The sequence below is a fragment of the Sparus aurata genome, chromosome 16 (assembly GCF_900880675.1).
Source record: "Sparus aurata chromosome 16, fSpaAur1.1, whole genome shotgun sequence".
Lineage (NCBI taxonomy): Eukaryota > Metazoa > Chordata > Actinopteri > Spariformes > Sparidae > Sparus > Sparus aurata.
In genome coordinates this window covers 15,414,691-15,486,431 of record NC_044202.1, presented here as the reverse complement: position 1 = coordinate 15,486,431, position 71,741 = coordinate 15,414,691, and the positions used below count along the sequence as shown (strand labels likewise).

At 43.4% G+C, this 71,741-nt stretch overlaps 3 protein-coding genes across 3 annotated transcripts; 2 read left to right on the top strand and 1 right to left on the bottom strand.

Moving 5' to 3' along the window:
• Positions 1-21,620: 21,620 nt before the first annotated feature.
• Positions 21,621-27,208, bottom strand: cmpk2 (cytidine monophosphate (UMP-CMP) kinase 2, mitochondrial). The gene is made up of 5 exons (XM_030392361.1): positions 26,543-27,208; positions 25,334-25,448; positions 24,780-24,981; positions 24,341-24,574; positions 21,621-22,578 (listed from the first exon to the last, which is right to left on the bottom strand). The coding sequence occupies exons 1-5, from the start codon at positions 27,113-27,115 to the stop codon at positions 22,458-22,460; spliced, it is 1,245 nt and encodes a 414-aa protein (XP_030248221.1). The 5' UTR covers positions 27,116-27,208; the 3' UTR covers positions 21,621-22,457.
• Positions 27,209-27,986: 778 nt separating this feature from the next.
• Positions 27,987-31,189, top strand: rsad2 (radical S-adenosyl methionine domain containing 2). The gene is made up of 6 exons (XM_030392362.1): positions 27,987-28,456; positions 29,262-29,423; positions 29,553-29,782; positions 29,864-30,013; positions 30,405-30,437; positions 30,775-31,189. The coding sequence occupies exons 1-6, from the start codon at positions 28,141-28,143 to the stop codon at positions 30,937-30,939; spliced, it is 1,056 nt and encodes a 351-aa protein (XP_030248222.1). The 5' UTR covers positions 27,987-28,140; the 3' UTR covers positions 30,940-31,189.
• Positions 31,190-32,764: 1,575 nt separating this feature from the next.
• rnf144aa (ring finger protein 144aa) lies at positions 32,765-68,500 on the top strand. The gene is made up of 8 exons (XM_030391310.1): positions 32,765-33,369; positions 51,782-51,932; positions 53,806-53,910; positions 54,959-55,019; positions 56,610-56,826; positions 58,799-58,946; positions 60,675-60,764; positions 64,587-68,500. The coding sequence occupies exons 2-8, from the start codon at positions 51,798-51,800 to the stop codon at positions 64,716-64,718; spliced, it is 888 nt and encodes a 295-aa protein (XP_030247170.1). The 5' UTR covers positions 32,765-33,369; positions 51,782-51,797; the 3' UTR covers positions 64,719-68,500.
• Positions 68,501-71,741: the final 3,241 nt, after the last annotated feature.

Genomic DNA, 71,741 nt, shown 5'->3' with positions numbered 1-71,741 from the left:
TGACCGGCCGATGGGTCTGATGGTTAATACAGCGATGCTCGCCCGTGACAGATTTGTGAATAGCGGGGTCATTTACTTTGATTGATTGTTTCATGTTGAGAAAGCCCCGTTTTCCCCCTGAAAATAAGGCCAATTTATTGAACAGCGGTGTCTCACGGGTGACTGTTTTTAATTTGTTGTCTCTGCTGATGAGATGTATCACTGTCAGCGGATTTATGTCCTCAGCTCAGCACGCAATGGGCCCTTTTAACACTCGCACGCATTTTACAGTATGAAAACATAGATCACTGACGCTCCTCTGTGATAGATAAATGAGGAGGAACACACTTGATGCACGGCGCCGTGAAACATGTCCTTTCCCTCTGAGCTAAGCCAAGTCGAGTGGCACTGCCGTTGACGCCGCGTTACACACCCACGCTCGTCACCTAAACGAGTGTGGACGGATGCTATCAGCTCAAATGCAACTAATATTGTGTTTATCCCTTGTACTGTTCTCTCCGGGCTTATGGCAGCTTATTATCTCCGCCTCTGCACTGCCGGGTTGATGAAATTCACATACAAGTTTCACTCTGACACAGACATGCTTTGTAAGTGGGCTTGTTTCCTAGCATGCTCCTCAATTAGTCCAATTTATGTAGCAAGGCCCGGATTCACCTTCAAAGCAGGGGAGCAAAGCAGCCAGGCTTCTATTGATTTGGCCCTGCTTTTCCTCTTGGCCATTGATTAAATCTCCGGCATTATTTGCTATACAGGCCAGGGGGATGGCGTTATTGCTCTGCTCTGCCGTTACCTGTCAGTTTGCAGCCCCTGCCAGACGGAGAAATAAGGCCACCGGAGGTAGAGGAGAGAGGGGTGTGATGAAATAACAAGAGCATCCCCCGCTCTTCTCTCCCCCCCCCCCCCTCGCTTTCTTTTCTTTTTTTAACTTCGGGAACAGATTTGTCCCTTAATGAAGGTCTCACCGCGGAAACGAGAGTGGCCGAGGGGGTCACAGGGGTTTCAGGAAACGCCCTCTTATCCCAGGCCGGCTTCCCCCCAAAAGCCACTGGAGATGACAATGCCCCAGTCCAAGTGTTTGACCCCTCAGATTGATTTATCGTAATCAACTGTGGACCAGGAAGAATCCGGAGGATGCCTGTGTAGCAGGGGAAAGGCACCTTGGGACCATACAGACAATCACTAGACCCTCCATCAATTTAAACATGACAGCGAGGAAAGACAGAGAGACCGAGAGCTGCCGGAGGAGGCTCGGGCAGGTGGCTACGGATAGATGAGTATATGTGTGTGGGTGTGTGTGGATGGGTGGTGATAGTGGGATATAGGATGGAGGGTCCCCAAGGCCAACGCAGTTAATTAGCTTTGTGAGAAAACAATCACACTAACAAGCCAAACAAACTTATTAGACTACACCCATTATCCCTCATGCTCTCCCAAGGCCCCCACCGCCAAAGTGGCAGTTTGAGAGACAGCTCTTCTTCTTCCTCTTCTTCAGCCCCACTTGCAGATTTACACCTTTGCCTGCAGATCCTGGTCGAACACAACGCACAAAAAAAAAGGAAGTCTCGCGCATATTTTCCCAAACGGACGACCGCCCCTTGTTTCAAGCTTTTTCCTGCTCTTTTCACACAACATTTTTAATCACCGCTGAAATGCAGCCTCCGTATTTGTTTTGGCAGGAAATGAGAGCGGTTCAATTATGTGCGAGATACAAAGGGAAATGATTCCACGAGCACCCCTTCTCACTTTCTTCAGGCATGACTGCACCAGTGGCTTTATGTCACTGGTGTATAGTACAAGCTGGTGATAAAAAATGAGCTCGCCGCATAAAGCAGCATCTGCCCACACAATCTGCAACCGCACTGAGTGACCAGTCTTGAGCAGCCACTGGAAGCACAAACATACTCCCCCCCCACCCATCCCTTCCTGCCGATGCTCCAACAGATTAAATAATGCTCGGCATAAATTCTGAAGGAAGGGAGGGGATCGCCGAATTTGGGCTCGCTGGACACTGTGAAATCAGCAGTTAAATCCTGACCCATAAATTGCAAAAAAAAAAAAAAAAAAAAAGGTGGCCTCCGTGCGCATAAACACACACACTCATCTCCCACCCATCAAACCAAGTCACATAAAACCCTGATGCACACAATCAGAGATGTATTTGCTGAAGTTTATGAGCGCCACGGTCTTGTGTCAAAGCACGTGTAGTCTGGTACCACCGGCATATGGGCACATGGGACGATATGTCATGCCGAACATAAAGAGGCCAGGGTGGAGAACGAGAGCAGATGCAGTCCTCCAGGGGTGTGGCTGGCACCGGGCTGCTTTCCTTGGCCACTGTCCATGCTCTCCCACTGGTGCAAGACTGTAGGAGATGCCTTTAATATGGCTTTAAGTCCCATTGAACAGTGGGGAACCTGGGGATCCAATTTAATGCCGGCCAGCTGCCCAACTCGCCTGCTCACAGTCTGCCATATGTAGGTCTTAGTGCGAGCGAGTGTATGGGCAAGTGGTGTGACTGTGTGTTTTTTAATGGTGCATGCGTGAGTGTGTGCGGAGTCGATGTAAATGCGCGCACAAGTGGCTGGATTTCTTCTTAGCATATGGGTTCGCAAGGCAGAACTCAGTTTAATCCAGAGACATCCGATCATCAAATGTTTTAATATCACGCATCTGCCGCCTCCATGAAAAGTACCATCTTATTGCTCAGTTTACCATTTAATATGATTAATTGACACGAGACAAGAAGTTTTATGTCCAATCAACTTTTTAGGCTATTGAGCCTTAGCCAAGAACAGTGTTGATGTCATAAACAACTTTTTTTTCCCCCCCATGAATCCCACACGGCAAAATTTTTCTCAGGGACTAATACACAAGCATGCCATGCCATGGCCGCATGTTAGCTAAGAACTGACTGAATGAGCCAGAAGTGGACCAGGTCTGGGCCAGATCCAGCCCACCAGAATAGAAATGAACTGTGAGCCGGTTCCGGTTTATTCAGTTTACTCTTGGGTAATACCTGGGGATGGTATGGCCTGCTTGTGGCTCAGATCAGGCAAACAGACGTGGACCGACTTAGTTCCATCATTCCATGTGGTATATGGGCCCGATGAACGTGTGTCGTGTGGGCGGATCTAGGCTCAACAATTGAGTGATCTGTGATAAGATTGTGATGAGCTAAAAGCACATCTTTGAAAATAAGAATTATAACAACATGCATAGGTTTATATTGTTGGAGAGATGAGACAGAACTAAAATGTGTATGTGCAGATTGATGCGATGTGCAGAGTCCCAGAATCCCAGGTAATGCTGTCTAGACTGACAGCAAGTTAGTGATATATAATTATGGCTTCAGGTTTGGTTTGAAGAAAAAGAATAGATCTATGGACCACTTTATTTACCGACAGAGAGGAAAACACAATGCACTGTAGTGAGGGGAGATGGGGAGACACCCTGCGACTACGAATTACGTGAGAAGAATACAACTAACCTGAAGAGAGTCTGGAAGGCACACCACTCTGTTTATTAATGCCACAGCAAGTTAGTTAACTCTAAGTCCCGATGTTAAATAGGCACAGGCATTTACTACAGTCGAGTCCATGTCAACTTGCAGTACATTTGATAGCAAACAAAGTTGCTTTAGCCTGGCCAGAAACTAGTTTTTCCTTCTGTTTTGCGGTAGAAAAATAATGGATGTAACGTCAGGCAAACGTTGGCTGAGTTAATGTTGGGGCAGGTGATTACAAAACATTGGACATTTCTGAAATGCCCTTTTATTTCAGTGTAAAAGATAATGAGGAGGCCGGCAATGGGTACTAGTCATGGTAAAAATGATGAAAATCACGCTCAAATCCAGTTACACATAATGTGGCATCCCAAGAAAGGAAGGGCCCCACGGTGCTCTCCTCACTTGGGCTCAAAGCCAAACGCTGCTACTCCTCCGACAGCACCGAGAGGAAGCGAGAGCTGAGGTTTGACCCCTGGGCCACGGGAGACCAGCTACCCTAACCTCAACCCTGACCCCCAAACCACTGCAGGACTCCTGAGGCCACCCTCGCTCGGAACACGTGGATGACATTTAGTGTGCAGTGGAAATCACAGCGCCCTCAGTGATCTCATAAGCTCTGTACGTGTGCGGACAAAATGGGTGTGTGTGTGTGTGTAGTTTCAGGTCAACCCTTTTTACAGAGGGGAGCTAGCTTTTTGCTACATGCTTCATTACTGAAAGAGAAGTCTGGCTTACAAAGGGCCCTTTTGAAGCGAGCTGTGCCTTGTTAAAGTTTGCAGACTTTAACTAGTTCGACTGTGTGCAGCTGATTCCCCCTTAAATGATACAAATAAACAGCGTGTGGAGAGGTGATGAAAGAAGATGAACAAAAGAAGTGCTCTTGGGTGTGTGTTTGTGCAGTGTGTGCACGCAGAGTAATGATGCGCCGCGTCTGACCAGAAAGTCACATCGCAATGATGGATGGTCGATTATAGAGAGATCTTCCTGCTCGTCCCAGGCCCGATGTGCTCCGTTATTAGCATGCATATAAATGGATCATACCCGGCAGCCTCTTCACTCACACCCACTAATGCCATTAGATATGCAGCCCTGTCTCTCCATCAATAAAGCATAGTCATGCTGGGAATTAGCATGTGTATGTGTGTGCATACGTGAATGTGACAGACAACAGCACTCAGTTCGCATTAACTCTTTAGGACCTGACCGAGTGTCACTAACATCCCACGGCGCTCTCAGGTGTCGTTAGGGGCGTCTTTCCTCAGGGTGGTGTGCATGCATGCATGTGTGTGCGTGCGAGGAATGAGTGTTTTTCCAGACCATGATTTTAAACCCCAGCTTTTTTTTTGCTTTTTTTCTGTGACTTCATTGTCACTTAAAAGAGAGTTAAACCCCATATTGTTTAAAGACTGAAAACTCATTTCACAAGAGAAGCGCATGTTCTGGTTGAGGGTGAGGTGGAACAGAGTTATTTTAGGTTCTAGATCTGTCATTCTTGAGAAGTTCCGAATAGGTGTTTGTTATAAAACCCAACACTTTGTGATGACAGTTGACTCAGCCATGTAAACGTTCTGTTAAGACCAAAATGAAACACATTTCCTGTATATCTCCATTTTATTTTGGTTATTACACAATATCATTATCTCCGCCAAAGAGGTTATGTTTTCACCCATGTCTGTTTTTTTTCTGGTTGTTGGTTGGTTTGTTACCAACTTTAGACAAATCTACTGAACTGATTGCCGTGAAACTTGGATGGAGGATGGAGCAGTGGCGGTTCTAGACCAGTTTTAATAGGGGGGCCAGGTTGGGGCCGGCTTTTTTGTTAGGGGGCACATACAACCCGGAAAAAAGGATAAATCCCTCATTCAGGCAAAGCAGTGGTTACAATTTCAGCAATATTGATTGGGTAGTAAACTGCTGAGACACTTTATTTCTGCCTTTCCCTTCAGAACAAAATTATTGCAAGAAATCTGTCATTGTGTTATTAATGCAGACTCCCTGTCAGGGGGGCCACAGGGGGGTCCAGACTCAGAGTTACAGGGGCACTGGCCCCTGTTGGCCCCCCCCTAGAACCGCCCCTGGGATGGAGTTCACCCTAGAATGAACCCTGTTAACTTTTGGTATGGATCCTGGAACTTTTTCTCACTTTCTTTAACATTGTGAAATAGGGGGGTTTTCAACATTTTTCCTAATCACAGATATTAAGGTGGCTGGTATCGATGACTAAGAATAATTTGACATGGATCCCAGATCTAGTGGTCTATGGTCTAGCAGTTTTATACAGTAAATTGGTCCACTATTCAGTTTGCTATTGGATTAGGCTCAGTTGAATGAAAGGGGACTAATCTGCTTTGGCAGAGGTATGCGTTCCACTGAGTGCCATTCTAGTTTTGGCTTGTTTTCGTTTTCATATAAGGTCTAGTTTTTATTTGTATTACAGTAAAATTAAATCAGATTTGAGTTTTTAGTTTAGTTTTGGATAAAAGTTGCTGGGAGCCTTTCTTAGTAAAATAAGCGTTAAAAAGCTCATTCACACTAATGTCATATCAGGATATCAAAATATCCCACATTTAAGACTCATATCACCATAACAATATGCTATCGACATATTCCCCAGCCCTGTGGTAGTGATTCTAGTTTGTTTAACATTTGTTTAGTTTTGTGCGTGTGTGTGTGTGTGTTCAAACATGTGTCTTGTGTGTACTGATGTGTATAGATGCAGTATCATTACATACTGGCAAGAGAGCTGCTCAATTCTGTGACTTAATATAGTGGTGAGCCTAGAATACAGTGTGTGTGAGTGTGTATGAGTGGAGGGTACACTCCTTGCCAAAAGGCATTTCCTAATTTACTACCTGGCAACCCTCATTATGGAGGAAGCACGCCATCCAGGGATGCATAAATCTCGGTAACATACAGGTTATTGCTCTTTTTATGTTGAAATTCTGCTTGCCTTCGAATGTTACAAACAGTGTTTGCTTTAACAACACAATCTGTTCTACACAACTGCCATTTGTTTTATGGACTATATACGTTTCAGAGTTACACTCACGAGCAACAGACAGACCGCGAGAGATATGGCTGAGCATAACGAACCGCCTCCCTCCCCAATAATCTACAAAGTGACATCAGCGCTATATTTAAGAGGAGGAAAAGTGAGTTATGTAAAATGTCTGGCAGTATTTCCCGCCTCATATTGCCGTGGTAAATCATTAGAGAGCATCATGGAGATTGCCGCCACAAACAAGAATGTTTCATAAATCTGTGTGTCTGTAAATGCGTGCATTATGCCAGTGTGAGTGTGCTCGTATCATTAGACTCTAATCTCAGACACACTCCTTAATGATGCTGATGTTCCTTTTGGGTCACTATCAGCCAATATGGGAGAAGTTACACATAATTCCGCGAAGGGAAGTGTTATCATTAGCTCCTCTCTGCGACCTTTTGTGCATCTCGCAAGAGCTACCCGGCAATTTTTCATTCCTGTAAGCTTTGATCTCCGACTGAAGCGTCTCACAGTAACTTTTTTTTCTTTTCCTCTACTGTATGAAATTGTTTCCCCAGAATGCTCTCTAGACATAACAGGAAAAAAAAAAAAAAAGAAACGAGGCAGAACAAAACTGAAGCACTTGACGGCATTTGAACTATCCTTCACCCTCAGTATATTTTTATTACTGCAATATCAGTGGGCCGCTATCCTGACACCAAAGTGTGAGTGAAACGTCCACGACACGTATAGGTGAAACTTTGACACCGCTCCCAGCTGGACAAATATGGGAAATGAGAGATAGCAAGGGGTACGTAATCTTTTGGAAAAACGTTGGGACATATAGTAAGCTTGAGGCCTCTCTGGTTTACAGCCATGGGCAGCGGGAAGGACCTCTGATTGGCAAGCATGTCAAGTTGAATATGTGCTCTGCTCTCTTGACACTTAAACCCAACAGTTCACATGTTGGGCAGCCGAGCCAACCGCTGTTAGGGCAGGTTCCTCGTTGTGATTGTGTGTGCGTGTGTGTGACAGAAGAGGGGAGGCTGTTGAGGGAAGGTAAAAGGAGGGTGAGGTGAAGGGCAGTAATGGGGTCAGCCACAAAGGTGAGGGCTGTAATCCATCAGTAACCTTCCCTCCTACACCATACAGGCCTGTGCGGGGTATACATCTGTGCACGTAAGCGCACGAAAACACTGACAGACACGTTCTCATGTAACCCCAGCAGCATCGCAACCCCCAGCCCAGCGCCTGTTGTTTGATGAAAACCAGAATGCCCCCACCAGATCGCACAAATCCCCCTTTAACTTTCTGACAACTTTAGCATTGCAGGACGAAACTGTGTCTGTGTTGACGATATTTAATGCCCAGGGATTATCCCCAGAGTTCAACAAAGAATTTAGATCACTGCTGTCTCACCGTGGGTTTACACAAGCTTTTGATGGATACCCCTGAATCTATTAACCAGCTGTGTACTGTAGGTGTAGCCGTACCCTCTGGAGTGCTGCATCACTCTTTAGTGCTCTGCAGTTTCACGTTAATTGTAAAAGGCTCCGTCTAGGTGCCAGCTGGAAAGGATGGAATATCCCAAGCAGTCATCGGCAGCTTTTTCTTAAGCCCCTAAAAAAAAACTAAAGAAAAAACGGTGTGTTAATAGTTGGTCATCTGCAAAAAAATGTTTTCCTTCTCTTTTCGAGTTAGATGTTTAACAAGTAGCCCCTAGTGAGATGTGTAACAGTGGGAAACCTCAAAAAGCTTCAAGTTCAAATTAAATTGTTAATGCAGAGACACTGAAGAGATGACGCTCTTTCCTTTTAGCAGAAAATTAAAGAGAATAACCCAAGATTGTGCTCTGCTTGTTGGAATAATTCATCTTTTTTTTTTTTCTTGGTTGCCACATTGCTTAAAGGGTGTATAGGCATTGGAACTTGGCTGGCCTTACAAGTGAGAGGAAGAGAGCTTTAAACCTCCGGCCAGGTTCTGCCTGGAACAAGGCAATCTCCTTCGCTCACAGAGCCTGCATTTTTAATGAGAACATCTGCTCCGGTGGCCCTCTGGTGGAACCGAGGCTTGCTTAATCACACAGTCGAGCCCCTCAAGTCCCTCGCAGTGGGATCTGCTCAGCCCAGTGATCAGACAGACCGAGCTGGCCACTTTGCACTCGAGCAGAGTACTGGCTGGTAGGGAAAGGAAAGGGGGGCGGAGAGGGCATAGCGGATGTATTATATTTGATGCAGAAAAAGAAAAAGAAAAAAAAAAAAAAAAACACCCTCATCTATGTCTAGTGGAAGGTAGAAGAGGACAGTGAAATAATCTGACTGGAAAGACACAAAGAGTAGGAGAGCCAGACAGAGGTCTATAAGTGCAATGAGCAGTCTGTTTCCTACAGGTGGGAGTGCGGCTTAGAGGCTGGACAAGCCTTAGTAGCCTTTTTTCACATACCTTTTAAGAGCAGTCTGTTGTTATATGAAAGTGCAAAAAAAAAAAGTGCTGTGATCAAGAGCTTTATTTTAGCCAAGGACAGTGTTAGCCCAGCAACTACGGTAGCTTTTATGGCCATCAATCAAAACCTTGCTATATAACGTTTGTTACAAAAAGGGCTGTGCAGATTATGTGCAGTTTTGAAGGGGAACACTTAATCAGTTTGCGACAGCATTTAGGATGCAAACAGTGTTCTGAGGGTGTCTGCATGATATGAGAATGACTGGAGGGTCCTAAATACAACACAAAGCCTGTTGAGCAAAGAAGGGCACCATCAATTTATAATATCCCAATCAAATCAGCCTGTGTTGTTTAGCTATAAGACTGTGATGTTCTTCTAGTCAGGCAATGGTAAAACTGTTTATTTCCTTCTGGGTTCGGGTTATAATGAAAAGGTATGAGGCAAGACGACGTTGAGCTCGCATATTCAAACAGACAAACTCAACAAAGCATGTGAAATGTATCTATATTCTAAATATGGGTTTAAAGATATCTTCAATGGACAAAAATGTGAAGAACTCACATGCATATGATCAAAAAAGTTGTTTGACTTTGCTCTGTAGGGCATGTTTCTGTTTTGCATGGGGCAGTATAGACTAAAGAGACTAAACCCTGTTAACGCAGAAATAACGCAATTAAACAGAGATCGACTCCCTCGTCCTCTTGATGAAGAAAAGCACTCTACTGGCATTAGATCCCTGAAGAGCTCACGGTGGAAGTGTGTGTGTCGAGGTGTCCACATGTGTATTTCAGCACAGCAGCCCACGTCTTAAAGAGTGTGAATGTGTTTGTGATCGTGAGTGTCTGTGGTATTGGATGTGTACGTCTCTGCAGCCATTATATAGAAACCTATTTCTTGGGGAAACTTCATGTTTGCAGATTTTCAACCCCTAAATCAACCCCCCTGTCACTATATTCCGTAGGTGTATGGTTTTCACTGGATCGGAGTCAGAATATGAAAAGTACCAACTGAAGCTGTCAGACGAATGCAGTGGATTGAAAAGCACCAGATCTAACTATGAGAACAGTGTACAAGTAGCCGTCCTCAAGAAGAGTACTTGAGCATACACACTTACTTACATTCCACCGCTGTATGCACTCATTTTCCTGTGTGTGTGTGTGTGTGTGTGTGTGTCGCAGCGACAGACAGACTGACCCTCTTAGCACACTGAGCGCAGTGAAATACGAGCTGCCGAGATGCTACGCGACTGCTAGCCTCTGGTTGAACCGCCGACGAGGCCCACCTCTGCCTCCACCGCTACCAATTAGATAGCACCCATAATGCAACCTGAAAGATGCACTGAGCTTGGTGGCTTTATAAACATCCTCCTTGTCCGTGGACGGCGCTCACAGCCTCATCTCTTCAGCTCAACTCTGTGTGTGGGTGTGCGGTGTGTTTAAGTGTGTGTGAGCCGGGCGTGACTACGTACGCGAGCTTAAGTGTTGAGAGTGATAGATCCTCCCTTCCAGGGATGCACTCCCATCCTGGCAGTGAGTATTATAGTCATTGCTCTCTCTCTCTCTTTCTCTCTCTCTCTCTCTCTCCTGACTACATTATCTTATCTGATTACTCTCTCAGCCGGGATGCGCAGACATACTGGAGACTGCAGTGTAATATAACATGCCTATATGACTTGCGGTTGCTACATGAGATATGCCACCACACACATCATACCAATGGTAACATCAGACCTGTCTGCTTGCCTCTGAGGCCTGACAGCTTCATTGTTATTAACCATACACAAGAAGCCAGGCACAGACAGCCGGGCATATCAATGCCGCAGCAAAACTCTGTAATTACGCCGTAAATCAAAGCAATCTCCGGCCAGGTTCCGACCAATTTATCTGCAGACCTCGACTTAATGTGCGTGGGGGAGGCTGTGTTGACTTGTGTACACCTCAGAAAAGAATAAGGAACCCGGCGTGTAAAGCAAACTGTACAGCAATGAGTGATACCGCCGCCTTTCTCCGTCTTTTTCAGCTGAAAGATAGCTTTCCCAGCTCTGGATCATAAAGCGGCAGTGAAACTGTAGCCTACCATCAGTATACAGCACTATTAAATAATCCACAGTGTTTTCAGTGGCCTGTGGGGACGACGCAGAGGATGGTATAAACATTAGAGTCGGGAACAACCCTCCAGTAAGCCTTTTTATGCCATGTGAACAGGTGTGAACTCTGCCTCTCTGCTTTCAGACGATTGTTGGAAGTAATAAGAGACATCGTGCTCAGGATTCCGCTACAGGCTGCAACAACGCATTCTCCTTGAAGTTTATCCAAATGATGGCCTTCTTAAAGCCGTATAATAACAGCTTGCGAATGCCATCCCATAAATACTGTCTGAATATTAAATAAAACCCGACAGCTCCGAGTCTTGTGCTGTGTGCATGCAGCCGACACGCTCGCGTACTGCAAGGCGCGGCGGCTTGTTGCGTCAGGCGCGCTGTAAAGTAGAGGACTTAACTTTAAATGGGCCACCGTGTTGCACCGATCCATCATTCACAGAGCAGTCTGACTAGTTTGAGGTCAGGCGAAAAGGATCAGTCGTTTAGGAGGGCAGAAAATTGAGGTCAGAGGCAAAGAGGAAAGGGAGTGTGGGAGGAGAGGAGTGGAAGTAATAGAAAGGCACGTACCTAGCACTGTAGGTACACACACAGCTGTGGTGCTCAGAGCCAAAGCATGGAGACTTCTTCAGACTTAAAAAAGGACACATTCTTCTGTGTAATATAGATTATCTTCCATTGTATTTACCACCTCTCTTTATTCCCCTCTGCTTGTCTCCCCCTTCGATCGTGCCAAAGCACACAGTACATCTAATGCTTTCTGTCTGTTTCTCCCTGTTGATACTTTCATGAGGTCTTGTACAACAAGTGAGCGAAGAAAGAAAGAAAGATGAGATGGGGTAAAGAGACAGAGAAAAGGGTTTAGAAGCAGCTACAGATGAAAGAAAAACACGTGGCGAGTCCGAGGGACCGGCAGAGAGTGTTTTTTTGGACAAATAACATGGTGTCAGATTCTCCTGGAGAGCAGTGTGGGTGTCTCTGGGCTGACACGGCTGTAACAGATAAATCCAATGGACCAGTGACTTTTCCAATTAAAGTGTTGCACTGCGCATATTAATCACACAGAGACAGAGGACTATTGCACCCTCAGGGTGCTTCAGTTACTTGCCTATTGGCGAGTGTCCATTAACTACCTCAGTGTAGGAGTGTTGGTCTAGAATTTGCTGACATATTAAACCCAGTCTGATGCTCACTGGTCTTACAGTAGATTATTGTTCCATCTATTTTATGCTGTTTTCTATCTCACTCCAGAATGGCTGTCTCTCCCCGGTTAAGAATGTGTGCGTGTGTTCATTCGTTCTGTGTGAGTGCAGTGCAGGGGTGCAGGCATCTGTAGGACAGGCCTAACCTTGTAATAGTATCTCTGCCTTTTGTTGCTAGACTTCCTCCAGGGTAACCCAGAGGTCAGTCTCTGTCAGGTGGCTTTGAGATTTACCAGTTGCATTTGGCTGAAACTCCTTTGTGAAAGATGACTCAATTGCTTCTAACTATAATACCATTAGTGAAGTACTCTTTTGGAATGCCGGGCCATGGACCACACTTTTGGAAGGCTCGAATGTTGCATTACTGTGTTCCAATTTACAAGTTGTATAACTTGTAGACTGGAACTTTGACAAATTATCATTTCACCACCTCCCGATTGAGCAGCAACTGAGAAGACAATGAATGGTGAACATCTGGAGGGACACTGGTACATATTTCAAGGGAAAACAATATATTTCATAACCCATTGGCTGACGTTATAGAACAGATAACATGATTATAACCCAAGCTAATACTACCTTTTGAGTACATCCAGTGTGTTTCAGTCCCAGGCTTAAATCTATTTGTCCAAGATGTGTGCTGAATCTGTGTTAGGAAGTGGTTGATTGTTAATGTTAGTCATATTGTCTAACTAATAAATAATAAATATGTTGTTTCACCTTATAATACGGCCCAATTTCCCTCCAAGTTTTTCACTATCAATCATCCTTTCAGTTGCCAATCAATAGGGAAGTGGTGAATTCATAACAATTTAGCAGATTCTCCAGGTTAAAAGGACCTGGGACACAGCAGTACTACATTTGAAATTTCCACCCCGAGCGTGATTTCAGAGGGAAATGGCCACTATGTGAGATTCCCTCGACAAACAACCTGTGGGATTTTTGATTTTGAATTATGGCTGATGATAATCTCTTTGGCGAACACATTTATGATACTTACACATTTTGTTCAGCAAGATAATCTTTTTCTGTGTGATTTTCAAGACATAAATGAAATCGCTAGTAGTAAAAAGCTATTTTAAGGCTATAAAAAGGCGTTGCGGTCACATGACTTAAACGTCACCACCACTAAGCGTCGACTATACGATTACTGTGCACATTTTCCATAAATTGCAAATTTAGTTTACAACTGAACTTGACTGTAAAGACGGACTAGTGGGTAGATGAGTCTCCGTGTTCGGAGTGATGCCGTTTAATGTGCCTGACAACCTTTTTAGTCTCATTTGGCCACTTGTTAACACATGAAAGCGCTTTATAATTAAGTTTTGGGTCATGTGGTGATGTATTTTATGTCAGAGAACATAACGTATAAATATCTTAAGCCTGTGGTAACAACAGATCTTATTTCGGGCATTTAACCGAAAAACCCATTGAAGAGACCCACTGACTTTGAGATGAGGGAACAGGAAGTGCTAAAAAGCTAACTGATTTCCAGGTTTTAGGACCCTATTGTACTTGATAACACAATCATTAATTTGCTCTGAAATTCACTTTTAAACTAGCAGAACTTTTGCCTCTCTGTAAATGTTATATACAAACAAATTTGTTCACCCAACAGAAGAAACTTTACCTGCTTAACAGCAAAGCAAGGTAATTACAGTACAAACGCCTCTAAGACACTAGAATTTGGAGTAGAAATCCCAGCTGTCGTACCTAAATATTTCCCTGGCTTCTGTATGTGCATATGGAGTAGAATACTGTATGCTGGGGAGAAAAAAAAATTGCATAGTACATGCAAATACATAAGATGTGTCCTCGGGCGAGACCTACACTATTTTAAATTAGCTGACTCCTCCACACATTCCCTGAAAACATCTCAGAAAATGATTTTTTAAAGACAACAACAAGTCATTAGAATGAAAGATCATTTCAGATTCACTGTTTATTCTTCCCCATCGCTCTGCTTTGAGAGCACTTTAAATTAGGTGGAGAAGTGAATACCTTCAGGGGCACTACAGTCTGAATGTTTATATGACTGTCTGTCTGTCCGTCCCTCGCTCAAATTAGTCTTAATGATGCATCAGTCAAAACTCCTACACAACTTGACAGCATGTTGAATATTTAATAAGTCTATACTGTTGTCACTATATGCTACCATTAATACTAATGACTCTATATGGCGCACGAGCCAGATGAGATTAACACAAACTTAAAACCTGTCATGTGAAGTGTAGAGTGCATCTATCACTGGACAAAAAGGAGCCTGACCGTCTCATTGTTATCATGTTTTCAAACGTGTCTGTTTAAAAAAAACAACAACATTTTGTTCAAAGCAATTTTTGTAGTCTCACATGTTTCGATTTGGCTGTTTTTGTGCGTTTTTTCAGGGGATGATGACGCCAACATAACGGTTTTTCTCCTGAGATTGTTGCGCGTGTTGCTTAAATGTGCTGCAAAGTGATTTATTTTTTTTTCATCTGTTCAATAGTTCTGGCAGTGCAACTTTTTTGCGGCAGCACAAAACCCGGCCCCTCAGTCTGATAAAAACAGTCCACCTTAACTCAAACATGATGGCGCCTCCAATAGGCAGGATTAATCATCTCCCCGCTACACAGCTATAGTGGGCTGCTCCGTCTTGGCCCGGAGGAGACATCAAACGCACTCTCCCTGCCCGCCTGCCTCCTGTTTCCCCTGGAGAGACAGAGATGGGTTAGAGAGTGGAGACTGGCCTCTGGTAGTGCAACTCTCTGTGGAGTCCATATTGATTACACCTGCCACTGGCGGCTAGCTCGAGCTGTGTACTCTGACAGCTGGCAGCACAGGGCGAGATGGATAACTGCTCCAGCTAGGCTCTGGCCAGCTACATCATCACTTGGCTTTATAGAGGGTGTTTGGAAGGCAAGATGTTTTTTTTTTTCTTTCCTTTTCTTTATTTCTTTATTTTTTGTCACTGGCAGAGTTTGAGTTTACCTCTCAACAGTTACCTGCTGTTCAAGTCTTGTAAGGTTTTACTTCGACTTTTGTCATGGCATTCAAAGAATGCTAGCTGGCTATATCTTGTCTGTTTTTAAAGGGGCACTGTGTAGTGTTAGAGAAATTCTGAATTTGAATACTTACGACATAGATGAGGTAATAACACAAACTTTTTTCCCATAAATGAGTAAACAAGCTGTTCTTAGAGGAAAATAGGGTTCCAGGAACACTGGTGGAAGATAGAAAGGTTGCAGGGTCCGCCAAATATAAACAAAGTAAAACAGTATGAAATCATGCTGTCCTAAATCTGATCAAAATGTATTTTCCAAAACTGCATAGTGCACTTTTAAAGGCTTCAAATGATAGAAAACACTAAAACACAGAGAGGATCATATGGTCGCCCTTTCACAATAAGATCAATTATCCATATCGCATTCTGCACATGGCTGACCACAGGCTTGACCATTAAAGTGTTGCTTATCCGAGATGAACAGCACTGGAAGTCCTTCAAAGTGAGCGAGTCGGAGACTTGTGAAAACATTTTATGCTCTCGTATCAGCCCCCGAGGACAGCTCACTAAACTCTGTTTGGAAGGTGGGAGGAGTGACTTGTGGGAAGAGTCATGAGGTAAAGCCAGTGTGAATCCTTTCCCTGGTGAGATCACAGTCCCTCCTGTAGGCCACTGAGTATACGGTGTTTATTATGGAGATGAGCGGCTATAAACTTGATATTTTCCAAGGTGCAGTGAGAAGACTATAAAGTAGGCAAATGCAGCGGCTCTCACACAGGAGAGCCATAGAGTGAGCAAGCTAAATGGGTGTAGAGGGATTCAGATGGCTTAGTCAGGATAAGGGACTGGGAACTGGCGGTGTGTTTCTCTCATTTGTGTCTCTCTGCCTCTCTCCCTCCGCCTCTCGCTCTCTCTATCACTATCTGTTTTCACACCCCAAAGGCCTTATTTACAATCCTTTACTCCTCACACTGCGGCGTGTGACAAGCGGCAGTGGGTAACAGAAATTGAAACGTAAGCCTCACCAAATCCTCGGTCATCTGGATTTAGTAAAAATGCACTTGCGACTTCTCGATTCTCACATTCGGTGCCGCTGAGTTAACGGCGTCATAATTAAAAAGTAATTTGACGTATTATAGCGGTATGTGGTGTGCTTTTCGCAGAGCTGTCCCACTGAAGTTCGGCAAACATTTGCTCTGCTTAATGATTCATATTCCTCAGTTATTATTCTCACTCTCTCTGTCAGCCCGTGCATTGTGATTTCTTCACTCCCTGCGAGCGCAGCTTCCCCCAACCGCCTATGCCTCTGTCTTTGCTAGTGTTCATCAAAGACCGGCGGCTCCCCTGACAGCGTTACAAGAATCCAGGATCAAGTTGCTCTACTTTTATTTATGTGTAGTGCTTGTGTGTTTAAATATCTGCTTGCTATCTGAGAGATTAGTCTGTTTTGACCCAGCCATTATTTCTGTGGCAGGGACCACAAAAAAAAAACAAAAAACACAGACCTCTGCGTCTCAGGAGAGATCCAAATCAAAGAGGAAGACCAGGGACGGGGAGAGTTGGCCAGCCACTTGCCTGTCAAAGCGAGGGAAGCTTCTCAGCTGTCTACCCGAAGCCTGATAAAGTAGGAGACATGCCTGAGCATTAATGGAACTGAAACAAAAATAAACCATGCTCAAGTATAAAAAGAGATGCACACACACAGCTGCGTAGAAACTTGGCAGCGATGCCTTTGATTTATTCCTCTGAGGGAAGAAGGACTGTATTTGTGTGTTTGGAAGTGGGGGGAAGACGGGAAAAAAAAAAACAAAAAAAAAAACATGGCACACAAGGAACATTCCAAGTTCGCCACAGGAAATCAATTTATTTGAGAGGGCAGCCAGGCTAAAAATAGGGAAGCCCCAAACAATAGAGTTGGAATTAATTGCCCAGATTTTGTGAGAAGGCAAGAAGACTCCAGAGAGTCAAAGTTTGTTCTCCGTCTTGTTTTCATATGTGTGTTATGGAAATATTAGTCTGGTCTAGTTGTCATGTTATTTTGTTTTTTGGCATATTTCTTGCTTGCTCGCAGCTGTCAAAACAGAACTGAATCTCAATCACTCTCTCCCTCCCCGATATGACGACTTACCACTTGTCAACACTGCTGCCAGCTGCCTTATTTGACAGGATGTGATGATTTATCACAAGTTCTCCACAGTAAATAGACAATAACTGTTTTGTCACACTCTACTGATTTCTAACTGGGTTTTTTTTTTTTTTTTTTTCCGGGAGTGTGTGAAGGAGTGCTCTAGGGGCCTTATGGGGGCTGATGTGCCGTTTTTAATGAGATCTCACAGCAGTGTTTAAATATTTAACCGTTCCTGGTGAAGCCTCCCCAACAGCCGCCAGGCAAAAACTGGTGAGGTTTTCATGCAATCATCACAGGCTGTACAGCACCTATCCCCCGGAAAACATCGGAAAATAAGCACAGCCTGAATATATAATGGCATCCTGAATACACAGCCCGCTGCGCCTAATACCAGCACCTATCCACACAGATGCTGTCTTTTGCCCCCTTGCAAAAATAAGCATTCACACGCCACGACAAAGGCTGAGCATGATGATGAAAAGCCGTTGAATTATACATCTGTTTTTTGATGGGATATTTTCGAAACTTTTCTTTTTTTTCCCCTTTTTTTATCCCAACAAAGTAATTCCCCCATCTCTGCCTCACTTTTTTTTGCCTTTTTCCACCTCATTTTGAGCTTTGCAGTGTATTTTTAAAAAAAAAAAAACACACACACACACACACACATTTCACCGTCGATCAGTTCAACTCCTGCACCCTTCATGTTTTTACATCCCCACCACCCGTCATTCGCTGAGAACGGCGCTGGGGTGTCTGCCACCTCCCGCTGTGTTCAGAGGGGGAAAGCGTGGAGCCGTGTGTGTGTGGGGGGAGTGGTTGCAGAGGGGATCGGGGCCTGGATGGACAATATTTTGGAAAGGCGGCGTTTCTCAGAGAGGGAAGAGAAGCTGTATCTGTGATCGTGAGCTTTAATTGAGTCTCCTGGACAACTCAGAGGCAACGATGTAATCTCATTTAGTTCCCTCAATCTTGTTTAAAAAGCAAGGTTTCTTGAGTAAGCTATTTTAATGGTATGTTTTTTTTAAATACTGGAATTTTGTTTTTGCAGTCACTCTTTTTTTTAACAATATTTTTCTAATCCAATTTGGTGTAAGAACTTTTATTAAACAGAAGCCCTCACGGTTGTTCAGGATGTTCTTAGGGTTGCCGAAGTATCTAGCGGCTCTGAGAGACACTGCACACTGTACAGTATTTGTAGGCGAGGATAGTATTTGGAAATGAGCTGTACCTGCCAGCTGGAGGGATCTGGTGGGACTTGAGCCCACAGATGACAACATCCACAGCATCTCCCATCACTCTCGCCTGTCCCCTCTCCCCCCTCCCCCTCCTCCTCCTCCTCCTCCTCCTCCTCCATCCTCTCCTCCATTCCCCTCTTCCCTCTTTTAACGCACCCCCTCCCTCCACCATCGCAGACAGCCCGTCACCGCCTGTCTACCGCAAACTCAGCTCTCCCATAAAATATCCCACCGTCGTACCCAGTCGCAGCTCTGAGGCCTCCGCTGATTGAAAGGAGGCATTATTAGCTCCTGCTTAACCTGCCCATTCACCGTGTAAAATATTGTTTATTTGACAAGGGATGTATATAGACAGTGCTGTAGGGTCTTTAGAGTTTGGCAGACACTTGGTGCCAAATCATATGCATGACTCCTCTCGCCATGCCGCTTCATGTGGCTGCCAAGTGAGGCCCACTGGGGTGTTTGCCAGGGGACCCAGACTACTACTCGAAAGGCCCCCCTCCTCACTGCTAACACACACACACACGCACACACACACATAAAAACACCTTGTGCCTCCCGATGCCCTCTCTCCCTCCCCCAACCTGTACCAGCCCAATGCCCTCCCATTCCCCTCCCACCCTTACCCCCTTAGTCTCCATACCACACTCATTATTAATGATCTGAGGGACAGCTTTCATTTGATCTATTACTTAGGATGGGACGGCGGCTGCTGTGCTGCAGCATCCCTGCTGGATCTTTAATTATTTCATGGAGGGCTTTTCCTCCTCTCCGCTGCTCCTTCTCTGTTGTGTAGATGAAATATTGAAGTTGAGGAGTGTAGTGCAAAGTGGCCCCATACAGGGTGAGGCGCATGTGTGCGTGTGTGTGTGTGTGTGCGTGTGCGCTCGCCTGATATTTGGTGTAAGTGTACTGTATGGACATGTGTGTGCAGTTCTCAGACTTTTTTTTTTTCTCCATAAAATGTGGTTTGGACTTTTCTCCCGCTACTTCAGTAGTGAGGTCACAGATTGGAAGCAGATTGCATTAGTTATTAACTCCCCCCCTCCTCAGAGCACAGTTTAACTTAGAAACACAGACCTTTAACGTGTGAGTTGGTGTTATTGTTAGGACTGCAGAGTGTATCCTGGCCATCCGACAAAAACAACTCTTTCAATGAGGAAAAACACTATTAACAAACGTAAAGAGAATGATTTTCAGCGCATGTGTAATGTACTGTGATTATGGGCCATTAATGTCATATTACAGTCGTGTCGAGGGGCAGTAACGGCATGATATCACCGCTCACTTTTTTGTTGCCAGGAACGACAAAGCATAACAGCATCTGATGTGGAAAAACACGGCTGACACCGCGCAACTTTGCATTCAGGTATGATGTATGGCGGAATGCCTAATTGCTTTGCTCTCCCACTTCATAAATTTTGGACTCTCTCGAGACGGAGGCTACCGTGTTAATGGCAATCAAGAATTCCACACGCCGCTCCTGGAATACATTCGTTTTGTGTCATCCACAGCGTCACCGAGGCGGCCATGAATTCAATAAAAACGCCCTGAGATACTTACCTCACGCGGGAATCCATACTCCATAAACATAATGACACCTTATTTTAGTTTATTTGATTACATGTGATCGTAGGATTTGCATCCACAGCACCTCTCCACTCAGTAAAACACTGGATTGCTGTAATTGGTAGTAGGAGTAATCCATGCACTTATGTGGGGGAGCACTGGAATGACATTGATATACAGCGCTCCATTAATTGCCATATGAATAGGGTCTGCAGTGGTTGGCGCTCTGCTGATGCATCACAGTAAAAGAGATGGGTCACTCTGTCTTCTCCAGCCCGCAGCTTTGCCAAGCTCATAATTACTAAAACCTCCTATTAATCTTCCCATCACATAGGCCAAATATACACTTCCTCCACATATATGCGACTTACAGTATGTCCTTAGTAAATGCACAGGCCTGGGTTGTGTGTGTTGACAGAGGTGCGTGCATGTGTGTGCATTTTGTGCAGGACTGTGCCCATGAGAACATCACGTACAAACACTGTATGTTCTCAGTGTACTCTGTGCGTCCACTGTGAGCCACGCAGGTTATCGACACAAGTGGCGTCAGTTGTGTCCATTGAGCTACAGCAGTGGTGCTCAAACTGAGGAAAGAGGGAGGATTTGGAGTCACTGCACAGAGGGCCTGGATGAAAATACGGAGTTAAAGGTGCAATATGTAAGAATTATAGTTTAAAAACATTCAAGATTGATCAACAGAATGTGGAGAGAATAGCAGTTTTGACATTATGACGTCTTTGTATTGTGTTGTGGAGATACTCAAATGGGGCTAGCATGCTAATTAGCCATGAACGACCAGTCCTGTTTCGCCTTGTGTGTTAGCTGCCTTGCCCGCAGTGTAAACACCAACACTCCCCCAAAGCTCTGCGCTCACAGTCACAAGCTGCACTGCTAACTGAGCTAAACAGCTAACCACAGATGCAGTTAGCAGCAGTTAGTGGCTACTTCGATGACATGCTGCCCCGTATGTGTTTTGAGTATGCATTCAACAGGAAGCAAATTCTTACACATTGCACCTTTGAATAAAGATGAATGAAAAATTTGCCTCGAATCCTTTTGTTTTTTTGATAGGTTGTAGATTTTGGAGGCCCCTGTGGACAAAAGTGATGGTGTTTGCAGCATCAGACACATTTTTAATGGGCAAACGCACTATTTACCGCAACTAAAAAATGGAAACATGGGCTCTTCCAGCCTACAAGCAGACCTGGTGACAGCAATAAAGTTTTGGAGAAGAAATTCAAAGTCATAATTTTAATATTTACTATATAATGAGGTAATAATACAAAGTCAACAAAGTGAAAGAGTATGAAGTTGTGTTGTCCTTAAAGGTCAGTTAGTATATTAAGTCATGAAAACGAAGAAAGTTAGTTTAATTATTTCTCTTCGGATTATAATTTATTCCCCAAGCCTACTGGTTGCAAAACCAGTTAGAAACTCCAGGTGGTAGCTTAAAGGATTGATAATAGACAAAAAATTGAGGATGGGGGGGATGAACTTTATTCAGCGTCTGAAAGGAAAAAGGTTTTAGAAGCACAGAACTAAAGGGATCTGCCATCTGCTGCTGTACACTGCTTTTTTGTAAAAAGCTAAACAATGTGTTCACAGAGAGTTCAGATGCACTTACATAAGCAAGCTAGAACACAAACATGCTGGTACATCCATACAGCTCGTATCAGACATCTTTATCAGGCTTGTGTAAGACATAATCTCTCAGACAAACGTATTTACAGTCACTCTTTTAATTTGAATTTTTTTTTTCTTTTTTTTAAACAAATTAAAAGTATCTTATCTGAATGACAGTTGGATCCTATATTTGCGTTCAATGTCTTCATTCGCTGTTGTATATTTTCAGATGGGGATGTTTGTGTGCTTAAAGGAAATGTTTGTGTGTTTAAAGCTGAGTGGTGCTTATACAAATGTTTCTGTCCATTTCCTCAGTGTCGGCCCAGATACGAGTCAATAAGTGCAGCTACACTGTGTCTGAGGGGCTACTCTGCGTCTGATTTCTGAGAGTTCATAACAGCAGTTAAATGCATACTTCTTCCTGACAGTACGTGTGTGTGTGTGTGTGTGTGTGTGTGTGTGTGTCAGAATCTGTGTGTGTCTGCATGAATATGTATTTCTGATTGTAGCATGCAGTTCTGGCCCCTGGCCATTCAACCTTTACTCATTCTGAACAGAATCTTCTCTCCACACTCCAGTCTGGCCACCGTTCCTCCTACATTCACGACACCTTACTGGCACCCAGTGGCGCAAGGAGGTACTGCGTCCACTTGATGCTCGGCTGACAGCGAGGGAGATGGAGAACTGCTTACAAGTGGCATTTGCCCCTAATTAAAAGCTGCACTTGTTGGAGCACTTGGTCTGCGGAGGGACCAGCATCCACGGTGACACAAGCTGGGCCACTGATCCTCCGGTAAGCCTCCTCCACTCTGCAGAGACACACAGACGAATGAAGGAAATGAGCATGTAAACACAAAAAAACGACACTTTACATCACACCGGATAATCTGTATTCAGGACCACTTTGAGTATTTTGGCCGTTCACAGTTTTGAGCGTGATATAACACGCAACATCTGAGAAACTGAGCACGAGAAGCAACACAGATGGCTCCGAGCGCAGCCGTTTCCCTGAGACAAATGAAGAACAGTCCTCGTGAAAGTGATTGACCAAGTCTGCAGAATCTGTCACTCTCTCTGCGGCAGACGTTCAGCTCCCTCCGTTTTCTAATTCTGCTGGCCCAACATCTGGCTGTCCCGTGTGGAAAGGCCATTATGTCAGGACAGAGGATGAATTAAAGTAGCCATCGACCTGTCTGCGGAGCGACTAACTGGGCCGGCAGTTCCTGCGAGTTTTGACCAGCTTAATGGAGCCCAACGGCTCAGCAACTAATCACCTGTTCTTTCTCATCAGCTGCTTCCCCCGCGGGACAGTAATTGATTGTTAAGTGTTTGATGGATCAGACTAAGACCGAGCCGCCCTGACTCAGTGAAACGTGCCGGGGTACAGTTTGTCGTCCATCTGCGCTTTCATGTTCTCACACCCGGACAGAACTTTCCTTCATCGCAGACTGTGGAACATTTGTCCGCAAGTGTCACATAGCGAAGTGTGTCTATTGTCTTTGTGTTTTTTTTTCTTTTTTCACTCTCCTTTTGTCTGTCGTTACCCATTCTGGGTACCATGCTGTCATGTTGTAACTCAGTCAGATCAACAGAATTGCGCATGCAGTGCAACCTGTCACCATAACTACATCTGTTGGACAATATGGCATATGATATTATTGTCATTATAAGATCATGTTCCGCCACTGATGTAATGATATTATAAAATTATAATCGTATTAATACACCCTTTCAAAGAGCAATGAATGTTTAATGCTTAAGAATATATAGTCGCTGTATTTTAAATGGTAAAGTTATATTAACACTTAATGAAACCGAACAACCAAAAAATTAAATGAAATGGATTTCCAGGCTTTGTTGGCAGAAATTGCCCTTAAAGGGTAACTCCACCTACCTGTGTCTACAGGTCTGGGGTAGTGCTACTGCATGAGCGAACAAAATTAGTATAAACCCTTCTGTGGTTCCTGCATGTGTCCTGATAAACCGCTTTCACTGACGTCACTCGGTGGCTAAGATGCATTGTAGGTAATATAAAGTTTTTTCTTCTTAAAAGAGGTTGATATTGAGAAAAATTGTTGATTTCGTAAATGTTCTAAAGAGGCAGATAACTCTGGTGGTTGTTACGATTTATAGAAATACCAGTTTATTGGCATTAGAAAACTGAGTCACTGCCAGTTCTTCTCACTTCAGGAAGAGCGATGAGAGATTCGTAGATCAATCAGTTTGCATGAAAACCCAATGCCATCTATTTTGATATTTAATTGCTTAACACATCAAGCGATAGGAACGTTCCTATCTGTGGGCTTTTCCCTGTTTGTTATGATGGTTCATTTTATATTTCTGGGTGTCGAACTGTTTGGACCGCACATTGCAGGCAGCCTGAAGACATCAGCTTGTGTTTCTGGGATATAGTTACAAGTGTTTTTAACATTTTGTGGACACTTTAGAGATTAAAAAAACAACAACAACAGAATAATTTATAATAAGAATACATAGCTCTGCCCCTACCCAGTCGGAGCACATAAACTAAACTTCCCTGCACATATTATACATGTACTCCAAAGACCTCACTTGAGTCTGAAAAGCTGGTTGTGGTCCAGCTCCTGCTCCTCCTCGGTCTTTCCTTGACCTCTGTCCCTCAGCCTCCTCCTCCTCTCCTCAGGGTCCAGGGTGAGCACGACCACCAGGCTGGGCTGGAGCAGGTCACTGGGCCAACGGTACACCTCTGAGCCCTCCGCCGGAAGGTTGCACACCGGACCGCTCACTGCCGTGGCGATGGCGTAGGCTGCTGTGCTGTGCCAGAATCTGGGGGACGGGATAATAGCGATGGGAATTGAGGGGTGATATATGATGAATAGATGGATGGACGGATGAACTATCCTCGCAGGAATAGGAAGATGCTAAACATCGGGTTGTCGGTCGAGATCCCTGCGGAGTCCATCTGTTGTCCCCCCTATCACAAAACAGGTCACATACTCCACAACACCTGCGACATCTCGGCTGTCTTTACCTGTCAACGATGACAGGTGTCTTCATGCCCTGCTGGCCGACTTGCTCTGCTGTGATGTAGTTCCCCAGAGCGTAGAAGGCCCTGCGGATGAGGGGCGGCTCCCGATCAAAGCGGGCCCTCAAGGGGGACAGGCACTGGGGAGGGGACCGCAGAAGAGTGGCCCCTAGAGAATCCCTCAGAGACTCAGTCAGAGTGGTCTTACCTGTGAAGGGGAAGACAAACAAAGAAGAAACACAAAGGCTGGGTATAAGAGGTCGAATTCATCCTATTTTTCAAAGTGAATAAGGGACTCTTGAGAAGTCGACTGACTTCCCGTCCTACCTAGACGCTCGAGCTTTCATGAGGTTTGCAAAGAGTATTAGATAAGCGAGCTCTTCAATAAACCGTTCTCACGGTGATGTAACTTTTCTGAGGTCATGATACTTGATATTCCATTAGGCGAAGCCCGCTGGCAGATAATGGCTTTAGCAGAGAACAACCGGCCATCACTTTAAACGAGACATCTATACATCAGGCCCGATTCCCATATTTATTTATGAGGTAATGGCATTAACCTGTGGCATCCAGGCCCTCTATGACAATAACAGGGAAGTCTGGTTTGCCTCTGGCCTCCGCTCCGCTGGGCAGCAGCTCCATAACAGACGCTGCCTCTGGGATGATGTCACCGCACTGCAGAACAGAAACACAATCAGTTTGCCTCTGTTAGAGGAGGCAGGGGGGAGGCAGAGACTGCGGTGCACATGAGCATGCTGCAGGCCACCTGGATGCACCGATATATAAATGGAATAACCAAGTGGCACTTTGGATCACTTGGGTGCACACTGCAAAACGGTTACTCCGCCACATGAGGGTGCCATTTAACTAATATTGTCACACTTGACATCATTGTAAAATGTGTATCTTGAGACTACAAGCAGTACCCCTCAGGTCAAACTTTAGTAAAAGTACACATGGTGTGTTAAAAGTATTACTTTGGTGAAACTGATAGTCACCCATGTGAAAAGTACTTGAGTAGAAGTCTTAAAGTATCTGATATTAAATGTAGCCAAGTATAACAGTACTTTTCTGACAGTAAATGTACATGAGTATCAAAAGTACTAGTAAAAGGAAATCATAATATATGATAAACATATATGTATATACTGTATACTATCAATATATATCAGCTTTTTCTGATAATCAGAATCAATGTTTTTTTGTTGTTTCTCAAATTGACAATAAATTAATTAAAAAATGTGCTCATTTGGCTCTGATACAGCATGTAATCTACAGTGTAACTGGTAACTATCAAATAAAAGTAGTGTAGTAGAAAGTGCAACATTTGCCTCCAAAATGTAGAGTGGAAGTAGAAGGTGACAGAAAGTAGAAATACTCAAGAAAATGAAACTTAAGTACTGTACCTGAGTAAATGTACTTAATTACATTCCATCGCTGACGTAGAGGGGTGGAAGTGTAGTGTAACAAAAAGTAGAAATACTCAAAAAATGGTACTTGAGTAAATGTACTGAATTACATCCCCTCACTGAAATATGGTGAATATTATATATATATAATGTTTAGGAGTGGAAGTACAAAGTAACAGAAAGTAGAAATAACAAAGAAAATGTAAATTAAATACTACACTTGACTAAATATACTTAGTGAGTAACAATATAAAGGAGTGGAAGTTTAAAGTAACAGAAGAAATACTCAAGAAAATTGTGACTTCAGTACTGTACTTGAGTAAATGTACTCAGTTACATTCCATCACTGTCTATAAGCACCTTTCTCATCACTTCACGGGCCTCCTCGAAGCTGTAGAACACGTCAGAGTTGATGATGTTGAGGGTGGCTGGGTGACTTTGTGGCGCTTCTGACGGGACCACAAAGTACTGCTGTGACCTCTGGCTGTCAGGACCAGACCACAGATGTTGAGTCCACAGCTGGCCGTCGCCACCTCTCAGGTAGGAGCACACGAGCACCGGGTCGTGCCGGATTAAATCTCGCAGAAGTCCTTCTGAGCTCTGAGAGGAGTCTTTTAGGAAGAAGCCGCTGATCACAGAGTCCTTGACATTTGGCAGGAATGAGGACATGGGGGACACGTCGCAGTCTGGAGGCAGGTCTCTCAGCAGTTTGTCCTTCAGCTCCCAGTAAAACTTGGCTCGTCGGATCCGGTCGCTGCTGCAGACGAGGACGGAGTAGCACCTGTCGCAGGGCTGGACCCTTCGGAACACCCGCGGCACCTCTCCTCCTCGGTGCTTCTCTTGGAGGGAGAAGTAGAAGGACGCTCCATCCAGCTCCAGAGAAAACATACGAGAAGACCACTGGGGGAGAAGAGACATCGCGCGCCTCGCCATCTGTCACGAGATTTGTTGTGATCAGTTTCCGGTCTGGTCTGGTTGCCTGGTTAGAGTAACTGGTCTGGGCTGCGTAACAGAAACTTGGACACTGAAGGGAAAACGAAAGTAACTGCGGCGAAGAGGCGAAAACGAAACTTATGAATCAGCTCAGGGTGTGAATCTTTAATGCTGATTCTGAGAAACACTTATCTAAGTTCCAATAGTTGCTGGTTGTGTCAGAGTGGAGTGGTGTCTCTTTACTATCATTAACGCAACTGCATCCTGGCTAAAGATGGACGGATGAAAACAAACTAATGAAAGAAACTATGGACCTGCAGAGAAAATAGAATACTAATATATTGTTTAAAACAAGTATAGCACCAGCAGACACCCCTTGACAAGCATGCCTTCGGCTGATTTTCTCCTGTGCATGGTTATTAAAGGGGCACTGTGTAGTTATGGAAAAGAAACCCAAACCCAGAATTTCAATATTTACAATATTACTGATGTAAAAACACAAACTACTGAATAAACAAGATGTAAACATAGTGAAACAATATGAAACAGTGTCGGTCAGTGTGTTCATTCAGTGCCCTCAGCCATGACAGTGTATTTACCAAGTTTGTTCAGTCACTGAAAATATTGCTCTTCTGATTAAAAGCTACAGAATAATGCTCCTTTAAAAATTACAACTAGCCTAAGCATGCATGCTTGTAATATATAGGCCTGGATTGTAACATGTATTATCTTAATTGCAGTTTTATGTCACTAATATCCATAAAGCTGCCTTATCAGTGCAAGACTGAATGTGCATTTGTTATCACGTGCCTGCAGCGCCACATTTTATGACGTCACCTGCTGGTCACCCCAGCTGGGTTTCGTTTCTGATGTTTGTAAACAGAAACTTATGTGGATCAGCTGGGTGACATTCCGTCTCTGCGCGTAATAAAAAAAACAACACACCCTGCAGCCCTGTATTTAAGGACGCATCGACACAGCCCGCAGTCCAAAAACACAGCAGGTGTGATTCTGTCGGGTCCAAGATGCAAATCTCCTCCGTCGTCGCCTCTCCCGGGCGGCTGCTGCAGCTCTGCATCAGCACCCTGTGCTGCGTTCTGACGAGCGTCTTTTCGAAAGTTCGCCGGTGGACGGCGGGAACCTGCAAGGGGACAGCCTCACCTGTTTCACCTGCGGACAGCCGGCCGGATGAAGGCGAAGCCCAGACCCCGACGAGCGTCAACTATCACTTTACGCGCAAGTGTAATTACAAATGCGGGTTCTGTTTCCACACTGCGAAAACCTCCTTCGTCCTGCCTCTGGAGGAAGCCAAGAGTGGCCTGAGACTCCTGAAGGAATCAGGTAAGTCTGACAGATGAGTGTGTTCTGGTGTTTTGCAGTAGTGGAAGAAGTACTGAGATCCTTTACTGCAGTGGGCTGAAAGTACTTATACCACACTAAGGAAATACTCCAGTGAAGTAAAAGTCTTGCATTAGAAACTTTATTCTTACAAACTGTACTGGTACTTATCAGAGCAACATTATGTCACTTTTTATACCTTTTAAATAATAGCTTCAGAATCATTTTAATGGCACAGTGTCTTGTAGTAAGGTGAATGGTGTCTGTCACAGCCTACATACCTTCAGTGAGAGTGCAGCGTTACACAGCACCAATATGACGTCTGACAAATAGTCACAGACCTGGGATTTGTATTTATACAGGTTGTGTTGCACTTCAAAAAAACTGTGGGGGGCGCCAAATCACAGAATTTTCTACACAACGTTTTGTTTTAGCTGCTGCAGATATTTCCTTTAGACTTGATATATAGTATAGTTGAAGCTACAACAATGCACCATATTCTGTAGGATCAGCATATGTACTGTGTATGTGTTTGCTGCACTGCGAGAACCATGTATGCTCAGAAAATCAGCGATCATCTGAGCAAATAAAAGTCAATACATTTGGAGAATAGTTTATTATTTAAAAGAAAAGAGCGTTCTCAATTCTAAATTCAAGTAAAAAGTGCGGTATTTGTCGGAGATGTAGTGCAGAGCCGCATGAAATATAAAGTGCTCAGGTAAAATTCAAGTGACTGGATTTTGTGCTTGAGTACAGTAAACATATATTGAAAACAGCATGCAGTTAAATTCATCGCTGTGTTTTTCAGGCATGGAGAAGATCAATTTCTCTGGCGGAGAGCCGTTTCTGCACGAGAAGGGAGACTTTCTGGGGAAGCTGGTTCAGTTCTGCAAACAGGACCTGCAGCTCCCGAGCGTCAGCATTGTCAGCAACGGAAGCATGATAAGAGAGAATTGGTTCCAGAAATACGGTGAGGCTGCAAATTAATGCTCACTTTGTGGGACAAATTAGTTCTGCACATTTTTGATCTGAGAAGAAGAAGAATTTCCTCATTTGGCACCAGCGTTACACTCTGACTCTCTTTCTCTCTCTCCATCAGGCGACCATCTGGACATCCTGGCCATCTCTTGTGACAGTTTCGACGAAGCGACAAACCAGCTGATCGGCAGGGCTCAGGGCAGGAAGAGCCACCTCGACAACCTCTACAAGATCCGCGACTGGTGCCAGCAGTACAAGGTGGCGTTCAAGCTCAACTCGGTCATCAACACCTTCAACGTGGACGAGGACATGACTGAGAGCATCACCGAGCTCGGCCCAGTCCGCTGGAAGGTAACTACGGAGAGGGAGTGTGCGGCACGTTTGCACCACGTCGCCTTGACATGCATACACACTCCTCTGAATGTGCTTCAGGTGTTCCAGTGTCTGCTGATTGACGGGGAGAATGCAGGAGAGGAGGCCCTGAGAGAGGCGGAGAGGTTCGTCATCAGTGAGCAACAGTTCCAGGAGTTTCTGGACAGACACAGCAGCGTCTCCTGCCTTGTTCCAGAGTCCAATGAGAAGGTAGGCTGGAGCGATCTTTCCATATGAAAGCAACATTGTGTAACTTCTGAAGAAATATAGTTAATTCTTATTCCCAGATCGTCAATACCAAGGCTGTCTTTCAAAGACCGGATTTGGTATTTTATTATGATTGGTATTTGACGATCTGGGCGTGAGACTGGTGTACCCCGCCACTCACCCATTGTTAGCTTGGATCAACCCTGTGAGGGATACATGGTTACAGATGGATGGAGACTCTAAGTTGTCATCTCAATCATGTGAGCGATCAGCTCAACCTGTATCTCTTTCTGTTGGGAGTGGAGCAACATCAGCAGTGTCAGATGTAAAGAGTGTGACAGTGTTGTGGATCAGTTCCCAAAATTGAAATTTGTGGTCTTGGTTGTCTTCACAGATGAGGAATTCCTACCTGATTCTGGATGAATATGTAAGTACCTGATATTGTTAATGGTCTAAACACACGTCCTCTTTGGATCGGTGCATACACAGGCCACGTGGATCATTCCTTAATGTCACTGTAACTTGTTTGAAGTCAGTTTTAGAAGGAGACCTATATGCCTTTTCATATCTTCCTCCCCTTATTTTTTTATATGTGTAATTTTGCATGTAAAACAAGTCACGAAATGTGGATTTTACTGAATGGAATTCAAAAGGTTTAGTTTGGCTCCATTTTGATCATTTAAATTTGCATGTTTTTTGTATTTCACCCCTCTAACTGTTCACCACACCAGTGATTTGGATTTTAATCGTTCATCATTTTTCAGATGCGTTTCCTGGACTGCCGAGAAGGAAGGAAAGACCCATCCAAGTCCATCCTTGATGTCGGCGTGAAGGAGGCCATCCGCTTCAGTGGTTTTGACGAAAAGATGTTTCTCAAGAGAGGAGGAAAATATGTGTGGAGCAAAGCTGACATGAAGCTGGAGTGGTGAACACAAACAGCTCCATTATGCTTTACCTTTTTGTGTGATAGCACAGAGCATTTGAACAAAAAGAGTGTTTTTCATCAGTGTGTGTCTGTTACTTTTATAAGTTAATATAGTGCTTAACTATTGAAATAATAATTTTAATTTTAAGGGCAACATTTTAAGATAGATATATTTAATTGTTTACTTGCACTGAATATTTTTTGAGCAAATATTGTATATGATATATTATTTTAATAAAAATACCTAAACAAAATAAAGTGTGAAAGTTATTTCATCCATTGTGGCTGGATGTGACTACATAAGGTGATGTTGAAGACACATTCATTACATTTGGTTCAAACAACTTTAATATATTTTATACTATTTTGTTCATGAACGAGTTGTTTGGTGAAGTTTCATCTCACTCATTACCTACATTTCATCTGAAGAAACTAAATAAAATATATACAGTGATTATATATTTATTTATACAACACTTTTTCAATACAAAGTGTAGATGATCAATTGATCTAGTTTGTAACTATTTTTATGTTGTATTGCTAAAATTGTCATTATGATCTGACAGTAGAATACGATACAGGCCAGCTGTGTAAAAATCCGAGTCAAGGGGAGTGTCTTGAGTAGCGTATTTGCATCGTGCATATTTGCAGCCCCCCTCCCTCACGCAGCGCATGCAGTGCCTCTCCCTGCACAGACTCAGTGCCTGCTCTTACCTGGTCAGATACATTCAAGTTCAAGCCCAAACTGTAAACAATGGCAGAGAACAGACAACAACAACAGAGCCGAAAATGCCCCTGACCATCACATTACCTCCACCATACCTGACCGATGGCATCAGGCACTCCTCCAGCATCTTTTCACTTAATGTTCTGGGTCTCACAAATGTTCTTCTCCAAACACCCAAAACTTAGATTTCTCTCTCCAGAACACCTTTTTCCAATCTTTCTTTGTCTAATGTCTGTGTTCTTTTGCCCATCTTAATCTTTAACTTTTATTGGCCAGTCTCAGATATGGCTTTTTCTTTGCCACTCTGCCTAGAAGGCCAGAATACCAGAGTCGCCTCTTCACTGTGACGTTGAGACTGGCGTTTTGCGGGAACCATTTAATGAAGCTGCCAGTTGAGGACCCGTTAGGCGTCTATTTCTCAAACTACAGACTCTAATGTACTTGTCCTCTTGCTTAGTTGTGCACCGGGGCCTTTCTATTCTGGTTAGAGCCTGTTTGTGCTGTTCTCTGAAGGGAGTAGTACACACCGTTGAAGGAAATCCTCAGTGTCTTGGCAGTTTTTAGCATGGAATAGCCTTCATTTCTCAGAACAAGAATAGACTGTCAAGTTTCAGAAGAAACTTCTCTTTTTCTGGCCATTTTGAGAGTATAATGGAACCCACAATGCTGGTGCTCTAGATACTCAACTAGCTCTAAGGAAGGCCAGTTTTATAGCTTCTCTAATCAGCACAACAGTTTCTTTAGAAACGACTATTCTAGTCGTTTCCGACTAGAATAGTCATTTACCACATTAACAATGTCTAGACTGTATTTCTGATTAATTTAATGTTATCTTTATTGAAAAAAAAACTGCTTTTCTTTCAAAAGTAAGGACATTCCTAAGTGACTCCAAACTTTTGAACGGTAGCTTATATATGTACACACACACACACACACACACACACACACACACACATTTAACGTTTATCTGTGTTCATCATTTATCGTCTATTTACATCTATTTACACGAGGAGTATCAGGCGAGCACGATTCTTAGAAGAAAAAAAAATGCGGTTGCAGTATTGTGCCAGCACGGGGCGCTGTTGTTTGAGCCAGGCTGCAGGCTGCTGAGCTCTCCCTTAAAGCGGCAGCGCAGGGCAGCAGACGGGAAGCCTCTCACGAACTAATGGCGTCTCTCCAGTGCGGAGCAGCTGATCTCCCACCGAGCACGGCAGCAGGAACGGCGCAAAGGTAAACACGCCGCCCCCGGACTCCTCCAGGACAAGATAGCCTCTTTGCTTTACGCGGGAGTTCGTGCTGCAGGCTGACGGCTGGACGCTGCGCGCCCGTCAGTAATCGAGAGCAGACCGCGGTTCCGGTGTACAAACAAACCCTACTGACAAGCAAAACAGACAGGACACAGTCAGCTGCGGCTTCCCTCCGCTCGGCTTATTTCTCTCCACTGTTTCCGCCGATGCTTATTTCGGCAGGGCCTGGTCTGAGGCGCTGTGGGCGACAGTAGCGGGTCAAATGTTCCCACCCCGCCGTCGGAGGGACACATAATGGACATGGGCATCACCCCTTCAGAGATATCCTCCTCCTCCTCCTCCTCCTCTTCCTCCTCCGCCTGACTGGTTGGCCGCCTCCTCGTTAATCCAATTCAGGAGATCATCTTCTCAACCCTTCCTGAGGTTACACCACCAAGACGGCGTTATCTCAGAAAGCCAGGTAAGGTTTTTGTGCTTTCTTTCTTTAAACATCCAGTGGAACGCAGCGGGCGCCGTGGCAGCGCGAGCTCACAGTCTTAATTAGAAACTGCTGTCGCATTTTATTTTCGCCATTTCCTCGTTTCTTTTTTTTGTGTTTTTTTTTTTTACAGCAAGATGTGTTGTGTGCTCGGCTGTCGGAGCGATGTCAGAGGCGGTGTGTGAAGCCCCTTTAACTCCTTGTTGGCCTCATTTTGAGGGCAAACAGCTGGAGGGGATAGATAACAAAAGCAGTGACTGCAGGTAGCCTCTGTGAAAACAGTGACATCAGTAAGGTTTTCTGTGTGTGTGTGTGTGTGTCTTGCTGACTCTTGGTAGAGTTGGTTGTAAACTGTTGTCCACCATTAACTCGTTTGTTTCAGCACACAGCAGCTGCCTTCAGTGTGAGAGCGTTTGCATCTGAACTCTGTGCTCAACATGCTTGGAGTGGATGGCTCCGCCGAGCTTTGAAAAGGTCACTTGGTGCCCTGCTATTTCCATTTTAAGCAGCAGGTCCCCCTCAGGGTACAGTCAGATTGTAGGCATAGAAGGCATGAAACCAGGCTACTAGACAAACAGAGCATTCCTTGCAGCCAGCACTGGCGAAGGCTGTGAGGTTTCTGTCGGCGTGTGTGTGGTTTGAAATACATTTTTTCTGATGTGTCCTACCTGTACACTGTGTTCTCATCTCTCACGCCCCATTAAATGTCAGTGGTTCAGATCCACACGGTGCGTTTAAGTGACATACGTCCAACACACATGCTGTTATCAACCCCTCAGCTTTTAAGATCTACTTGTTTTCTGCTATTGATTCTGTGTCCGGTGTCACGTTTCGGGCAATATTGCTACATAGTGAAACACACATACACACGCACAGACATTTAAGGAATGTTGTGCACTCCATACAGAGTTTCACAGGCGATGGATGTTGTGATGCACTTTTTCCATTCCCCTCAGAAAGAGAGCTCCCGCTCCCACCGGGAGGAATCTGTCTCTCGCTGCTGCAGATTTGTTCAAAACAAGAGAGAGAGAGACGGTCCGTACAAAGCAGTAACACATTCCTCTGAGTGACCAGCAGCAGTCGGCCCCGTTTCCCGGAGGAGAGCAGAGATGAGTTTACTTAAGAGCGAGGGAAGAATGAGGTTATGATGCCCAGAACTCAGTTCAGAGGGAGTGTGGTCGTGGCCAGGGAAAAAAACACTCACATGATTGTGCATGGAGACGCATACGTAGACGGGCACGAACATACGAGGAGCACTTTATATATAACATATAGACATCGAGAGACTGCGATTTGTTTTGGTGCTCAGGCAGTCTCTCAGTACACACTTCATGTCTGTCTAAGCCTTTCATGGGTCTGCTTGACCTTGACATCAGCGTGCACTGAAAATACATCAGTGCGGCGCTTTGAAAAAGATCTCTGCTGAATGTGTTATTGTGATGGTGATGATAAGGCACACCAACAGATATCCTGATCGCGGGGAAAAGTCTGTCGCTAGGTTTGTTTTACATGGACTCAGCTTTTGGCTCGGCCTGTTTTTTGGAGCAGTCCTCTAGGCAGCGTTCTACAAAACAAAAGCTCCCCAGAAGTTCTGCGAAGAACATGTTTGTAATCATTTTCTCACAAATTTGCCCCCCCCCCCCCCCCTTTTTTTTTTTTTTTTTTTTTTTTTTACGGTGAATTGCAAACGAAAAAGCAATACTAGCTCTCATGGCATCATCAACGCACTCTTCAGTCTCATGTACAGACAGCTTTTCAGGGCCCCTTCAGTGGAAATCCAGTGAATGCACAGCCCTGTGTTATTTCAGTTGGCCTGCACAGCAGCCTTAAGCAGAGTACATATTGTATGACTTGTTAACACCTGCCGATAATTTGTGCAGATGCCGGTTTGGGATATAGCTTCATTTTTGTTAAATTACTTGGCTCATCTACTTATACGAAAAAATGCCCTCTCTATTTCCACTCTATTCCTGTTATTACCCACAAATTTAAATAAATTATCATGGAACGTGTTCAACTTCAGTATCCCCAGGATTTGCAGCCCCAGTTTTAACCCTGGTCAACTCTGTATCCCACAGCAGCACGTAACCTGAAAGCAGACAAGTCAGTCTGAGGCAGACCTAATCTAGAAATGTCACATGTGTTTAAATAGACTTAACCAGTATTTTAAAACTCAATGGCTGTCAGTTCATCAACATCTTTCCTTTCACTGAGTTGAGGGCCTGCGAAGGACACGTAGCTTTTCCGTTGTTAGGTAACCAGTGTTTCTTGGCCGCCCCGGACAACACGGTACATTACTGCAGCGTATGTTTGCTGAATCACTCCATTATTCTCGTAACATTTACACATCTAGAGAAGTGATTTGGGCGTAATCTGACTCCAGGGGCTGTAGTCTGCCTTTTGTGCAGTCAGGTTGCCAAGGATTATGCAACAGCTTTAAATGCCATTTCAGCGAGGGGTGTTGTGTGAGTGAGTGTTCAGGGTGGTGCCGGTTTCCAGGTGAACTAAGTAGCGCTGGGGTGGAGGGGAAGGGTGGTGTTGGATACCGGATAGTCAACAATGCAATCACTTGAGTTCTAAACGACTCCCGAAATTGATGTTCATTGCTCGGAGAGCGCTTCAGCTCCGTGTTATGGCTTGAATCCAGCCCGTTGGGATGAGATGGGGATTGTTATGAGAGCGTAATGTGATGCCCCTGTGTGCCATGCTTCTTCCGAATGGCTGCTCGGCACTTTGAACCGTTCACGCGGGCTCCATTTTTCTCACGCAGGTAGGGCACGTCAAGTGAGATGCTATTATGTAATGAGCGCACCGCAGATTCTGCTGACCCTCTGACACTTTCCGAGGATTTAGCACTTCAGGAATGTGTAAATTGCGGCCAGTCCTTCGGGTTGAAGCAACAGGCACAAGTGTCATTTTTAGACGGGAGAGAATTATGTGTTCATCTTCTTCAGACATTGACACAAAAAGCCAAAAGCCTCTGTGCTTCACGCTGTCTTTCGAGTCCATCTGTACATACATACTAACCGCCTAATGGACCACTGCCAAAATGCTTTCAGAAAACAGATGTCGGTGCACTCTGGATACATTTGTTTTTATCTGGGGTCAGATTTTACTGACTGCACTCCGCAGAAAATGCCCTTAAAATAGATGATGTAACATCATTATGTCGAGATGCATCCAGCGCAGCTATAACGGAGTCTCACGAGAGGAAGAAAAAAAGGTGTAAAAGCTTTCTGTAACATTTGTAGTTAGGCTTTCCTTCTTAAGTTACTAAGTTGGAAAAAAGTCAGTAAAGAAAGTACTTTGTTGGAAGAGACGGTGGTTCTTCCACCCACGGTAGCCTCAATAGACTATTAGACAACAACACGCCATGCTTTATGTTCATTAAAGGGGTACAATTTACGCTCCGGCTCGACAGGGAATAAGCCAATCCTTTACTCTTACTATGTCTGTCTCTATCACTGTTGCTCTCCACCTGCGCATTAAAAAAAAATACAACACTCTCCGGCTTGTAAAGTCGCTAAGTGAAGGAGAAGTAGATGAGTCAGGAGGTAGGCTGGGATCTGGGAGTGCCAGTGATGAGACGGAATCTGGTGAAGCCTGGCATGGCGTAAATCACGAGCTGATGCCATTCGGGACAACAGCAGACGAACAGCACGGCGACTGTGTTCTGTGTTCACAGGAGATCTGATTACATTACGACTTTGCATCCTGTCTTTCTTTGGGCATATGCTCCTAAAAACTTAAGTTCTTGCTAGTGCGTTGTCTGCCTTTGGAAAGGGCCCGAAGAGAGTGGTGGAGACACTTTGTATCCCAAGAAATCTGCAGCCTGGCAATACTAGCCAAAGTTTTACACAATGTCAAACACCCCAGGAGCTGCTAGTTTTTTCAGGAATATAATAGAATAGCGATTTCTGTTTCTGTTCACAGCGCATTCCAAAAACACTCGGGGATCTTAATGAAGACGTCTGACAAAAAAACTTTGCAATCGCAGTAATGCTGCACTCAGAAAGAGTACTTTCCCACACAACAGCAGGACACAGTGAAGTCGGCTACCTTGCCGAGGAGTTGGAGTTGGAACGGCTCTCTGTGGTTACTCCTCCTTGTTCCATTACTCCCTTGGAAAACATTTTTTAAAACCGATCCTCTCACCAAACAAAAGAGAAAACAACCTCTGTTTTGTGTTGTAGGCGCGTGTCTGATGGCTAGGCGTGCTTACTGCTAACCGTGGTGTCAAACGCCCTGTGCGTCCTGTGGCTGCCTCACAATTAAAGCCACCCGTTGTTTGTGAAGCAGCAGCAGAAGGAACTGTTTCAGCAAAAAAAAGATGATTAAAAGCTGTTTAGTTCTTTTTGCGTTTGGCCTGCAGATTCAGGGAAATGAGAAGGCAGATCTGTCAGGTTATCAAAAAATGGCTCTATCGGTATTTCTGCAATCCCTTCCTTGCTTACTACTGTCTGATGTCCCAGTAGTATAATCCCTTAGGTCCCAACCCTGATAGTGAGTGTCTTTTTCTTAAAAACACCTGAACGTGTCTGAATATGGGTTTAATTTCTGGGCCAAGTATTCAGCGGTTTGCATGCGCTGTCATGTCACCATTGACACAACACTCCCTTTTTTAAATGTGTCACTGTGGTTTTTGTTGTTTCTCTTCTGCCTTTTCGGAGTGTTTCCTCACCTCACTTTTAGTCAGTGTACATCCATCGTGTATCCACACCAAACCCAACAACAGGATGTCAGTGTGTTTCCTAAGGCTGTCTTTGGCTTCCTATCTCTCTTTCTCCTTGCACTGGGACTCGAAGATCGGGCTCACTTTACAAGGCGGCAGCTCACCGACTGCGAGGATGAGGAGCTGGAGGGCAGAGCGAGAGAACGAATGTGATGTTGTGATGAGGCGTACGAGATATGAGAAAGCCCTCTGTGGACGATGATGCGTTGGGAGTGTCCTCTCCACGAAAAGACTGAAGAGGGTGCATGAGAACTTAGAAATTGTTGAGTCTACACCCTTTTGGTTTGGTCTGCGTTGCCCTAACTCAGCGATTCCCTGAAATTGCTTGTGAATTGTTTAGCCCACTGCTGGTGAGAGTGTCACCGTACCCTGCAGATTAGGCTCTGAGTGCCTCTCCGTTGGAGTAGCTCTCTCCTCCTGCGACCATGAGATCTCTATTGTCCAGTGGAGTAGCAGTTCTGCTCACTGTGCAGCAGGTCACTCTCGTTAGTTTTTTAACTAGGCCTGCAGCTATCTCTTTAAAGTCATTTCAGTGAAAGGATAAAACTGTTGATATGACTAAAGTTCTTTTGAGTGCCCCAATTAAAATAAGTGGAAATTATTGTATTTTTTCTTGCTTCTTTCATTGTTTCATAGCAGATATTATCATATCCACTTATTTGCCATTGTGCAATAGTAACTGTTGTTTGTCACACATGCAGAGTTTCAGAGTTGGTGTGTGTGTGTGTGTGTGTGTGTGTGCGCGTGTGCGCGCGCGCAATGATACTGTAAAGCTGATGTAGTTTCGAAAGATCTATGAGAGCCTGTGCATTAACAGATATGACACTTAAGCGCTGAAAGTCGTCCCTCTAGTGCTGGGATAAATAAATCAGCCATATGATCATTTTGGTAATTTATTAATTGTTTGACTCATTTTAAAGTATAAAAGTCAAACATCTGCTGGTTCCAGCTTCTTAAATGTAAGGATTTGCTGCTTTCCTCTGTCATTTATGATAGTAAATAGAGAATCTTTGGGTTTTGGGCTGTTATTTGGATAAAAAAAAAGCAATTTGAGTAATTAAATTTGGCCTCTGGGAAATTATTATGAGCAATTTTTATGAAAGAAAATGAATATTAGTTGCAGCCCTATAGTCTTGAGGGTGTGAAAATATGTAATAATTGTCCATGTGTCAAATGAGCTCACTGAGCTAACTAGCTAATGGCAGCTACAGTCGGCAGCATATGGCAGCTACAGTCGGCAGCATATGGCAGCTACAGTCGGCATCATATGGCAGCTACAGTCGGCATCATATGGCAGCTACAGTCGGCATCATATGGCAGCTACAGTCGGCAACATATGGCAGCTAACCTGGTGCTACGCTGCCCTCTATTTGTTTAGAGTATGAATTCAACAGGTCACCAATTTTTACATATTGCACCTTTAACCTATCCATCAAATTACTCCTGCTAACATCTGTCTTCTGTGTAGTTAAGTGTAGCTTCATGCCATAGAACACCGTTGTCATGAATCAAATTAAAAACACACGACACAGCATCATGGACCATGTTGTTAGTTTAACTGTCTCAGCTTGTCATACACACAAAACCATTTAAATACAAAAATGTGTCGCATGCACAGCTTAAGCGTGGTATGTCAGTCAAATTAAGGCAGGAATTGAGTAGGCATTCCCACATTTTGGACTTGCAGCACATTGTTCTAATAGCATTGTAGCTACACACAAAAAGCAGTGTGGCTGGTGGTGGACGTACAGACTACATTAGTTCAAATCCAGCATATATCTATTTGTTATATTTTATTGGCTCTGATAAGAGGTTGACTATGGGCTGCCTCACATTCTACTTTAATCAAATACTCCCAACAGTCAACAGTGTCTCTCTATGGAGTCGTTCCTTGGCCGGCAGCCATAAGGCGTCTTTTTGTGTTTGTTTCAGAAACGCTGCCAGAAATGTGCAAACGTGTCTACCAGTTACGTCACTGTCAGACAAGCCTTGTGAATGCAGCCTTTATTTGTTGGGGTTTTTTTCAGCCGCTGGCCCTCAGTGGGTGTGACCTTGTTTTGTTTTGCTGCGTCGATGAAAAATTGAGATTCCTATTCGGGAGAGAAGAAGTGTCCCTTTTTTTAGTTTAATCTATTCATCTGCCATTAATAAACAACCGAGCGGATTCCACTGTGGTATTTTTCTCACATTTTGTTTTTGGATGGAAATTCATAAGGAATTCCAATGAGGTTCACTTCAAAGATGAAATCTGAAGAGAGAGGGAAAAAAAACGCAACCTGGCAGATAAACCACACTGAAATATCCAAATTATGCCAATGACATTAACAAACAAAACTGAGTTTCAAAACAGTACATTTTGCCAGTTTATATTTTTTGGAGTCTGTTTTTTGGAAGTGAGTACAAAGAGAAATGTGGACAGATAGAACCATCTTTAATGACAAAACTGAAAATAACTTCCCACGATAACACAAATGAGGGAGCAGCTGAGTCCAGGCTGAGCCGAGCTGTTTCCGGATGTCAGATTGGGCGTGTGCAAGATTTTAGCTTCTATTAATACGGTGGTAGGTAAGATTCAAGATTGATGGGACATCCAAAATAACAACCTCAGAGCTTAATCTGATTATTCAGTGTTATCTGGTTATATAGTGTAAACAAAATGACTGAAGCGGTGGAGCAGTGAGCGACAACAGATTGCCAGCAAAGTCGACCCTTTGCCCAGGCTCTCTGCATCTGTCAATAGAAATAGGCTCAATGTGGCATGCCTGTCGTCTCCCCTTAGCTTCTGAGATGCTAATGTGAGCCTAGATGGCTTTTTGGAAAGAGGAGGAGAGCAGGTCTGTTGTCGCTGCTCAGAGCCTTGTTTTAAGCACTTCTGGAGCCGGCAAGATGTGGTGTCTCACGACTCAAATAAGGACGTTCTCTGAGCAGTCTTATCTTGTTTTTCTTCTTTATTATTCTTTGTGTTGCAGAGAACTGTACGCCGTCACCCTTGTTCAGCACAGTCTGGCTACATCGCCCCGGACAATAAGACTTTGTGGGCGTTGATCGCCTCCTTGCTTCAGGCACTCGACTGAATGTTTCGCTTTGTGCATGTCACTCGCAAATATGTCATCGAGTCTGACGGTGTTTTCTTTTTCTTGTGGAATCCGAAACAGTGGAGTGCGTCTCTTCTCGTTGTGTGGAAATTGGAAAACAAACACTCCAAATCTTACTAGCAGTCGGAAGAAAAAGCTTCAGGAACTTAAAAGGTCAGCGAGTGCCTCCCGAATGTGGGTCCAGTTAGGCATGCGTTGGATTTTTCTTCAATATAGATTCTTTAAAAACTTCAAGGGAACAAACAGAGAACATTTTAAAATGCGACCGGAGTCTCATGAATATTTACAGTCAGTCATTAAGGGCTGCCAAAGCCTCGGCTCGTTTGCCTAACTGCCTACTTAGGAGGCTTACAGGCGTGTAGAAAAGATTCCCTTTTTTATGACAATTTCACATGATGTTTTTCATTTCCTCCCCATCTTCTTGCCTTCTGTTTTTTCCTCTTTCTCTTTTGCCCCATTTCACTCTTCCTGTCTTCCTCCTTCCTCTTTCTTTTTTTGGTTCAGCTCACTAGCCTGTTTTTGTTCTGCTTTGTTCCTGTGTTCTTATGATGACAGACAGCGATTTCTGGTGAATGTTGTAAATGAGTGTTTCCTCTACCTGTTGACACGGTCGCAAACATTAAAAACCATGAAGCAATTGTAGCCTCGGGCGTTGACTGCAGATTTTTGGACAATTACTGTACATCCCTCGTTAGGGGAGCATTGCATACAGACCCCTGGCACTGCAGAATAGTGCGATTGCTGGTTAGAATATAAACTGGTGTGCTGTACTGGTTATATTTTAGATCTCTAGGGCAAATGTGTTCATTAATAATCCAACACAGGCTTTATTTCATTATTTTGGCACCGTTGCAGCACGAGAATGCACTGTCGTGCATTCACCACACTGTACACATTAAAGCAACATTAAGTAGAAATGTTGTATTTAGTGTGATATGGACAACTTTTGTTGAATGAATACAAATCCAATGTCTCTGTAACAGTTTTTCGGATGCAATATACGTACAGTATATGCTAACTGCAAACGATTGGCAAACTAGCCAGTCATCTGTCTGGCATTTTATTCCACAAAGCTGTCGCCAAGGACTAAAAGCTAGTCCCAGATTTACTCTTGCTTGGTCATTTCCTTTTTTTCTTCCTGGTTTCCTCCATAAATGTGTCAATCAATCAATCAATCAAATTTTATTTGTATAGCCCTTTACAATATCCAGACGGTACCCAAACTGCTTTACATCAAAGCAATAAAATAATACATAAAAACAACACATAAACACAAGAAAGTGCTACAGTGCTGCAAGAAAACACAAGAAAGTGCTACTAGTGCTGCAGGGTGTTAAAGGCCCTCTAAAAGTGCTTAAAATAAAAAACAGGCAAAATAAGTACACCTAAAAGCAGGACTACCCTAGTCAGAGTTAAATGCCAATCTAAAAAAGTGTGTCTTCAGCTTTGATTTAAAAAGGCTGAGGTCAGTAGTGGTGCGAATGTCAGGGGGCAGTCTGTTCCACAGCCTGGGAGCTGTGACAGCAAAAGAACGATCGCCCCACTGTTTAAGTCTTGACCTTGGGACCTCTAACAGGAGCTGGCCGGAAGAACGGAGGGCCCTGCCATGATCACGGACAGTTAAAATCTCTGACAGGTAGGAGGGAGCCAGGCCATTAATGGCATAAAAAGCAAACAATAAAAGTTTAAAATCAATTCTAAAACGAACTGGAAGCCAGTGGAGTGACGACAGCACAGGGGTAATGTGTTGTGTTCACGCCTGGACGTGCCTGTTAAAAATCGTGCAGCAGCGTTCTGGACAAGTTGGAGACGCGAAATTAAAGACTGGCTGTGTCCTTGGTATCTTTACAGCTAATGTTTTCTGAGGCTGCTGAGCCTCGTTCCGGTGCCCACTCGCCCGGCTCCAGCTCTGGTGCCATTACCAGAGCCGCTCCCCACCAGAATTCTTTGCTGGGTCTCCTCATGCATCAGACTTAAAAACCTCCTCCTCTATGCAGTCAAAAGCTCCTGTGAATGTGAGCTAGCTAGCTTTCCTCCATAAACAAGTCACATAGAGTCACACCCATCCTTGGACTCGGCTTTCATTTTCATCTCAACTACACACCTTTAAAGTCGTGTGCTGCACAGCATTGTAGACTGTGAGCCGACCTGCTCAGTGTTCCATCAGAATGATTCTGAGGCTTTTATTTTATGGTTAAATGGTTACATAATGTTACTTTAAGTAAGTGTGGTCCCATTTCGCTTAATTACAGAGAGTAGTAGATAGTTGTGAAAAGGGTGGGACCAGATCTGCTAAATCCAAAGAAAAACAAACTTAGCGTCACAGAGAGAAAAACGATTACATTGCTGTTCTTTAGCCTATTCAGTGTTGTCATCACTGTCAACAAACTGGCACGTAAAGTTAAATATAAACAGGCTCGGGCCGACCCATCACAGTTGTTGCAGGAGCCGTGCACTCTGCTTTAGACACTGGATATTTAGCTTGCATTGCAGCAGAAAAGTGGCAGGAGACCAAGTGGCCATGAGCCTACAGCTTTTTTGCCCTACATACCCAGTCATGACCACTGTCTGGCCACCACACGCACGCACGCGCACATAACTTCCCCACACCACTCACGATGCCAAAATACATCTGGTTGATTGTGTAACTCCTTGGGGCATGGAAAAACTAGGTCTATCACCACTCTTAGCTCCCCTCTTAGCACTCCCCCCTCCACGTCAAGGACAGACGGAGGCTGTCCCCAACCGCTGTTACTCCACGAAGGCATGTCACCTTTCACATTCGGCGATTGAGCCGTCCCAAAAATAAAGTCCCCAGTGCTCGCGGGGTTACGAATTCAGTTTTAGTTTCTAGTTGATCAAAAAAGGAGAAGACGCGTCCCGAGCGCGTGGGTTACGGCTGGTCACGGTGTGACTTGAGCGTCGTTCCAGTTTCTGTGTGATCCACATCAACCTATGGCCCACATACACCCGTGACCTACATTCTGCCTGCAGTAAACCTACTCAAAATAGACGCTGGCATGATTTATCAGTGTTATTTTAGTGTCCCACATTGATTTTATTTTAACAGTACACCAGTGTCATAAGTCAGATGGGAGATATGGCATGTAAGTATAATGAGGGTTGACAGTCAATTCATTTTGCTATTTATCGTGGCCCTGAACGTGCTGCAAGGTTTTTGCCTTTGCCCCGCTGTTCGAGAGATATCATTTATTACCGTATGAATAATGCAGAAGGTGTCGATAACTGTCCATATTTGTGCCTCAAACAGAGTTGCGTGTTTGACCGTAGGCTCTGTGCTGTGTAGCATCGTGCTGTATAGCGTCTCCTACGGCTATCCAACACAGGATAGGAAGGTCTTTTGAATTCCTGATTTCCATCAGTTCGTCTCCAGGTGGCCGTCAGTTGGCAAACCGCTGCTTATTATTTGTCTCCTTGCAGGACTGAGCAGCAGCAGCAGCAGCAGTTCTTCCAGGCTCGCTGCAGTGCTCACTATAAGAAGCGGAGGATTTGATAATAACAGTGTCGTACACAAGTCGGTGTCATCTGTACCCTGTGTTGCGCACGGTGTGTGTTTACCGACCACGCTTTCATGCTCTCTCCAGGAAGTGAAACGCAACAGCTTGTATAATCTAATGCAACAGAAACACTTTGCACGTACACATAGGCTGTACTGAATTATGTAACAGGAAGACATTTAAACACAACGCAGCAGCTTTCTAACTTTCTAAATTATTATAAGGGCGGCTATTCATGCCCTTCTACTGTATGTTATATATGCTTTTGTAAGCTACACTCGAGCCTTTTTGTGAACATAAGAATAGATTCTCTAGAAACTTTAAGTTGAAGTTGAAATGTTGAATTGTTTAATATTTAGCTATTACATATATATCACAATATTTGAGAACAATACAGTGTAACAGGAGTAGAACTTATTCAATATAAACTTTGATCATTTACTTGTTTATATGTGCTACAAAAATTCCCCAAAGTCTACAAAAATAACCAATAATGTTTTTTGTAAGGTTTTGGCGATTAAACTGATTGTTGATCACACAGCAATGTATCCATTCAAGGAGAAAATTGCCCCTCTTCACCCTGCTCCATCTGGCAAGTGATACAGAAGTATCCACCACCAGACTACAGAGTAGCTCCTTTCCTCAGGCTCTTCCTTTCTCTGCACTCCTATATAAAAAAATAGTGTGTTTTCATCACATTTTATCTATGAATCCATCTATCCATGTTTTTGTGAGAAGCATATACTGTAGGGAATGCAATCTTCATTTCATCCAATAAAGAACCTCAAATCTTGACTATGCTCCCCCCGGAATCAAAAGTCTGCATTCTTAAGTCCATCTCGACCCTCAGATTGTTTTCACCTGCGGTATTTTTCTGTCCACCTACAGTTTGATTTTAAGATCCGTGTCTCATGTGTACTGCCTGACTGTGTTTGCGTGTTTCTTCTGTGAAACGGTATGTCCGGCCTGTTTGTTCAGTCGCCCAGCAGGGAGCTTTCACAACAAGGTGACGGAGAAGCAATCGCAGTCAGTAAAAAAAAAAGTGAACCGGGCGAGTCTGGAAAATGGACGACACTGGCACATCGCCACCATCATCTCTTCCTCTCTTCATTTTTACTCCGTTTCTATCTTTTTTCTCCGCAGTAGTGGACACAGAGAGGACAAGACAGGAATGAGACTTAAAGGCCCGGCTAATTGGCCGTGAAGAGCTGGGCCGGTCTGTTGAGGGAGGAAAGGCAGGAAGGAAGAGGGGAGGGAGGAGCAGACGGCAGGAAGTGCTTACTCAGACAGGCCAATCTGAATTTATTGGGTTTTTTTACTCTTTTTTTTTTTTTTTTTTTTTTCACTTTACTGCAAATTTCTGGCGGCTTTTTATGTAAGGATTTTTGAGGTAAATCAAATCGGATGCTGTGTCAGTGGGATGCAGTCACAGCTGCAAGTACAGTGAACTAATAATTATGGTAGCAGGATGCCAGACAGGAACACTGACATGAGTAAACCTAAGCTCGGATTCAGTTACGCTGATAAGGCCAGTCGGAGCAGACTTTTGCGTCAGTCAGCTAGTATCGCATCGTGCCTCCTCACTTCATTAATACTGCTGCAGCAAATAATGACACAACTGAACATCTGCTTTACCAGCTCGCCCCCCCAGAATTCAGGTAGAACATCATCTGCCACCTTAGTTTATTCCAGCCCTTAATACAGTGGCAGCCGTCAGCTCCTGTCCTTCATCGCACTTGCCCTGTCTTGTTTAATTGGTGGATTCGTGCCGATCGGCTGAACGCCTTTGAGCATGTGCTGAAAGAGTTTTTTATCTGCGTGCAAAAGGATGATTGAGATAAATGGCAGGGCTACAGGTGTTAACAGCTTTCATTCACATCAGCCATATATATATGCAGTGCTTTAATGCCACATTATATAATTACACAGTGTAAAAGCTGTTAACTCGGGTGAAAATGGAGAGCTTAAAGATCACCCCCCCCCCCCAATCTCGCATTCTTTCAGGCCTTCTCTCTCCTCTATGGGAGCGAATGATGAGGTGGCTTGTACACACCACTGCAGTGAGAGCACTCGGGTTTATATCCTCATGAATGTAAAGTCCGCATCACTATGCAGCGTGAGGCCTGGCGGTGTAGCGTATGAAAATGTGCTCTCACTTTCCATCTTCCGCCTGAGTCTACCCAGGTGAGAATTTGCATTTAATAGTTTTTCCCTTTACACGAGGGTTGATTCATGCTCCCAAGACCTGCAGAAAGTGGCCAGAACAACTCCAAACCATATAATTTATGCTGCTGCTGATGAACGCAGAGCAAAAATATAGTTTTCAAGCCGGGCATATTTAGAAGGCTTGTTTTGGGTTACGTAAGGACACATTCAGTGATTTGATTTGACTTGATTTGATTGACTACATAAGACTCAAAAGATTGTGAACAAGGATTCCATATGCTGTAGTTATAAATCAGGACTTGACAGTTGGCAAGAAAGCACTGCACTTCGCCCATCAAAGGCATGTGTTGACAAGTTGTGTTTTTAATTAAAGATGTCACGTGAAGCAGCATGTTATCCATAAATTAAACAAACCCATGATGTAAAGGTACAATATATGGAGACCACAGTATGCAGCTGAACACAATATATTCCTGTGTGTGTCTCCATTTGAGTGGCTTGGTGTGATATCCGTCTATGTTTTGTGCGCTTTAAGTGACCTTTATTCAGCACGCCATGCAATGTAGATGTGGATAAAGTTTTAATGGATGCTATCATGATGTATGCTGCAGCATTCGCCTCGAGCTCCCCAGAGAAGTTCTCCACAATTGCTCCTCCATGACCATTTCCACCCCCCTTATGCAATGGATTCTTTGTGTGTGTGTGCTTGTGTGTGTGTGTGTGTGTGCTTGTGTGTGTGTGCTTGTGCTTGTTTGTCTCTCGGATGTGGAGTCATTATCGCATGAGTGCTGCTGCAGTCAGTCAGTTAAGCTATGAGTTGAGCCCCCTCAGACTGATGACCAACACATGGTGACCACTGCTCAGGATGGATGTTTGACTCCTGACTCACTTCTGACTCCCGCTTCATTGATTTAAAAAAAATAAAAATGTTGGCTCTCTATCCCGACCCTTTTCAGACTTATAGCGCACATTAAGGCCTGCATGCACGGTCCCATCGCTCTGTGTATACTATATATGTCTACATGTATCCCGGTGATAATGGACCATCTAGTTAATAATTCAGCAGAGGGACGGCACTGCACCTCCTTTTCTCATGAAAACTCATTTTCCCTGTGTTGCTCTTTTTCACTTTCTCTCTCTCATGCTCCCTCTCTCTGTTCTCCTCAGGCCATCCTTACAAAACAATTTCATTTGTCCCCATCGACCTAGTCTGTCAGCATTTGCACAGCCGATATAAAGTCTTGCGGGGGAGAAACTGATTCAAATGTATTAGAAAGTCCTGCTGTGTACGGTGTGAATTACTGTTTTTTTTTTTTTTTTTTTTTAACCATCAGGTGCTTCTGCCACAGGGCTAATGGAGTTCAGCTGCTTATACTAGGAGACAGATAAGGAATAATGGACTATTTCAGTCACCCCGATTCATTCAAGCATCAGCTGCATTGATTTGAGACTCTACGGCAGAGGTGTTAATAAAGTTTGCAGTTTTTTCACCAAATATGTGTCAGAGGCCTACAATTAAGCTTTAACATGCTTAACTTTAAGTCTTTCTCCTCTTAGTTTGTCAGTGTTTGCAAAATATCATTGTTCCAATTTGTTTCATTAAAGGTGGATTATGTAAGAACTGGCCAGCTGTTGAAGTCGGACTCAAAAATAGGGGTATCAGCCAACTGCTGCTATCTATCCACCTTATTCCTGACTTCGTGAGTTTACCCATGGTTCATAGCGATATTCGGTTATGCTCTTCCGGTTGAGCTGGTTGACCTCGGCGTTTACACTAACGTAGCTGTCATGCTCGCTCTAAAAACCGGCTTTTTAACACAAAGAAAGCGACAGAATGGATAAAAATCGGCGGTGGATACACAGAACAGATGTTTTAATAAGTCATGAGGACAGTTCTCACGGAGTTGGCAGATGACATGAAGCATTAGCCCGGCATTAGCCCGACGTTAGCTACATCGATGTAGCTAACGTCGGGCTAATGCTTATCTTATATTTTCTGAAGGTGTTGACGGTGGAGAATTACGCAGTTACAAAAGCACAGAAGCATACAACTACCTGCACAGTAACAACATAGGGAAAGTACTGTTGAAGAAACACAGCGAGTTATTTCTGAAGGCAGCAGTAGAGTCCAGCCACAGCGTCAATCAAGCTAAACATACAGCGTGGATAATGCTGAAGGAAAGTGAAGTCGTGGAGACAGGCGGCTGCTCGGACATTGCCGGGTTAGGGAAGTCATGCAGTCATGCAGCAGCTATACTGTGGAAGATATTCAGAAACCCAAATATTTATTTTAGTGTCAAAGCCGCGAGCCGCGCTAGTCTCTGTTCCTCCTTCCTCAGCATGGCATGTAGGGCGCAGGGCACGGACAAGTTTGACTAAGTTGTTGATATACTACACGAGACGTTTCTGAAAAAGACTTAAATTTTCATGAATTGTTGTGGCAACCAACAACGGCACATGTTGTACCTGAGCTCATTTTAAAAACAATATAGCACTTATGACCTAACGCTAGTTGTTTAGGGCTAGCTTAGCGGCAGCGGCCATCATGCAGTTGCAAGGCAACCGGAAACAGAAAATCCGCCGGCGGAAGTAGTTATCTGTCATGGCAGCCCCCATAGGCTTCTGAGGAAACAGGTGGATAGCTGCCGTTAGCTAGCCGTGAATGTGGTGTCCCTCCCAATCTCCCCCCGAGGGGTCATTTGGCTCCATCATGGTAAAAAATTGTTGTTTTTTTTTAAACTTTTGCATACAAGTTCAGCACCTAGATAATTGAGCTTCCTCACCACTCGGTGCTTTCCAGATGGTGGGAGAGATGGACACATGCCAGGTGATTTGAATGAGTGAGACATGAGGTGGAACTCATTTTTCACTTTGTCATCGTCTCAGTTTGTCTCACTTTGAAAATTTCATCCTCGGTCCGCCTCCTGCTTAAAGTAAGACATGACAAAGAGACTAGGAGGAGGAAGAATCGAGGCAGTCAAAATGACACATTTCTTCTAGTCGAGTATCATCTGAACAGACGTGACTTACGATAACAGGTGCAGAGCAGAGGATCGCGTGAGCATGGGCTTGTAGGTGCGATTTACAGGCTTGTTGTTTTAGTTTTATTCACATAAACAATCTAATGCAATCAAATATTAAGTATATTGTCCTACCTACTTTTTGGCCTTTTTAATATTTGCAACTGGAGTTGTTTGTGCTGACTTACTTGATGGTGTTTTGGCCCTGTGCAGTTGATTACTCCACTGTGACTTCTTCTACCCTCACTTAGTACCTATCAAGTACACTTGTCTAACAGTGCCACCCATTTTGCCGTTGCTTGTAGTTCGACAAAACTGCAGTGAAGTGAATAGCTCTGCACTTATCAGCCGCAGTATCTGATCACTCACAGATTTCCAATGAAGTGTCTTTCTAATAATAGACTTCTACATAAGATGATGCGCTCGTGTTGCCTCATTGAAGCCTCCTTCGAGACTCTTCCTCCTTCTTCTCTCCTTGCACCACTGAGCAGAAACCTACCGATGAATGATGTCCGCACTCATAGCAGACCCAATATATTCCCTGACGTAATATGATGGACAGAGGAATAATGAGATAGAAGGGCTAGGCAATTTACTGAAATAGTATTGGAATCGCAGTATTTTATTTTTCTCTGACAAAGGTCAAACGTGTGACCAAATAGCATTATGTGGGCAAAATGTGCAATAATAAGGTGCAATATGTAAGAATTGTACAGCCCTGTGAGATATGGAATAAATGGAATTAGTTTGAGGCACATTTCATTCTTGGCGCATCACCTTGCGCCAGCCGATCATCTTGGTTTTACCTCATTACCACAACAGATTAGTTTTATTGCCTTGGCATGTTATCATCTGCTGTCACCCATCACCCTAATGAAGTTGGTCAGTGGTGGAAGCAACACCCTGTGCTTTTCCCCCACGTCTGTCAAATATTAAATGTGTTTTTAAGGAGTGCAGTGTGAAGACATATGATATCTCTGCCAAACCAGAGCACACTGTCTGTCTTTCTCTCCCCTCTCTGGGCAGCGCATGCGGACATCGCACGAGTTTGCGATCATGCGGACTCTTGAACCCGTCTACTCCCACCCACCCACCGTCCTCTTCTTGCACTGTATGTGTGTGATCAGGCACATTGAGGAAAGCATGACCGGTGAGAGCAAACCGCAATCTCACCCTGTCTCTCCTCCTCTGCTGCCCCCCCCCCCAAAAAAAAAAAACCTCCTTCAGCTGGTTGCTAAGCAGCACGGGGAGAGCTTGACAGTGTTGACGTTGTGTGCGCAGGACCACTTCCTGTAAACAGCCGAGTGGGTGCTCTTTGCTCTCAGCTGCAGAGGGAAGGAGAAAGCGAGACGAGACAGCCTAAAATAACCCTCCCTGACTCTCACAAAGGGGACGCGATGACGTGCATGGCAGAGGGGGGGGGAGTGTTATTTCATCTGAAGTGAACATTTCACAAGGAGCTGAGATGGCTGATAGCTATAGGAGTTTCAGGAGCTTTTGAAATGTATGTTACCTTTTTTCCCCCCCATGCTGCCAGAGAGCATGAGGTCTGGAATAAAAATGAATGCAGCTGACAGGGGCCATTTATGCACAGAGCTGGTGCATTTCTCCATACAACAGACCTGTGTGTGTGTGTGTGTGTGAAGACTAAAAATGCATTTTCAGTCATGCGGGTTGTGTCACAGCAAATAAAGCACATTTCTGTATTTATTATATAGATGAAGACAAACAAATCTGAGGCTCATACTTTCATTTTAAATATTTCTGTCATCAGCAGGATGTTTGAGCGTTCCAGGCACTTTCTTTCAGGATAGACACTTGGCTTCAATAACCATAGCCACTCTTCATTCTGTTGTGTTTCAGCTCGGTGGCGGTGAAGATGACCACGGCACGGTACCGTCCCACCTGGGAGCTGGCCGTGGACCCCCTGGTCTCATGTAAGCTGTGCCTTGGAGAGTTCCCCCTGGAGCAGATGACCACCATCACACAGTGCCAATGTGTCTTCTGTACACTGGTGAGCAGGACACTGTACACACAGCAGCAAGCTTCCTGTCTGCAGGAATGAATGAAGACTTCTGTAAAAGTTAATGATTCATAAATAAAGTTTATAGAATATCTTTTTCAATATATTTATATTGGTTCATTACCAATACACTCCAAAGAGCTGTAGTCGTCAAAATTATGATCTTAATCAAAGTAAATGTGTTATTTAGATGGGTTTTAACTTAGAGGTTCAATGTGTAGGGAATGGCCATCTGTCAAATTTATACTTGAAACAAACTGAGGGCAGCATACCATCAAGGTATAAGTCAATTTAATCATCATTATACAAAACAGGGACGCTAAACTAAATGGAGGTTCATAAACTCCTTTGTGCTACACAAATTACAGATTGTATAGTTTTTCTCAATTTACACAAGGGTAATTGCATAGAGCAGCAAAATGTTGGTGATGGTAATATGGCCAGGATGTTCACATCAAAAGTTGGAACAGGGAAACACTCTCCATCCACTTTGACTGTGTGTGAGCACCGAGCATCAATGATGTGAACAGAGTCCCCGTCTCCTCGTCCCACTGTAGTCCTGTGCTGTGTCGGCCTGGAACACTGTCGCCGATCCAGGGTAGGGTAGGGCAGGGTAACTACTAACTGCCGCCAACTTAAGCTGCCATTAACTACTTGAACTCAATTAGCAGTGCAGCTAGTGGCTTGAGCCACTGTGGTATTGGTGTTCACACTATCACCACAGGAGCTTTGGACCAGAACGGGCCGGGGCTATCTGGTCACCATGCTTACTCTGTAATTCAATACATAGATATTATAAAGTCCAAACTGTTACTTATTTACATTCAGTTGATACTTTTTTTTTTTATGTTTTCAACTTACATTATTAAATATTGCACGAATTCCCACGGATCAAAATCGTAACAATGACCTGAAGCTCTATTACAAATCTCACACCCCGTCTCTTCCTGTAAAACACTAGACCCGTGTGAAAATTCTGGGATGGAGGTGTAGTCACACCCACTGGCTGTGAGATCTGAACCAATCTATGCAGAGATGAGGACACAATGCCCGAGAATGACTGCTAAAAATAGAAGCTGCTTCCTTCAGCACAGTCTGGGTGGCGGCAGTAGTTACCAAAGCTTAGTTAGTACAGTTTATTCCACGGAGGGCAACCGCAGTGTAAACACGAACACTGTTTGGTATATCACTTAAGCTGTTCTAAGAACACAGAAAACTAAATATGCAATCTAGTGAAATGAATGGAATAGAAGCTTACTAAATGTCTGTCTTTTAGGTGGAAAATGTATTACATCCCAGACAATCGTTTTGATTTTTCAGCTTTGTAAAGGAACACTTGATTCATCGACATAATTGTGCAAACCAAAGATCTCAGTAGTAGAAGATATACAAGCAACATTCATTGATTTCTCTCAAAGTTTAAATAACTAGCAAGTTAAGTTTAACGTTCAATCTTCCACCTCCTGAGGGGGAGTATGTGGCTCTTCAGCTGTTAAACGCTCCATTTTCTTTCATGCAGTTTGGTGCTCAGCAGTCAACGTGCAGTGGGGTCTTGTTTTAGAATTAAATAAAAACAGCTTCATGCTGTGGCTGTAAACGGGGCTGACTTAGGCAGTTATCTGAGCCGTTGATGGCATAAAATGATTAATCAATACAGTTTTCTTAAGCTTTTTAACAAATGCTGTCACTCCTGCCTCTTTTCTCCAACACCAAAACGCATAGATGGCGATCAAAAGAGAATCATACCGTAGATCGTGTCTGTTTACCAACCTTTCTGATATGTGGTGTGTTTGTTTGTGGCTGACTGGATATTGAACTGGATCAAGGTTATATTTGTCTATCTGTCTGTCTTTTTTTCTCTCAGTGCCTGAAGCAGTATGTGGAACTCCTGATCAAAGAAGGCCTTGAAACTGCAATTAGCTGTCCAGACTCTGCCTGTCCCAAAAGAGGACACCTGCAGGAAAATGAGGTATTGATAAAAGGGAAAAACTCAGATTTCTCAGACTGGTTGCCAATATCAGAACTCCCCCTGCTGCTCCTCAGGTTAATGAACATATACAATAATGCCCAAATATCTCAAGACTCGATGTTAATCACGGTAGCAATTTCCAGAAACAACAGTCATAGTATTTTTATTATACAGAACTTTGTGTCGTGCTTGCATAACCAACTACTGTATGAACATTTCATATCTAGCACGTGCAGAACTGGCGATGCATGTGCTGGGAAACGAGCAAAAAACCGTGACGTGTCAGCTCCACAGATCAATTTCTTCCATTTCATGAACCTCCTATCACGCCGCTCCTTTCCCCTCCCACGTAACAAGCACGAGTTGGCAAAACTAACATGCGTGCAGTTAGTTTAACACCTCTGCGCCCCCTCAGGGCTCCAGCTTCACTCAAGATGACCACTGCGCTCCACCTGCCGACGTGTTTATTCCATCATAATGAGCTCACATATGTGCCTGCCTTCCTATCGGAGGTCAGTGCGAGGGCAAAACGCTGCTCATCCTCTGGGCAGTTTGGCTGATGGACTCGCTCACTCACTCACGCGCTCACTTGGTCTCGGAGGCCTGTAGGCACAGCACAAATCAGCACACCACAGCCTTATGTTTCTAATCAATCAGAGTCAGCGGCCCTTAATGGAACCCCAGCTCCTCCTGCCAGTCATCCTTGTCTGCTCTGACAGCGATGCCTTCACCTTGTAATTGACTGGTGCTTTACAAAGCCCGAATGCTCATTTAATTGCCCAATAAATGAGTACATTTAACCTTGAGTGGGCCTGGGAATGCACCTTGAATACATCCTGGCAATCTGATTCTCCTTTTTCTATCTGCATGAAAAGCCTTATTGGTAAACAAGTGGCAAGTTCCGATCTTGTAGAAATTTGAATTTGACATTGTTCTGAAAATGATATTCGCACTCTGAATGTGTAAACGCTCCTCGCAGCTTCTGCTATAAATATTCACAATGACCTGCTTATTTCCCTCCCACCTCTCCTCTCCTCTCCCTCTGTAGATTGAGTGCATGGTGGCCACGGAGATGATGCAGAGATACAAGAAGCTTCAGTTTGAAAGAGGTGAGTCAGTGCAGACCGCAGCCGCAGCACGTCAGTGTTCGTTCTCGCTGGGTGATGTGTGGGCAGCGACTGTGTGTCGCAGACACACGTGGACCCTGCTGTCCTCCAGGGGTACTGTACAAAAGGATGACAGTCTTGTCTCACAAGTGTCACCGAACTGCTGTTCACTCTGACTTGAATCAATCATTCACCCCCTGTGGATGTTTTTGCTGTTGAATTACACCACGGGGTCTCTGCAGAAAGCTAATAGAAAAAAGATTTGAGTGATGCTTGTTTGTTCAGTTGATTTAAATCTTCAACACTGACGTGTGTCTCCAAGTCCACATCAGCTCTAATCTGCAGTGTTTCAATTTTATAACTTCCGACACCAAAAATTTTGATTTCAATACCACTCACAAACTGCAAACAATCACGCAGGCAAGGAATATTCTCGTGACAGGTACTCAGGCCTTATATATGTCTGTTTTGTACTGTAGTATTCTGACTCAGCCCTGTCAACCTCATCAAAGTGTAACACCAGCTCCCATCAAATATGCATGAAAGGGAAAGCCTCCCAGACTTTGTTTAAAGAGATTGTAATTGGATTGGTTTCGGCTCTTGACTCGTAAACCGTCGGAGTGAGTCTGGTGGAGGCAGGTCTCCTAGCGAAGCAAGATATTTCAGTTAAATCCTTTTTATCTCCTCTGCCATGTGCAGTCTGCGGTTTACGCTGTTTGTAGAATAAATGTTAACCCAGTGCTAAAAGGCTTGGATATCAGTGCTGGAAAGACAATGAGAGGTCTGTGTTGCTCGAGTCCCCGCTGTCAACGTAGACATGCTAATCAGTAATATTAGAGTTCCCTCACTACCAGCGAAAAGCTTTTAACCGAGCAGTGCGATCGCTCTTTGATGGTTCTCGCCCTGCAGGTTTCTCCACCTACACAAAGGCGCAGAACATTCAGATCTCGCACAAATAAATACATGGAACACAATAAAACAAATACACATATAGGAGCACAGAGACGTGGGGTCTTCCAAATGAATAAAAAAAAAACATCAGAAGTAGCTGTTGATGCTGCCTGGATAAGGGCAGTCAGCCGTCTCATCAATGTCCCAGTCCAGTCAGGCAGAACCGTTGCTGTAACTGTTCCATATTTCTCAGGCTGAGCCAAGAGTGCATGTGGAATGTGTGCTCTGAGTTCTTGGCAGAGAGAGGCAAGAGGAAGGAAGAGAGGATACAAGGGCAAGTGCATCATGCTATGAACTTAGAACAGAACTGGCATAAACGCATATAAAATGGTCTCTCAATCACCAGAAGAAGAAATAGTAAGTCACACCTTTTTAATAAGAGTTTGGAGAAGTCAGGGAAATTTGACAGTCTATTCCTTTAAATCGCTGTTCACAAGATCACAAAAATACTATTTTCACTCAACTGTGGTGGTCCAGCTATAAGTGCAGATATTTTGAGATACCTCTGTAGCTGTCTTTAATTTGTTATGCTGCTCAAAACATCAATGTAAATCTGAGACACAAAATCGATCTCTTTGTCATTTTGGTTAACTAAGCCTTTGAAAGAGCTACTGTCCATGACACTGGCTAATCTTCCATCAGAGGTGCTGCTGGACCCATGCCGGACGTGGTGCCCTTCCTCGACCTGCCAGGCCGTGTGCCAACTGAAGGAGGCAGATTCTCCGGCGCTGCCCCAGCTGGTCCAGTGTGCCGTCTGTGCCCTCGAGTTCTGCTCGGCCTGCAAGGCCAACTGGCACCCTGGGCAGGCCTGCCAGGAAAACAACCTGCCCATTACCTCCTTCCTACCAGGAGAAAACAGGTACCTCCTTTTTGTGCATTCATACCTTTTACGATCGAAAGTTATGGTAAATTTCAAATGTTTGTTCTCTCAATTTCTCTCTCATCTTATGTTATTTATCAGATCACATGTTCTGATTCATACATGAGTGATCCATGAAAGGTTCAGTATGTAAGACTTTTTCTTAAGAACAGATACTATCTGAATGTCAAGAACTGATATTTGATGTTATGATGTGGATATATCGTGTTGCAGAGATATCGATTTTAAAGATATCGAAGTTGGCATGCTAACAAGCTAGCTAGCCATGTTCCGTCCCAGGCCAAAGCTCCTGTGCTAGCGGCGTAAACGCCCACAGACATGTATACATAGACACCTTATTGAACGGGTAGGCTCATTGCTTTATAAAGTGCCCTAAGTAAATGCCTCTCATTTACACATACAACATTATAAAATATGATAATGTATACAATGACATTTAACGGTAAAAAAGAAATTAAAGTTGCAGTAGGCTACTATTACAAATATGCACCATATGTAGTTTTTATTATTATAATTATTATTTTTCTGCTATTATCATAGCATATCGTATCATAACAGTAACAACATTACATTGATTGGCAGCTGTAAAGACTCAAAAGCATTGTAAAGCAAACAAACAGTATTTCATAAAGTTCACTCCATTGACTTGTATTAGTTCACAGTGCAGAGCTGCCACATCCAATGTGGCGGCGACGTCGACATACGGCCCAGTGCTCAATGTATATATGTCTATGTAAACACCAATACTCCTCTGGTGCTCTGAGCTCCTGGTCTGGCTCACTAGATGCTAAGCTAAACAAGCTAAAAAGCTACAGTTAGCAGCCCTATTTGTTTTAAGTGTGATTTTGAAAGGTGGCCAATTCCTACAGAACCCCCCTTTTTAAATGCATTGAACGATAGAAATACCCATTCCAATAAAAAGTTACCTGCACTTTCATTGCACTACCTCTTTGACCTTAAAAAGATACTTTATTTATCCCTGAAAATGAAATGCATTTCTCAGAACCTGTGTGGCAGTCTACACACCATGTTCCCCTGACTTGAGTTCAGAACCACGAGTTGTCAATATACAGTGGCGTTCATTCAGCGCGTCCTTAAATATATCCTGACAGGCGGTCTGGCTGGCCGTTTTTTTGCTGCCACTGCTCAGTTGAGCGTGAGCCAGGGCTCGAGCACAAAGTAATAGGGGGATATAAAACAAATCTGCTGAAACTAAACTGCAGTAAAGAAGGCCGGGATGGGCCTATTATTCATTTTAAGGATACAGGATCTGACTGAGGGTAGTGGAGGGCCGCCCAGAGATGTGTGCAGCTGACCCATTTTCTCCGAGATATCCTCTTACTCGGGGAAACGTCATCAGCTCCAGAGCCTTCCTCTATCTGCACAGGTTAGGGACCAAGCTCAGAGGCCAGAGTGGAGGGCAGGAGAGAGGATTAACAGGTCAACTCTTAGTCATAAGAAGATCCTCTGGTGTTTGACCTACACTTATTCACTGCAGAGATGTCTGTAAAAGCTACATTCTTACACGACAATTGTTTCATTATTACTTTGACGAGGATGACAGGAGAAACCCTGCTAGAAATGAATAGGCTTGTTTGCTGTCACAGGACAATACCCAGAGTGACAGCTTACCTGCCCGCCTCCACATTTCAGGAGTCAGCACTTCTACTGAAACAGGAGAAATGGATCCAGACGAACTGACACCAACAGGAGGGGAAGAATGAGAGCGTGGGAGGGAGTTCAATGGCATTTAGTGGCTGTTGGTTTTTCAGAAAGAGAAAGCTCTCAGCTGTCTCGCACAACCCTGTTACGCCAGCGATTGTAAATATTGATTGCCGCATTAGGGCAGTCTCATCCCTGGCACGTCTCACAGAGTTAATATTGAGTGATTTTTTATTTTTACACGGCGTTTGAATTCATGCTCCTGTGTGTGCGCCTCTCCTTTTCCCAGCTCTTTCTATAAGAACGAAGAGGATGACGCACCAATCAAGCGCTGTCCCAAATGTAAAGTTTACATCGAGAGGGACGAGGGCTGCGCGCAGATGATGTGCAAGAACTGCAAACACGCCTTCTGCTGGTACTGTCTGGAGTCCCTGGATGTGAGTCGAGTCTTAATTATAATTTGTTTATTCCACGATATTCAAGACCATAGACATTATATCATTATTGTGTATTATTACATCCACATTCCTGATGGTTATTTATTATCTCATTGTGTTGATATTTGAGTGAGGCTGAGATCGAAAAGTGACCGAAGGTATGTCAGTGGCTGCTCAGTGGCATATACTGATCCCTGGACTGGTAAACTGGACCTTGCAGTGGTGTACTCGTATTCCACCGACACATGACGGTATGTGCCACTTGAGACTTTTATGCCATTGAAAGACTGTTGGATGGGTACGGTTGACAGACTGATGGCAGAAACTTTGAGTCAACCAACCAAACAATGCTTACTGACAGGTTTACTTTATCAGGGAAACAAAATAATGCAGTACTTCATATAAGTGTTGCGGGACATTAACCATTGTGGCATATTGTGCATCACATTGACTGTACTTTGAATGACCGAATAAGCTGCTAATAAAGAAAAAAGATGACTGGCATAGACATTGGGATATTTTCTGACATTACAAGTTTTACTATTTACTGTTTTACTTCTGGCTTATTGTGATAAGAACCTGCTGATCCAGCGCATTAGTCTTTGGGCATTGATATACCAATGGATCCAGTGGTATAAGCCTTCGGGTATTATACCGGCTAAATTTGGATATACATCCATTTGATTGATTCATCTTTTTCTTTATTAGCGGCTTCTTCTGGTCATTCAAAACACAGGGAACATGATACATAATATGCCACAATGGTTAATGTTCTGTGATGTAGATTTTATATGAAGTACTGCATTATTGTGTTCTCTTGATTAAGAAAACCTGACAGTAAGTATTGTTTGGTTGGTTGGCTCAAAGTTTCTGCTTTCAATTAGTCAGACTGGCTACGGTGGCTGGGCTAAAATAAGTCATGTTAGCTAAGGCTAGCTCATTCATTAGCTTTGAGTAGTTTATAAGTCTTTCAACGGCATAACAGTCTCAAGCGGCACATACCGTCATATGTCGGTGGAATATCAGTGGATTAACACGGCATGCCACTGCAAGGATCGGTATATGCCACTGAGCAGTTATTGACATACCACTTTTCTAACTCGGCTCTGCTGTGGTATATTGCAAATGTACCAACAGTCATCCCCACAGTATTGTTGCCATATCGATATTGAGGTATTTGGTCAAGAATCTCTTGATACTTGATTTTGCCGCCCGGTCCCAGCATTTATGAGATGCTTTTGATTTTAAATCTGGGTACACAAAGACGAATAACTGACGTTTTCAGATTGAAATGGAAAGTCAAATCAAATTGTGGATTTGGAGAATTACTACACCCCTCATCTTATTTTAATCCTACAGATATTGCAATGTCATTTTGAGGCCATATTGCCCAGCATGAATATGCCCCCCCCCCCCCGGCTTTAGAAACCTCTACTGTTTAATATTATAATACCGTGTTTCCACACTAATAATCCTGACTGTAGTCATCATTTGTCTTCCTGTGACAGCAGTAGCTTTCACCATCAGGAAATTGTAGCTTAACCTTGGTCCTGATAAGAAAGGAATAAGATGTGTTGTGGGTCTTGCGTTTTATGTAATATTAACTGTTCACGGACAGACGAGCGTCTCACGCAGGTCATTTAAAAATCCATTTTTCACAGAACGTCTTTTTTGTCTTTCTGACTGCTAATGGTCAATCTTTATCTAAACTGTGTTTGTGTGTGACAGGATGACTTTCTCCTGATCCACTATGACAAAGGACCCTGTCGAAACAAACTGGGCCACTCCAGGGCGTCTGTTATCTGGCACAGAACACAGGTGAGAAGCCCATCTTCCTCTCCCCCCTTCACCCACCCTGCAGCATGTGGACATACACGTGCTCCCTGCTTCTTTCTCGCTTTCTACCTCACACACTCAGTGGTGGGCCTGCATTATCTTGACAGCACAATAGCAAAAGGACAGCTTGATCCGCGTGCAGCGACAAGTGTCTGGTGGTCAGTTTCCTGCTGTTTCCAACTAAGCCTATTATGTACACCTCTCAGTTTGAGGGGGGTAAAAAAAGGTTTACATAACCAAGGTCCTTCTTTACTATAGGTAATCACATGAAATGATGGATTACACACAAAGGGTTGGATATTACATGTGATTTCCTGCATGTGAATGGCAGATTACACATGACAAGTTAGATATGACATGAAATTTCCCACATGTGACGGCATGTTTAAAGTCTATGATAGAGTCCGACCGTTTCCCTTCAGTATCTTGGCCAGATCATCTGTACATGGGGTGCCGCGTCTCTTTTGTCTAATGTACTTGTTATTTTATCAACATTAGCATGCACACTGGCATCTGTTGCCCAGTGGGGCAGGCTGAGTCATATGATTACAGTTGAGCTGATGGAAGCCAGCTATAGCTTCACCGCTCTGTGTGTGTCTCTCTTTGCTCTCCTCATTTCAACCCCCCAATCGCTCCGTCTCGTCTAAAAAGCCTCCCCTCATAAATACAAGATGCGCCGGGGCCAACCTATCCTGCAGAAAAACATCATCTCACCCAGCCTGTATCTGACGACATGGGAGGGGCTATGTTTCCACACAAAATTCATACCATTAGTTAGAAGGAAGGACACATCTTAAACACGTAGGCATCACTATGTTAGGTTAATCACAGACGCTCTATTTACAGTATACCAGCTGTAAGGAAGATGATGATGTCTTCCTAAATAACAGGCAGAAACCTGTTTGCTAATGAGACCCCCAAGCAGATGTCTTTTCCTCCTCAAAATGTGAGGAAAAGCGGTTGTGCTATTATAAGTCACTGTTGCATGTGACTTCACGTTATGTATTCCATTTTGTGGGTCTGAACCTGCTGGTGTCTGGCTCCCCCATGTGGTGAAAACGCAGACTTGCCAGGACTGTAACAGGAAGGAAGTGAAAATCAAGTGAAAACATCAACTGTTCATTTTCTGTTTCACCTCAAAACAGTGCTGAAGAGAACGTGTCTGCAGGCCAACCTAGACGTGAGCCCCGCTTTGGTTCCCCCTGCAAAAAGCCAATAGGATTTTGGGTTATTGATACGTTTTTTCATTCGAGAAATATCTTAATAGATTTTTAGAACATTGCTTTTCTGCTGTTGATGCTAGGAAAAAAAAAAAGGCCCAGTAAGTATTTTGTTTGTTTTTTTTACAATCCAGTCAATCTGTCAGTTGATCTAACAATTATGGTAAGTGAGAGATTTCTAGCAAGACTTTCACTGCATAACACAAATACTGCAGACTTCATGTTCAAACAATAACAAACAGTATACTTGTAGGAATGTGTAAAACCCTGCCAAGATCTTCTTTGGGCGCTGCCAACATCTTGTACATCATCCTCTCAGACATGACTATCATAGCTGAGTTTAATGCCCCAGTCACTTTATTTGCCTTGATTGCATTGAATCCAGAAAGTCTAACTGCATTCCCTCCTTTGTACTCCACAGCGTACTGTAGTTTCTGTGATTTGCAAAGGCTTTTTGAAATTGTTCTTCTCCATTGCATTAGATTGTGTGGGTTTGTCCATCGCTTACCCTATTTTAGTGTAAACCTGCAAACACAAAAGAAGCATCTGCGCGTGAGTATAGGGAGAAGAGAAAAACGAGCTGTGATTTATTTATCTGTGTGGATATTCCCTAAATTGCTTGTCTGCTGGCAAAACAATGCTTTCTGAAGCAACTGTACAGGAGAGGGTTTGTTGTTTTGAGTCAGTCTGCCGTCTGCAGGCCAATGTGTAGTATTGCAGTTGACTGGGAGGGATTTAAGGCGTGCAGCTGTGAAACAGTGAGATTACAGTTTTTGCCGAATGCTTACACACATGTTGCAGACTTTGGCTCACTGTGTCATAACTTAACACACAGGTCGAGTAAGACAAAGCACATGTAGATAAACTCCTAACTTATACGGCAAAATGAAACTCTTGAAACAAAACCTAACAATCCCATTTCAAAACTGTTTTTAGCATCAAAACAAACACATGCACCTTTGTTTGCACTCTTTCCTAGCAGCAACAACACACAGATGTGCTTGTGAAAGATTGATCTAGAGACATGAAAAAGAAATGGAGACACTTCAGGTTTTTGTTTTGTTTTTCAGGTTTTTGCAAAAGTAAAAAAAACAAAAAAAAAACACAAAGACATGGTACAACTAGAATGTTCTACAAAACATTGTTGTAAGGGAACTATTCGAAGACATTTAGGCTATGGATCCTGTCCCCTGTTGGCATTTGGCCACATCACCTCATCCACATCACAGGCAATGTCCTCCCTTGCCAAGCAACGGGGGAAATATCGCCTTGCATGCCGTATCCAACCCTGTATGGACCTCACCTCAATGTCGCCGCATGCCTCTTCCATGGCTTGTAGAAGAGGCATGCGGGCATGTGGCTGGCGGTCATAAAATTTCCATCGCCATGCTGTAAAGAACTCCTCAATTGGATTCAAAAATGGGGTGTTATGGGCTGCGCAGGTAGTCAAGTGGTTAGAGCGCATGCCACGTACGCAGTGGACCCTGGTTTGAATCCAGCCAGAGGACCTTTACTGCATGTCACACCCCCTCTTTTTCCCCTTTCCTGTCTATCCACTGTCAAATAGAGGTGTCTATGCCTCAAAAAAATATTTTAAAAAATGGGGTGTATGGTGGCAAGTTGAGAGCAATAAATCTATTATGGTTGGTGAACCAGTCCTGGACCAGAGCAGCCCGATGGAAACTGACATTATCCCAGACGACAACAAACTGGGGTTTCTCTGGCCCGTCCTGGACCCACTGTGTCATGAAGTGTGTCCAGAAAGCGAATAATGAGGGCTGTGTTGTAGGGGCCGAGGATGGAGTGGTGATGCAGTGTCACTGTTGCCTGCTCTCTGTCTTCGTCCTCTTCCTGCTGCTGCTCTTACTCTCCCTCTTCCTCTTCCTGCCTCCACGTTTCCAAAGTTGGCAAAAAGGAGCTGAGCTCACATCAGGTGTATTTGTAGTACTATGGCTTAGGCTGATTGGTCTACAATTAGATTTTAAATGTTTCCATGTGTGTGAGTCTGTGTGCTATTCCAATTTTAGTTTTGTTTGTATTTTAAATAGATGTGTTTTCCCAATGATTGCGCGAGTCTTCCTTTTTGAACAATGTGTCTTATGTAAAAAACAGTGTGTAGCGTTTTGCAAGAAGTGTGTTGGAGAATTTCAAACAGTGCAAAGCATATATTGTGTTTGCAGGGTTGGTGCTTTTGTTTAGGGCATGGTCACCGTTAGAGGTTGTGATGCTTTGGGCATAGCAACCACTTTTAGTGTTTAAGCATTAGGCAAAAACTGTAACAAACTGAATGACCACTGTCATCCCCCCTATGTTGTCAAATTTTCATTAACGCAAAAGCGCATCTCCAAAAAAGCCATCTGTGTAATCCACAAACAACTCCAGATAGATGAAAGATAAAAAATATAATAAAATAGGAAAAGTTGAATAATACTGACATTTGATTAAAACAAATGGATAATAACTCAATAATCAGTGTACTAAGGTTAATCAAAACATGACTTAATGCAACCCTCATATGTACTTTATGTCTAAGAGTGCTGTATTTAAACTAACCTGTCTATTTCCTCCTGATGTCTCCCTGCAGGTGGTCGGGATCTTCGCTGGCTTCGGCCTGCTCCTGCTCGTTGCCTCCCCCTTCCTCCTCCTGGCCACTCCCATCGTCCTCTGCTGCAAGTGCAAGTGCAGCAAAGGTGATGACGACCCATTGCCAACCTAAACACGCCAATTGGAGACCGAAGTGGAGAGCCACTCCGAGGATGGGCCATCCTATTTTTTCCTTTTTCACCCCTTTATACGTTCTCTTCCTCCCACCAGCTTTGAGCGCTTTCATATTTTTTGGGCTGAAAACGTGCACCAGCCCCCGGGCCGCTTCGGGATCCATCGCTCTGCATGAGAGAGAGGCATGGCAGGAAAAGCGACCCTACACCTTGGCCTGAAGAGAGGTGCAGGGTTAAAGGGCAGAGGAGGTCAGACTTGAACTATGGACCGCCTTGTCCATGAGACATTGGTTGGTTTGGGAACGTGGAGGAAGTCTGGGCCGTGTCAAGCGGTCCTCAGTCGTGGGTTTACCGACGTGTGGTATTGTGGCGGGTCATTACGAGCAAAGGAAAAAACAAAGTGAAGAAATGCTTTTCTCTTGTATGGGACAGTATCATGCAGGAGCCATCTTTTTAGAAAGAACTTCAACTTTATCGCTCTGTTTTGTCGGTTTGTCGTATGCAACAAAAGCTTTTTTTCCTCCCCCCGCACCGCCACCACACTCGATGTAGCTCTACAGATTCAGTCCGTAGCATTAGAGTCACACCACGCATGTTTGGTGTTCACTCGATCTGCACACAGAGCGGGATTCCTACATCACGCTCCCGGCTGAGGTAGAGACAGGAGGCTGTCGCCATCTCAACATGTACAGCACGTCCTCTTGATGATGTCAATGTTTTATAACCTGTTGCTTTTAATAGAACTGTGCTCAGAGTAGTGTCTATGTGTTGTACTTTTTGAGTGTTTTCCAAACTGTAAGGTACACTTATTATAGGGGATTGCCACTCAAATCGAAAAAAAATACACCTATTTTCTAAGTTTTGATCTACCTTTAGCTTCTGTTTTATACCCAAATTGGGTTTTTTCACACTTCTGTTGCCATCTCTCTATTTCATTCTCTTTGACATTGGAGTCATCTTTGTTAGAGAGGGAGAGGTGTTTCAGGGTAGATTTTTTATTATCTGCGATCCCAATTTGAGTGGCGCTCCCCTTTAAGTTCAGCAGTAACGTAAAGTCTGTCAGAAGACTTTGTATCCACATGTTGTGGAACCATTTTATTACTACAGTAAAAGCGATGTCACTCCCGTAATTTTTTCAGTCCCCAGGTGGTGGTGTAGCCAAATAGAAATGAATAGCCTTAAAATTGAGAATAGCCAAAATCAGGCATTTCCCCCCCCCCTCGTGCATTAAAAAGAGTTAAAAGTTGAATCCAAATAATCCCAGGGAAAGCATGTTCAACAGCGTCAGTCAGTGAAGCCCTTTATATATTCAGATGATTCTATGATGTCATCCATATGCCACACTGTTAATAGCCATAATGTAAAGGAAAAAAAGAAAAAACTGTCCTTAACTGATGTTTTGTGCGACCTAGGGCCTGTTTTTCCTGAGCCGTCTCAGAGCAGGCAAGCCGATCGACATCCAACCCGACCATTATGAACCATCTGAAAATTCAGTCTCGGATCCGATTCCCCCCCCCCCTTCCGAGAGCTAACAAATACCCGCTAGTTCCGAATTGCAAACTTGCATACGTTAGTGGTCCGAGTGTCGGTGTTCTGTTTTGTTGGTGGGTCAGACCTCCAACCACAAGCAGCTATTCCTCGCAGGGACGTCAGAAAAAAAGCCTATAGTGCAAATATAAAAAGAATGTCACAATTTTTTGGGGCACATAATTACGAAGCTGCCCTCTATTATATCACTTTATCTATGCAAGTTTGTACATTACCGTTCTTAAAAGGCTATCGATTGGTCATAATCAATTGTATGTCGTGGTAAGGTTCATATAGTGGAAGTTGCCGAATGTCAGCATACATGAGCATATCATGGTCTGGTAACACTTTAGATTAGCGAACACATGGTGCCTAATAGCATTTATATAAGTAGCATATTGGCTCTTCTTTAGTCACTATAGAGCACTTATTATTGCCTCATTCTGCATGGCCAGATTCTTAAATTAATACTAGTAGACACTGACACTTATTAACCTACACAGCTTCTACTTTTACTTCACTAAAATGGGGAAAATAGAGTTGGGATGAATATAAGTAAGAGCAGTGCTGACCAATGTGAGGCCCAGGGACCAAAGTTGGGATTACATTTGTTAAAAAAAATAATTTTATTGAGGTAAACTGCTCTTTAAATATCTAAGATTATAAAAGTTGTTTTGTTTTTACAGTGATGAAAGGAAATGAGACAATTAAGGAAACTCTGGATTCTAGTATGCCTACTTTTTGTACATCTTTTAAAGGGTACCTCCACCAATTTTACACAATAAAGTGTGTTCACAGGTCTTGAGGAGTACTACTGTATGTAAAAGTAAATAGTGTAAAGCTTGTTGTGGCTCCAGAGGAAGCTGCATGTAATCTGTAAATTGCCTCCAGCGATGTCGCTCAGTGACTACGTTGCATTCTGGGTAATGTAGGCACCAGATTTTTAAAAGAGGAAGAGTGCGTGGATTAAAAAGGGGCGATTTCTCTGATTCTGCTGAATTGATTTTGGTCGCTTGTCATTTCCCTGGTGCCTACATTACCCAGAATGCAAGTCAGCCACTAAGTGTATGGTAGTTCTGCTCAAGACCTCTAAACACTCAAATGTTTAAAATTGGAGGACTTACCCTTTAGCAATACAATCCAATGGGTAATTTAGAGCTATTTGGACGGTATTAATACTTAGTTTAACATTGTTTTGTTTTGTTACATAAGAATAGACCACCTTATAATTCATGACATGTACAACTGCTTCCTTAATGTCTATCAATAAGCAGTGATAGAGTCAGTTAACTACTGTTTAATAGTATTTGTAGTAAAGGGTCATGGAGAATAAAGCATTAATAGGTGCCTCATAATCACAAATAAAGAGTGAATATACCACGAATGTGCATGCTAATAAGCAACTAGTTAATGGTTGATATGTGTCCTTATCTGAGGTGTTACCTATGGTTTTTATTTAATCAGGGAATCATTCAGAAACTATACTTTTCCTTCTCTGTTGCATCTTTTAGTTATAAAGCTTTAAAGTTTAAACCGAATTTGGCCATTTTTCTATAGTTTTGTCTTAATTTTTGGAGGGAATGTCACTTTTTTTGACAACCCTAGTTAAGTTGGTGAAGGAAAAATGTGGAAACTATTTCATTATAAACAAATAGTTCCAGTATGTTTGTCTGTCAAATCCATTCATAGCCATTATAATGTTTTAAAGAAACCCATTTAATACTGCTTACCTTCCTTCCCTTCTGGTGAAAGTTCCAGTTTCCATGTAGCATTTCATGACAGGTGTGGCTACAGCTACCAAAAAAAGAAAAAAAACGTGAACAACAGTTAACAACAGTAGCTAATTGAAGCTATACAGTAGCTGATCATTTGCAACTCACTCCTCTGCTCAGAAATTTAGCTCCGATATTCAGTACGATGAACCTTATGAGTAGCCTTACATTTAGAGTTCCTAACCTGTAGCCTGCGTTGCTTTCACTGACCTCATCTACTGTATGAGCAGGGTGATTTGATATCAAAGCCAGTACATTTTCTATATTTGAGGTTTTTGGTGCTTTCCCCCGCCCCCAAAAATTGTTAAATTCCATGAGCTTTTGTTGTTTTTATGACAATCGTGCCAAGCAGATTTTTTCCTGGAAGGGATGAGGAAACAGCTGTCTTCTGTATGTGACCATGTATTTGTAACGTATTAACAGTTTTTACAGGGTGGAAAAAAAAGATTTCAATTGCTTCTTTATGTAAACGCTGCACTGTATATGGGTTTCATTGTTTTTACTTCTTGATATGATCCGTGACGTGTGTGTGGTATGGTGCCTGCTGTGTTTAATGGAGGAGTTCAGTGTCAACTCGATTAGAAAATGGCAACGCATACTGTACAAGAGATCGAAACTTTAAGGGGGTTTCGCAAGTTAACGCATCAGGGCTCTGATAACTTAATTTAAAATAGTGCAAAATACTCATTTAAACACAAGACAACGGTTATCAAAGTCTTGAGCTCGTCAAAATCGGACTTAAGTCGGACAAATTCACGGCCATTTCCATTTTTTTCTTTCCTTTCTGTTTTTCTAAACTTATGTTGGCTGGCACCACTGAACAGGAAGATACTGTATTATGCAACAAACATTCAAAAGGGCCAAACCGCAGACATTACAATCACTGCAGTGACACATTGTATATATATGTATATATGTATATATGTGTAATATATATATATATATATATATATATATATATATATATATATAGATATATATATATATATATATATATATATATATATATATATATATATATATATATATATATATATATATATATATATATATATATATATATATATATATATATATATATATATATATATATATATATAGGCGCTCCAGCAGATGAAACATCAGCACAGGCATCGGGGGGCAGGACGGTTTCGAAAGGGCTTCTGAGATTTGGCCCTCCAAATGGGGAAGCAAGACAAAGTTTCTTTTACACAAAAAAAAAAAGACTCGAGATCTACTTTGCAACTTATTCTACGATCAAGTTTGGTTACAAGCAGCGATTTATATTTTATAACCTGTTGTGTCAAGAGATGAAGCTGCATGATTTTTCTCTGACTTCTACATGTTAAATATTACAATATTGTAGCCTCTAAAAGATCTTCGGAATGGTAGCGTCGTCACTCTATCACCCAGCTGTCTCGTTTTTATCATTTTTTTTCGAGTTTGTTTTTTTTTCCTCCCTTTTTTTAAGAAAATGTTTTGATGTTCATTCAGCCATATGATATCCAGCGTTGTCGAGCCGTCCTCAAGTTCAGCAGGTCGGCTATGTGCGTCTGTTACTTCTTTTGTTGACTTTTATATATATATATAAACGCCTGTGTTACATCATAGTTTGTATTTGCATTACATGTTTTAAGAGCGGGATTCTTCAGGCCTGATCGGTCAATTAAATCAGTCACAAATCAGTAAGTGGATTATTGGCAAAGGAAATGTTGACCTCTGTATGTAGGGATGGTTTATACTGTCTCGGGTTTAGGCAGTTGTTGAAAGTTAATTGACCTGGGTGATACAAAGATATAAACATTGTAAAATGGCATATTCGAATCAGTTCTGTACAACTTAAACTCGGCATCTCAGTATATCTACAGTTCCACTAACACTGTGACACCAGGTATTAAAGGTTGTTGTTTTTTGTGATTCTGCGCTCTTCATTCATTCACACCAGTGTACCAAAATAATTGTGCATCTCTAACATACAGTGAAGTAAATTTACTACAATTTTTGAGGTACTTTATTTGAGTATTTCCATTCCAAATATTGTGCTTTTTACTCACTACATATATTTGACAACTTTAGTTACTTTTCAGATTACATAAATTAATGTATTTAACTGGCAGTCAGATAAAAAATAAATAAATAAATAAGGAAACCAAAGAAAAACTGTTTAACAGGAACAATGTTTAATATTGGGTTTGATAATCATCCAGGCAGGTAATACAAACTTAGAAATATGTATTCATGACTGAATGAACCATCTGTCCTCAGAGGAAAATAAGTCCTAAGCTAGAAAGTCGGCTTTGTTTATTTATTTGAGTTTATGTAGATTGTTTAGGTATATAAGCAAATCTGATTAAAATTTCTTCCCCAAAACTACATAACGCACCTTTAAGACTTTGTTGCAGCTACTGTTCATATGAGTGACTTTTTACTTTGACCAATGTCATATTTTGATATCTTTACTTTTACTCGAGTATGACTCCTCGGTGCTGTAAAACACTGCAAACATACCATGAAGAAGACTTGTGGCCCTCATGGCTGTGAAATGGCTCCCTCTGGTGTTGAAAGTGTGGAGTTCTCCTTTTCAAAAAGACATTCATGAAACATTTATCATCAGATAAACAAGGGATAGGAATGTCTATACTGGTATATTTACTCTAATATATTTTAATTTTTCGAAATAAATAACTGAACATTCCAAGAACTAAAACACCATGTTATCCATCCTCCACAAATGATTACTATTTCAATGGAGATCATCCCGAAAAAATAGCAACAAGCAAAACAATGACCAAGTGTTAAAGTCGCAGTCACAATGGTGTGTGATATTTTATCATTTTTAAATCGCTCTCACCTTCCTACATGGGCGGCCTAATATCTTGAGTCACACAATAACTTTATTTAATTTCGTCTTTTGAAGGGGGCGTTAATCATTTTCTTCTCCAAACAATGAACTATTGTACAAAAATACTCTTTCTAGTCTTTGTTCTGCTTGCATCAAGCGTCTTTCCCTCGTATTCATGGCAGCTCTGTTCAATTGCAGCTCTGTCTGTACATCAGACATGTGTCAGCCTTTTGTTAAGGTCTGCCAAAGAACAGGTTGTTCTCTCCCTCTCTCTGCCTTTGTGTCTATTTCCTGCCAGATGCTGGATTGGGAGCATTAACAAGACAACCCTGAAAATGAAAGTGCAAACGCTCGGTGATACATCATCCCTCACCAGCTGTTCTCTGTTTGGAAGTCGCTCCACCAATCACTGGGCAGGACCACAGGAAGTTGCCATCTGTGGGCATCCTGGTGACAGAGTTTGTGGATGGGCGTTGAAGCTGATGTGTTATCTGGAGCAAATGAAGTATGATACAGGCAGAGAGAGCAGGAGGAGGAGGAGGAGGAGTGGTGGTGGTCGGGGGTGGTGGAGAGATGGACGGGGAGGAGTGTATCACCTGGAGGACAAAAGGCTGAACCTCAGAGAAACAGGAAACAGAGAGCCAAGCTCGACCGCTGAGCGGGAGGGGTGGATGAAAAGAGAGGAGACAAGGCCTTTGCACCTGCTCTGTATAGAACACAAGGTTCTGCTATCACACGTGTGCTGGCTGCAGGCCGATCGGGCCGCTCAGCTCTGGCTTTACCTTCCAACACCTCGCTGCCAAGTCCTCCTCCTGCTCCACAGCATCCCCTCCTTTGCTGCTCCGCACCTACACACCAACCGACAAACTCTTAACCTTTCA

Coding starts and splice junctions, on each gene's coding strand:
- rsad2 (XM_030392362.1), top strand. CDS start 28,141: ATGCAAATCTCCTCCGTCGTCGCCTCTCCCGGGCGGCTGCTGCAGCTC. Junction 29,424..29,552: donor GAATTGGTTCCAGAAATACG/GTGAGGCTGCAA, acceptor TCTCTCCATCAG/GCGACCATCTGGACATCCTG. Junction 29,783..29,863: donor TCGGCCCAGTCCGCTGGAAG/GTAACTACGGAG, acceptor AATGTGCTTCAG/GTGTTCCAGTGTCTGCTGAT.
- rnf144aa (XM_030391310.1), top strand. CDS start 51,798: ATGACCACGGCACGGTACCGTCCCACCTGGGAGCTGGCCGTGGACCCC. Junction 53,911..54,958: donor GACACCTGCAGGAAAATGAG/GTATTGATAAAA, acceptor CTCCCTCTGTAG/ATTGAGTGCATGGTGGCCAC. Junction 58,947..60,674: donor ACTGTCTGGAGTCCCTGGAT/GTGAGTCGAGTC, acceptor TGTGTGTGACAG/GATGACTTTCTCCTGATCCA.
- cmpk2 (XM_030392361.1), bottom strand. CDS start 27,115: ATGGCGAGGCGCGCGATGTCTCTTCTCCCCCAGTGGTCTTCTCGTATG. Junction 25,449..26,542: donor CCCGTGAAGTGATGAGAAAG/GTGCTTATAGAC, acceptor TCTGTTCTGCAG/TGCGGTGACATCATCCCAGA. Junction 22,579..24,340: donor AACCAGCTTTTCAGACTCAA/GTGAGGTCTTTG, acceptor GTGTCTCTGCAG/AGTGGAGGAGGCTTACCGGA.